Consider the following 72,089-nt stretch of genomic DNA (forward strand, 5'->3'; position numbering starts at 1 on the left):
CACACCAACATGATCCAGCCACCTCTGAAAAGCCCTACATGTGAACACGTGAGGCTTTGAGGTCACATCTAGATAAAATTCATAACATTCTTGCCCTTGCCTCCCAAAAGACTCATGGACATACCTTTATGCAAAATGCATTTTGTCTATCTCTAAGAGTTGACAGATTCCTAACAGTTTCAGGCTAGCTGAAAAGTCCAAGTCCAAAGTCTCCGAGATTGAAGGTATACTCATAGCAGCAAGTCCCTATAAAAATGAAAAGAAAGTTGAACACTTACAAAATATTATTGCACAAGATAAACATTCTCATTCCAAAAGGTACACATTGGAGATAAAAAGTAATGGGACCAAAGCAAGGTTAAAATCTGGTAAGTTAAACATTGGATCCTGTAGTTCTATGTCCATCCAGCATCTGGTGCTCTCTATGGCAAGATGTGAACTCCAAAGGGCTCAGGTGGCTCCATCCACCCCATGGCACTGGAGAGGGTTGTAGCTCACATGGCCTCTCCCTTCGGTTTCCTTTGCTCACTCCTTCTGGCTTTCCTCGGATGACCCATGTTCCTGGCTTCTCAACTTTCTGCTGTCTCCACTGGTCTTTCAGCTTCACATTAACAGCTTCACACACTGCCCTCTCAAGGGCACACTGCCTGGCCTCCCAGGCATTCTCTTGTAATCTTCCAATCTCTTGGAATCTTGGGTGGAATCCTTCCTAACTGCACGATTCTTATATTCTCCATGTGTCTAAAACCAAAATCATGTGGCTAACACCTAGGTCTGCCACAAGCTGGAGCTGTAGCCGGACTTCTCTCTTGGTTGTAGGACTTAATGGCCTGGATTGTTGAGCACTGTGAACCCAATCCTGACGAAAAAGTTCCTTAGGCTGATGCCATTCTGGAATATGGTGCTCTAGGGTTTTCTTCCCAAGTAAGGTAATTTATCTTTGCAATTTTGAGGCCACAAAGGGTGGAGTCCCGCTGATTCTTGCTATACATACAGGCTATCAGTTTTATTGTCCAGTTTCAAAGTACTTGTTTTTTTAATGCCACAGTTAGACCTCTATGTCATGAATCAAGTAGATCTTTAGCAAGAATCCCTTTTACAAAATCTAGAGTCCAGGAGGTCGCAAGTCACGTGGAACACACCGAATCAGCCCGTGCCATGACAACAATACACTGGACACACACCACCATCCCCCGCTCCTCTGAACAGCCACCTGGTTCCACACTACAAAGACGCAGAGGACACTGGACCACCAGACCATGGTACTGAGTCCCGCCGCTCCTGGCCCAAAGGTAGGGGCTTCTGAACCACCATCCCACTGCACCTGGTCCAGAGGAAGGGGATTTCCCAGCCATCACTCCTGCTGCTCCAAGCCCACAGGAAAGGGATTTTGGTTCACCATGCCTACTGCTGCTCGCGGCCCCTGTCTAACCTCTCCCAGCTCAGAGGAGGTAATCAGTGCAAGTGTCAACAGCCACCCCCCATTTGAAATGAGGAAACAAGTAAATAAGTCTCAAAACCAGATTTCCAGATCACCTACAGCAACCCCAAAGGGAAATGAGATGGAACATTCTGATACTCAACCACCTGGACCCACTGGACTGGCAACAAATGGGGATCTGGAAGAAATGAAATCAGAAATAATTTCTCAAAAAACAGGAGAAATTGTGCTCCTAGTGCAGGATATGATTAATAAATCTAGAGAGGAGCTCAGGAACATGATGGAATCCCAACATAGGAAACAAATGGAATCCATAAAACAGATACAAACAGATTTCCAGGAGATTAAAAACTCCATCAAAAGTCTATGCAGCAGAATGAACCAATGTGAGGACAGAATTTCAGACTTAGAAAAAAAGATTGCAATTAGTGACCAGGAAAAGAAAAATTGCTTTAAAATTGTAAGGGAACATGAGAAATCAATCCAGCAGCTGCTAGATGATGCAAAGAAGAATAACATAAGACTGATTGGAGTCAATGAAGAAACAGGAGAGAGTGCAGATGACACACAAAAAAACTGTTCACAGAAGTGATGACAGAAAACTTCCCAAGGAGAGGAAAAGATCTTGACATACAGATAAGTGAGGCACCTAGGACCCCAGCTAGCCTTGATCATAAAACCTACACATAGGCATATAATAGGATTCCAGAAATCCAACAGAAAAACAAAATTCTACAAGCAGTGAGAGAAAAGAAACAAATCACATACAAAGGAAAGCCCATCTGAATCACAGCAGACTTCGCAATGCAAACACTCAAAGCAAGAAGAGCTTGGAGTGATGTATTTCAAGCCCTAAAGGAAAACAGCCTCCAACCCAGATTGATGTACCCTGCAAAACTATCTTTCAAAATGGATGGAGAAATAAGATACTTTCATGAAAAGAGCACCTCAGGAACTTCATGAATACCAAACCAGCACTCCAAACAATTTTACACAATAGCCTAGGAACAGACATTGAGGATCAGAACCCCAGGAAGCAAACAAGAATGAACCCATCTGGCACGACAACAAATTAAATGTAAAGGGGAAGAACCCAACAAAAAGAAAAAGTCATGGCAATGACAAGTCAGTATATTTCAGTTATAACCATCAACATTAATGGTCTCAATTCACCAATCAAAAGAAATAGACTGGCAGAATGGGTCAAGAAGCAAGATCCAACAATATGCTGCATACAAGAAACACAATTCAAAAGGAAACTCATAGACTGAAAGTTAAAGGGTGGAAAACAATACTCCATGTAACAGGAACCCGAAAAAAAGGAGGAGTAGCTATCCTCTTTGCAGATCAAGTAGATTTCAAACCAACACTGATTTAGAGAGATGAAGGACACTATGCCCCTGGAAAGGGAACAATCCAAGAGGAAGTGATGACAATCATAAATATCTATGCACCAAATACTAGTGCACCCAACTATACAAAACAAATACTAACTGACATGGAAAGTCCTATGTGCACTAATACAATTGTAGTGGGGGACCTCAACACCCCACTGTCACAAATAGATCAACTAGACTAAAAAGTATTGAAATACTAGAATTCAATCGAACTCTTGAACAAATGAACTTAACAGATGTTTACAGAGTCTTCCACCCCACAAAATCAGAATACACATTCTTCTCAGCTGCACATGGGTCATTCTCCAAAATAGACCACATACTCACACATAGAAGATGTTAAAGTAAGTGCAAAGGAATTGAAGTTATCCCCTGTATATTATCAGACCATAGTGTGATGAAATTGCAAATGCATAGTAAAAGAAACTCAAAAAATTTCATAAACACTTGGAAATTGAACAACACACTTCAGAATAACCAATGAGTCACAGAGGAAATGAAAGAAGAAATCAGACAGTTCCTTCAACTAAATGACAATGTATCGGAATCTACCGGACACAATGAAAGCAGTCTTATGAGGGAAATTCATAGCAGTGAATACTCATATTAGGAAAACAGAACAAGCCAAATTAAACAACCTGATGCTGCACCTCAAGCTTCTAGAAAAAGAGCAGGACAACCCCAGAGCTCATACAAGGGAGGAAATTATCAAGATCAGAGGAGAAAACAATGCAATGGAGACAAAGAACAGTACAAAAAAGCAATGAAGTCAAGAGTTGGTTCTTCAAAAGAAACAAAAAAAATTGACAAACCCTTAGCCAACCTTATCAGAAAAAGGAAAGACCCAAATCCATGCAATCAAGAATGAAAAGGGTGAAACTACAACAGACCCAGCAGAAATCCAGAGAATCAGCAATACCTACTTCTAGAACCTATATGCCAATAAGATGGACAACACAGAAGAAATGGACAGATTCCTAGATACATATGAATTTCCAAAGTTGAAAGAAGACCTAAAAATTCTGAACAACCCAATATCAACCAATGAAATTGAAAATGTAATTAAAAATTTATCAACTAGAAAAAGCCCGGGCCCTGATGGCTTTACTGCTGAATTCTACAAGCCATTTAGAGAGGAACTGCTACCACTACTGTTTAAACTCTTCAATGAAATTGAAAGGGAAGCAATACTCCCAAATTCATTCCCGGAAGGAAGCATCACCTTGATCCTCAAAGCAGAGAAAAACCCAACTGAAAAGGAGAACTATAGGCCAATCTCACTAATGAACATAAATGCAAAAATCCTTAATAAGATGCTGGCAAACAGAATACAGAAGATCATCAAAAAGATCATACACCCTGATCAAGTGGGATTCATCCCAGGGATGCAGGGATGGTTCAACATACACAAATCAATCAAGGTAATACACTATATCAATATAGCCAAGGAAAAAATCCATATGATTATCTCCATAGACAAAGAAAAAGCATTTGACAAAATCTAACATGCATTTAAGAGAAAAACCCTACGAAAAATTGGAATAGATGGTCTCTACCTCAAACTGATAGAAGCCATCTATGAAAAACCAACAGCCAATATCATACTAAATGGTCAAAAACTGAAATCCTTCACACTCAAATCAGGAACAAGACAAGGATGTCTACTACCACCACTCTTGTTCAATATAGTTCTGGAAACATTAGCCATGGCAATTAGACAAGAGAAAGAAATAAAAGGAATGAAGATAGGAAATGAAGTCAAATTGTCATTATTTGCAGAAGACATGATAAAGTAGAAGACCCCAAGAACGCCACCAAAAGTCTTCTAGACTTAACCAAATTCAGTCAAATAGCTGGTTACAAGGTCAACACACACAAATCAATAGCTTTCCTCTACACCAATGACAGACTCACTGAGAGAGAAATAGGGCAAATAATTCCTTTCACAATAGCATCCAAAACACTGAAATACCTAGGAATCAACCTCACGAAAGAAATTAAAGGCCTCTTCTCTGAAAACTATAGCACTCTGAAAAGAGAGATTGAAGATGATATCAGAAAATGGACAAACATTCCCTGCTCCGGGGTAGGAAGGATTAATATAGTGAAAATGGCCATACTTCCAAAACTGCTATATAGATTCAGTGCAATTCCAATTGAGATCCAGGCAACATACTTCATGGACCTTGAGAAAACAATCCAAAATTCCATTCGGAACAAGAGACCCAGAATAGCAAAAGCAATTCTAGGTGACAGAGACATGGCAGGGGGTATCACAGTCCCCAACCTGCAACTCTACTACAAAGTACTGTGATAAAAACAGCATGGTACTGGCAAAGAAACAGGCTTGAGGACCAGTGGAACAGATTAGAAGATGCAGAAACAACACCAGACACACTCAGCCGTTTCATCTTTGACAAAGGAGCCAAACACCCTCACTGGAGGAAAGATAGCCTCTTTAATAAATGGTGCTGGTAAAATTGAATTTCAACTTGCCAAAGATTAAACCTAGACCTGTATCTCTCACCATGCACCTAACTAAAATCAAAATGGATTAAAGATCTAAATATTAAAGTAGAAACACTGAACCAGTTGGAATAGAGGTTAAGTAGAACTCTTGAAGATATCGGTGTAGGAAAAGATTTTATGAACAAAACCTGTTGCCCATGAACTAGCACAATCAACAAGTGGGATCTCTTCTTGTTGAAAAGCTTCTGCACAGCAAGAGAAACCACCAGCAGTGTGAAGAGACAAACCACAATGTGGAAAAAAAATCTTCCCCAGCTTTTCCTCAGACAAAGGTCTACTATCTCGAATCTTTGAAGAGCTTAAAAAGATCAGACCTCCCAAATTTAAAGACCCAATCTGAAAATGGGCATCTGAAATGAACAGACATTTCTCACACAAAGAAGTAGAAATAGCAAATAAATACATGAAAAAATGTTCAACATCACTGGTCATTCGAGAGATGTAAATGAAAACAACACTGAGATTCCACCTCACACCAGAAAGAATGGCTGCTCTAATGAAATCAAGGGATAACAAATGCTGGTGGGGCTGTGGGAAAAGAGGAACCCTGCTCCACTGCTGGTGGGAGTGTAGACTGGTGCAACCACTGCCATCTGTACTTCTTCATCAGAGAAGTTTTTATTCATTTCAGATGCCCATTTTTGGATTGAGTCTTTAAATTTGTGGGGGTGTGATTTTTTGTATTTTTTCTAGATATTAGTCCTTTGTCTAAGGAGCAACTGGCTACAATTTTTTTCCCACTCTGTGGTTTATCTCTTCATTCTGCTGGTGATTTTTGTTTGCTGTGTAAAAGCCTTTTAGTAGGATAAGATCCCAGTTGTTGATTTTTTGTATTATTTCCCTATCAGTTTGATGAAGTCTTTGCCTATACCCTATATTCAGCAGATTTACTGTTTCTGTTTTAATATTTAGATCTTTGATCCATTTTTATTTTAGTTTAGTGCATGGTGAGAGACATGGATTTAGTTTTAGTCTTTGGCATGTAGAAACAGGCCAGTATTTCTGATAAACACTGAGGCAAAATCTTCAAAATATTAACAAATCAAATCTAACAGCATATTAGAAAGATTATACATCATGACCCAGAGACATTTATCCCTGATAAGGCTAGTTTAACATAATTCAATCAATGTGTTATATCTTTAACAGATTTAAAGATAAAACCACTTGAACACCTCAATTGATTTAGTAAAAACATATGGTAAAATTCAGTATGTTCTCTTGATAGAAACTCTGGATGGTTTAGGTATAGAAAGAAAATTCTTCAACATAATAAAGGTCATTTATAAAATCCCATAGCTAACATTATAATTAACACAGAAAACCTGAAAGCTTTTCCAGTAAGATTGATCCAGTATTAGACAAGAATGCCCACTCTCACTTCTATCCCACATAGTACTGGAAGCACTTGCAAGAGCAATAGGACCATTAAAGAAATAAAAGATGTCAAAATCAGAAAGGAAGAGGCAAAATTATCTCTATTTATAGGTATCATGATCCTATTTCTAGAAAAACCCAAATATTTTACACATACACACTCACAGTCATAACTAGTAAACGAAATTTACTAAAGTTTCAGAATGGAAAAATCAACATACAAAACTCGGTAGCATTTATTTACACAACCTACTTTTAAAAAATCCAGAAAACAATTAACTATGGCCTCGGGGTGGGGATTTAGCTTAGTGGTTTCACTGCCTGCTCCCACAAGCGCAAGGACCCTACTGAGTTCGATGATCCCCGGTACCAAAAAAAATCCCAAAAAACCAAAACCAAACAAACAAACAAAAAAACCAACGGCCTCAAGAAAGGCAAATACTTAGGAGCAGGAATAAATTTGAACAAGGAAAGACTTGTACATGGAAATTATAAAACATTGATTAAACATTAAAGAAGACATAAATAAATGCAAGAATATGCTGTGTTCATGAATCTGAAGAATTAAAAATTTTGTTAATGTTCCTATTACCCAAAGCAGTACAGTACAGATTTAATGCAATCACTATCACAATTCCAATGGCATTCCTCAGAAATTTTTTAAAATCCAAAACTTTTTGTGGGACCACGTAAGTCCTGAATAGCCAAAGCTATACTGAAAGGGAAAAACACAATTGGAGGCATCACATATTTTGGTTTAAAATAAAGCTGTAATGATCAAAACAGTGTGATACTGGCATAAAAAACAAATATAGACCAATGGAGCAGAGCAGAAAGCCCAGAAAACTATCTAAACATATATGGTAAACTAATTATTTTTTCTGGTTTATAATACCCACGCCTGCAAACTCCCCCTGCCTAGAGATGAACAGCAACCTGAGATTCTTTAATTAGCACCACCTAGTCCAAAGGCCCAGCTAGGCATTAAATGCATAGGTGGGTAATAGAACAGCTGGACTCCTAATCCCCTCCCTTTCTGAGAATTCTTTTGATCTATCCATCCACCCTTGCTACCTGACTCGTTTTCCTATTGGGTCAACATTAGCTAAATGACTATACTTGTAATTCTATAGGTTGATTGTAGGTTAGCCTACTTGTACCACGTTGTGACTTCACTGTGTAAATTACGCCTGACAAAGAGCCTCAGTGACCACCCACTTGGGACCCTGCCCAGAAATCCAGGAACTATTCTTCTTCTCCTAATTTCCAATAAAACTCTCCTAACTTCCTCCTTTATTTCTCAACTTCATTCCTAGATTCCTAGATGTTGTAAGACCATGGACTAGTCACATCTGACATCTAACTGGTTCAGTTCTTTTACCCACAACACTGAGTTTAGAAAATTTGAGTTATATTTAAATTTCCCGGTTTTTAACACAATAAAGTTCAGATAAGTTGAAATGTTAATTTAAATGAATAAATAACATCAAAAAATAATATTTATTAAATGGTGGAAAAGCTTTTATAAAGCTGAAGTATAAGTTATAAAGAAAAATAGTACACTTTATTCAAAGTTTGAAACTTATTGTCAAAAATACCATAAACAAGACTAAAAGGTAAACAACCTGGAAAATATCATATATGAAGAAAAGCTGGTATGCTTAATATATAGACAGTTTATAAATCAAAAAGAAAAAGATGAGCAAAAAGTATGCAAAACTAAAAAAAAATGCAAAACTACGAGGTAAGTTTAAAGAAAGTATTCAAACTTATAGGTACTCAGTATGTATTTAAAAGAGGATTTGGATTTTTTAACCTTTCAAATTAGTAAGTATTGGGCCAGGGATTTAGCTCAGTGGTTCCTCCACCTGTCTCGAAAGCACAAGGTCCCGAGTTTGATCCCTGGTACCAAAGGAAAAGAAAAATTAGTATTTAGAAAAAGTATAACTCATGTTTGTTGCCATACAAGTATAAAATTAACCAGACATTTTTTAGGAGAGAAAATTTTAAAAGTTCATATTTCCTTTTATATGGAGCTTCACTTTTTAAAATATATCTAAAAGTCATAATCTATATATCTAAATATATCTAAAATATATCTAAAATATCTAAAATATATCTAAAAGTCATAATCTTGGTTGTGCACACTGTTATATAAACATACTGCAGTGTTATTTAGCAATATAATTTTTTCACAATAAGGAACTGATAATATATATATATATATATATATATATATATATATATATACACACACACTGTGTAATCCAGCTCAGGTAGTTAAAAGTCTATGGCTGAGAAAAGTAAAACTAACTTGACACATAGTAAATTGTTCAAAATATCTTTTATGTGATAAAAAGCAAATTGTAAAACTACAAACAATGTAATAGCATTTTGGTAAATATCCACAGAGAAAATGTCAAGAAATTCATCAAATTGTTTTCCTAATTATGTTTGAGAGATGGAATTGTAGGTAATTTACTCAACATTTCTGTGTTTTCCAAATTTTCCACATTGGACTTGCACAATTATATACTTTTTATATTACAAAATAAAATAAAATAAAATAGCATATTTACAAATAATATTTACGGGTAAAGCACTCAAAATCCCAGAAGTCCCTGAGCCTCTAATGAAAGTAAACCAGTTGGAAGGCAATGATCAGAATAAGCCTTCAAAGAAGCCTGCAGATTAAAAAATGGACGCATCTTGAGAACATAACGTTAACTGAAATAAACCACAGACTCTTAAATATCAGTTTCTCTTATATGAGAAACCCAAAATAGAAATAAAGAGCGAAATAAAAAGACAATAGGAGAGACAGCTTTGTCAAGGGGACCAAGAGATCGACTGGAAAAGAGGGGAGGGAAAGGGAACAAAAAAGGAGACTAAGACAGATGTGCCAACTGCACGCAAGGAATGTAAACATCATGTACTGTAAACATGCACTAATACTAAAAAAGTAAAGTCAGTTCTGCTGAAATGTGAAGAAAAAAAGAAAAAGAAAGAAAAGCAATGTTGTTCCAAACATAATAAACAAAGGATTCCTTAAGAGTACAGACAATGGGAGTGGAGTGCAGGTTTCTGCAAAACATTCTGGAAGCCAGGAACTGTAAACACTGCAGGTTCTCAGAGTCATCAGCCAAAGGTCAGTTCTACCAGCTAGGACGGTCTGTAATATGTTAATTGCTTTACCTAGGAAACAGGAAGTATCAATGACACTAAACAGCGCGTGTGTGTGGTGTGTGTGTGTGTGTGTGTGTGTGTAAATAAGAGCACTTTGTATTTCTGTGCGATTTCTCAGCTGAAAATCTGAGGATTTTTGTTGCCCCTTTGGAAATTGGAGGTATTGAGGAAAAGCCAAGTCCCTACGTCCAATTCAACAGATGGCACCCAAGTTGTTACTTGTCTCCTCTGTGGTACTTCACTGCAGTTGTCTATCAGCTTCTTCGGCTGAGCTCCTGGAGGCCCTGGTCGGAGCCCCGCTAGGTCGCGCTTGTGCGTGGGGTGGGACCCGGAGGTTTGGGAACCGTGCCACGGTGCCTGTGGGAGCATGGTGGCAAAGGACCAGCAGAAATTTCAAATTGAGAGACTTTTTTTAAAAAAAAAGAACAGTGACATTTAGTCTTAGTTTAGTCTCACACACCACTGACCTATAGTCCAGGTACATGGAGAACCGAAAAGAAATTAGAACCGGGCCAGCCCGGTAGCACGGAACCGCCCTGCAGGCCAGTCCTACTTGAGCGGGTTAGTCAGAGCCCGCCACACCCCACCCCCACTGTTGGCTGCGGCGGCCCGGCCCTCTTGGGCTCCTCCTCGTCAGGTCCGCCCCGCAGCTCTCTAGGTGCCCTCAGGCTGGAGACTCGGAGTCACTGTTGCCTTAGGGTCCCTGTTGCGGTTTCAGAAGGCAGGATCTAGAGGCAGCAAAGTTACACAGGTGCAAGGCCCAGGGCGTTCTTTTCGTTTTGATTTTCTCACAATTTCCTTTCCTGACTCAGGTAAGCCTTGGGGAGGGTGAGGAAGTAGGAAGAGAGTGAGGCCCCCTTCTTTCTCCACTTGAATGGTTCAGGGAGCCCTCAGCTGGAATTGTGCCTGGAACAGATCCTTGCAAAAGCGCTAGACTCAAACATGACATCCCTTTCTCTGAGTATTTTATGGTTATAGTGTTGTGTCGAATTCATCAGATCTGAAGAGTCTTTTTGAGGGTTCAGGTAAATTTTTATTCGTTTCTACAGAGCAGCAGAGAGCTCACCCCCAAGTGGTTAAAAAGAGTTATGGATATAATTTAAGGCCTCACCAAACAATGAAATCATCATAAATACTTAAATAAGGTCCATGTGTTAAGAAAAACTAATTTCCAAGCAGGAGACCATGGGTTTAAATCCTATCTCTGCCACTTTCTGTACTTTTACCACTTGAAAGTTGCTTAACTTATGTAAGACTCAAAGTCTGTTGTCTGTAAACCAACCATCATAATGTGATTTGTCACACAGGTCTTTCATGGGACTAAACAGAAAGCTGGTGTTCCATAAATGCTGCCTCTTAGGCTTGAGGGGATGGATCAGCCCAGAGTGAGCTGAGCTAGGTAGAAGGAATTATGCTGGATTAGACCGGTTTACAGAAAGGGAGTCCAAAGCATTCAACAGGTGGCAGGTGGGGAGGAATAAAATCCCCTGGCTTTTTGCCACTTTTCAAATACGTAGAGTATGAATATTGAGTGACTTTAAAATGGTATTGACTTTTGTGTTTATGTACAAGAAACGGTTTTTTCCTCTTAAACTTAATTACAGGGAAATGGCCTAATTTTGTGATTTTTTTTTTTTTAATGACAATTTTTTGAATGTTGCTTAGGTTTACTAATATTGCTAGCTTTGAGCAGAGGACAACTTAATATCTATGACTAGTAATTTACATTGATGCCATTTTATTTTAAATTGTATTAATATGTTTAAATGTTTCGCAGTTGATCCTAACTTGACATGATTTCAATTGATTCTTTTTTTCAAATTGTTGAGTTGAGGTTCTGAAATATATTTATTATTAGATATTGCCTGGAGATTTATGGGTGGAATTCTGAAGCCAAATGACTGAACTTTACAGTGTTATTATACCCTGGGATTGAACAGTGGCTAGTGTAATTAGATAAAACATAAAATAAACTGATTTAGAATAAATTAGAATACAATATTTTTCAAAGAGGAAATACACTTTTATGTTGAATATATATTGCTGAACATCTTAAATCATTTGCTTTTATATTTTTAATAACTATGTATGTATATAAAGAACAGTATCCCCAAATGAAATATATCTACTTAAACATTTAATATTGAGATTATTTAATCATGTAACTATGTGTAAGTCTTCCTAGTTAAACTTTATTTTAGTATACACATAAGTTTTTCTACTACCTCTGATGAGTATAACACCTTATAACAAACCTATTAAATGTTTGGATCAAGGAGAAATAACTAACAATGACTAAAAAAATTAACTTTTCCAGCTATATTCTTAATACTCATGTGTTACATGTCTTTTCAACATGTGATTAAAAGTTTTATACCTGACTTTGGTTTTAAATTTCTAAAATAAGAAGCATCTTTTAATTGAAAAAGAAACCTAATGTTAACAGTTCATTTACTTGTACAGATTCATTGATTACACTGCACGTGAATTTAGGGTTGCTACCAATACAAGAGCTTCATATAAAAGTTGAGATTTTTAAAAATATTCAGGTATAGACCAATCAAAACACTCTGAGAAAGGGGGTGGGGATTTAGCTCAGTGATTCCATCCCTCGCAAGCAAAAGGTCCCGAGTTCCATCCCCAGTACCAAAACAAAAACAAAACACTCAGAGAAAGCACTTCTCAACATTCTCTCTTTACACTAAAGTCTAGGTTTAGAGAACTATTCTTTTGCAAAAATTAGCCTATAATTATCAACTGTTAGAGACCTTATCACTCCCATATGTAGACCTAAATACCAGACTAGCTAATGCTGATTGTAGATTATGGAGATGCCTCCTCTTTAAGTCATGAGAATATTATCCTAGAAGCTTAGAGGCTTAAAGGAAAACTTTCTGTACCATCACCCAGAGCCTAGTAAATGGATCCCAAAAGAAAAGGTGCTGATTCTTTTTACAACCGATATAGGAACAGGAAAATTGAATTATATGAAGTCAACTTTTAGAATTTCTTCTTGGAAATTCACCTGAGGCAGAGAATCCTTGAGCTCCACCATAGTAATGATTGCAGAAGATCAGCTCAGTCCCAGACTGAGGGGTGGCAAAATGCCTTAAGTCCTTAAGCAGCTTGATCACAATTTACTTCTCCATCTGGTCCTGCTTTCCTCACTTCCCCTGGGGCACTCTGGGCCAAATAAAGTACATTGTATAGTAGTAGAATACTAGAGGCTTGGCATTTCAAATGAGATTCTACTTATACCCATTGTATGTTCAGATACAAGTCTGGTTGTTTGATCTATATTCTGTTTAATCTTGTCTTAAATTCAGGAATTGAAATACATTTTTATTTGTATCCCCAGACAAAAATTCCTAATGCAACCAACATCACTTTATAAAGTGGTAGTTTTTATACCTCAACTCTCAGTCTAGCAAGTAAAGCACGTTATTTAGAAAAAAATATGGGGCCTAATGTTCCCCAGAAGTAACTCTTCCTTTAACTCTTTTTCCTTTCTTTTATAAACTAGATAGGGATGGAATTATTAATGGTGTGTAGCTTTCTCTCATTTCTCCAAGTGTTGTAATTGCATATGGGTCTGCTCTTCTGTATTCTAGGGTTCCAACTCAGAGCTTTGTTTTAGGAATGAATGCATAGTTGCAACTTTCCATAGTTTCTTCAGACTATAGAATATTTTATTTAAAGGAAACAGTCTTTGATATAATCTTACCATAGAATACCCACTTGCTTTTCTAATGTAATATTTCTTTGTTTTAGTTACATTTACTCAGGGTATACATGTGATAAAAAAGTCCCTTGCGTATGATTTAAAATAATGCATATGAAAGCAAACAAACTCACTCATGCTTTTATAGCTCTTAATTTTATTGTTAATATTTTGTTTCCTATATAACAAATATTAAATATTTTACATCTGTATATATTCATTTACTCTAGAATACACAAAAATGAAATAACAATAATATGTTTCTAAAGGACCTAATAGTCAAATTAAGTAAAATAAAATATGTTTAGAGAAAGAAAACTGTAAGTACAATAACACTTCAGTTCACAAATGTATCTCTTCCTAAACAATTTGGTACACAAGAACATTTGGCAAAATTTTGCTTCCATTCCTGAAGTCTGCATCAGATGACAAACAACGACTGTGGCCATCTTCCCTGCTCTGACAGGTGGTCCTGGCTTCCTCTAGTTGAGATTGTGGTCACAGACCTGTGCACACTTGCTGTGAAGATTTTTTTGTGTGCTTTTTAGCACATATAGCACTCTACAGTATTATTCAATCCAGGATGGCTCCAAAGAAAGTGCAGAGCAATCATTCTGGTAAAAAGAAAGCATAGAGCAGTTATGAAGGTTACAAGAATGTGCAGAGTGGTAATGAATGTAACCAGAATGTGTAGAGGAATAATGAAGGTGACAAGAATGAGCAGAGGAGTAATGAAGGTAACAAGAAAGTGCAGAGCAGGATTTAATAGCCATTGAACTGAAGAAGGAAATTGTAGAAAAGCATGAGCGTGGGGTATTCATGTGACTTATCTGGCCTCAGAGTACAAGATGGTGAAGTCCACAATCTTGAGTATTTTGAAGAATAAAGGTGCCATCAAAGGAGCTGATGTGGCAAAAGGAGTAAAGATGTTAATCAAGCAGAAGACACAAGTGCTGGAAGAGGAGGAAAAACTTTTTAGTGTAGTTAAATGAGAAATAGCTGGCAGGTAATAGCATTGGTGAAACTATTATCTGTGAAAAAGCCAGAAAACTGCACAGTAATTTACTGCAAGGAAACCCCTCTACAAGTGCAACGTGATGAATTTAAAGCCAGTAGAGGGTGGTCTAATAAATTCTGCAAGTGAAGTGGCATCCATTCTGTGATGACATAGTATGAAAAACTAAAAGGGTAAATAAAATTCAAAATGTATAATAGACATTTGGAAATAGGAAGAAAATGTTTAAATGGGAAGGGGAACAAGGGAGGGGGAGGGAGAAAAGAAGGAATGGAAAAGAAAAAATAATAGGAAAAATGGAAACAAATTTTGTGTAAATAAGGAGAAGAGAGGTTGAAGGGAGGGGAGAGGATTGGAGAAAGAAGAATTAAGATATATTATGCATAGGTACAAATTCCTTATGATTAATGTGATCATTATGTATATCTAAAATACACCAATAAAATTAATTTTTTAAAAAGATATGGTAAGTCTTCCACTTCTGACAAAGATCCTGCAGAAACCTACAAGAAAGAATGCAGAATTAATGAAAGTGGAAGGATACATCACTCAACACGTGTTCAACTGCAATGAAACAGGACTCTTCTGGAAGAAAATGCCTAATAGAGCCTATAACATTCAGGAAGAAAAGGCACTGCTGGGGCACAGGCCCATGAGGGATAGGTTGAACCTTTTGCTCTGTGTGAATGCAGGCACCGATCTGAAGATTAAGCCAGGACTAGTGCACCATTCCCAGCCCCATCATGCATTCGAGGAACAGAATGTGAACAAGGCCAGACTACCTGTCATGTGGAGGCCAATGGGAAAGGTTGAGTCACAAAGCAATTGTTCACGGAATGGCTGCACAAAGTGTTTGTACCCACTGTTCCTCCCCTCAACAGGACACCTCTTCTGCAGCCTATGGACCACCAAGTGATCTGCAACTTTAAGAAGCTCTACACAAAGGTGCTCTTCACCAGATGTTTTGTCACTGAAGAGACTTTGCTGACTGAAAGAGTTCTGGAAGAAACATTTCAATGTCTTCCACTGCATCAACTTCATTGACAAAGCCTGGGAAGATGTCATGTACCAAACCTAAACTCAGCCTAGAGGAAACTGTGGTCAGAATGTGTCACTGCAGGTGACATTGAAGGGTCTAATGCGCAGGTAGTGGAGGAGATTGTGTCCATGGGTAAGAGTATGGGTCGGGACATTGATGGTGCAGACATAGAGGAACTTGTTGAGGACCAAAAGGAAGAGCTGATAATGGAAGAACTTGCTGAACTCCAGAGTGACCAGCACAAGGCACTTATTGAGGAGCACTCCACTGAGGAAGAGAAAGATGGGGAGGTGGTTAGCAGTGATGTGATAAAATCCACTATGGAGAAATGGAATGAGTCCTGGGATTTCTTTAGAAGCACCAGCCCAACATATTTGTAATGAACAGTGTTGAATCTGAAGAAAAATAACATGGTCTCTCATTTCCCCAGGGTTATGTAGTACAGGAAAAAAACATGACATTAGACAAATTTTTCATCAAAATTGACCCTGCAGGTAAGAGACAAAGAAGAAAGGAAACTCCTGAAGGAAATCTCCCTCCAAACCTTCTCCCCACCCACCATCTTGTCTTCCACACCAGAAGTCACCTCAAGCAAGGTTAGATATTTTTGTGGTTAAAAATATACATATGGTTCAGAACAATTAATCTTATTTACATTGAACTTCATGGGGAAATTTGATATGGTTTGCAACCAATTCAGTTGAGAACCAGAATCACGGAATGAATTAAGTTCAAGGTACCACTGTAATTAGAAAGCTACAGATAATTTGCTGTGACAGTTCCTGTGCAAAAGAAATTCTGGGAAGTTAGCATTTGTTTTCTTTTTGGGTTTTTTCCTGGTTCTTTGTAAAATTCTGATCCTTGTGACAGTTCATGTTTCAGAAACAGGATGCTGTAGATATAAATACCAGCTTCCTGTGCATAGCATGGTAGCCAGCACAGAGAAGGAACTCAAGAAATATTTGTTGGGTATTCAAAGAAGTGAGGTAAATTTTCCACGTTTAAATACAGTAACCTCTGGTTGGGCACTGATGGTATTTTAAGTCACTGGCTCATGTGAATTCATTTGGGATTGAATTCACCTCCTCCTGTCCTCTGGGCTTGTTCTCATCACAATAACTAACAGGTCTAGACAAGCCCACGTATAAGCAGGAACACTACAAGAGGAAGGAGAACCATTAATGCTTCAGTTTTGTCTGAGTTGCCCACACACTGGGACTATGTTCCTGCTTCCTCAGGCACCAGATCCCATCTGCATGCTCAGAACTATTGTGCTTTCTGTCTTAGACCTGCCTAGCTTTTCCAGTGTTGTTTATTTATCCAGGACTTCATTGCTAACCTGACAAATCCCCTGACTCTTGAGCTACATTCTATCAGGGAAAAATGAAAAGTAAATAACGAAACTTACTAAGTGGTCTTAATTTGTATATGATATATGTGAATGACCTCTGGCTCCAAGGCCTATTATTGACTATGCTTCACCATCCAAAGTACATATGTTTGTAGCAACCATCTTCATTCTTGTCATGGTTTATTACTTTCTTACCAAAGAACTTAACATCCAAAGAAAGACCATGAAAGACTTGTAGTTTTTCCTCTTCATAAGTCCTCTTCATCTCTGCTATTTGTGACCTCTCTGTTATAATATTCTTAAGCCTTTGAGAAAACTAAATGAAACTCTTAAATCTACCAAGTCTCAATATCTTATATTTTTCAGAAGAACTCTACCAGGTTTTAATTTATAAGTCATGGTGAGTAGGAATGGAGAAATAGGGAGGGGAAACTATTTGAATTCATAGATCTATGCCTCGCTTCAACAATTAATAATACCAATGAGAATTTACCAAATCCTTTTCTTACCTTTTAGGTATTTGAAAACTGTATGATAATTGTAGACAATTTTTAGATCAGACATCGTCAATATTATTCCCTAACCAATTATAATATACTGCCTATGGATAAAATTGTTTTCCTGTTTTCATTTTCTCTCAAATTCCATTCAAATATCTTTCTTCCTAAAATCAGAGAATATGCAGATCTTTGAAAGCCTTTTCTTCTGCAGTCTTCTGAAGCTGGCTGTGATTTATTTTAACATAGACTACCAGTTTGACAATAGTTTGCACCTTTTTAATTATATCTGATTTTTTTTTTTTTTGGTACCGGGGAGAGAACTCGGGTCCTTGTGCTTATAAGGCAGGCACCGGAACCAGTGAGCTAAATCCCTAGCTATGTCTGATTTTTTTATTGATACAAAGAAAAGAGAGGGAACTGATTGTAAAGCATCTGCAGTGATTCCTTATCCCATCACAGCCAGTTTGCACTTTCTGATGATAATAAGCTTCCATTGATGGTTCTTCAGTTTACAATGTGCCCAGTATCTGGTGAGGGCCTACTGTCTGCATCCTCACATGGTGGAAGGAGCAAAACAACTCTTTCAGATCTCTGTTATAAGGGACATAATCCCATTCATCATGGCTCCGCCTTCATCACCTAATCATTTCCTGAAGTTCCTACCTCTTAATACCTTGGAATTTAGGTTTCAATGTATGAATTTTTGGAAATGCAAACAAACCATAGCACAGGGAAATCAATTAGGAGGCTGATACGGTAAACCAGGAGGAAGATGCTGGCTTGGCATAGGGTGGTAGCAGTAAGAAAGCTTTTGAATTCAGGTTATATAGTCAAAGTGAAATTAGTAGGACGTGCTTGGAGTGGAATTCTTATGATAAAGGAGAAAATTGAGTCTTAGTTTTGGAGCATGATTATGTAGATGGGAAAGAATTGTAGAAGACTGAATTCTGGATCATGAGAGAAAGTGGTTCTTTTATCAGCTGTGGTGGTTTTAAAATACCTGTTAGAAACCTATATCGAGATTAAATGGGTGTTGACATGAGTCTAGAACTCAACAGAGAGGCAGGCTGTGGACACAATGACTTACCTGGAAAAAAGTACAAGTATAGATAGAGAACGGAGTAAACTCTCAAACCAGTCGGCATTTAGAGATCATAGAGAGATGTGAGCAAAAGACTAAAATAAAGAGACTTGCAAGATGGCAAGAAAATAGAGCAAGTTTACTGTTGCTATATTGCCTCAAAAGCCTCATGAAGAAAGTGTTTGAAAGGAGAAAAATATCAATCTTATCAAAAGCCACTACAAGACAGAAAATGAACTATTTGGCAAGGTATAGGCCATTGAAATGTGGGAGGAGTGGAGCAAGGAGGGGTAAAGGAATAGGAGGTAAATAATCAAGGTCTGGGAAGCAGAAGGTAGTAGTGGGGACCCAGGATCATCAATGGAGACCTTGCTATGGGGCATTTATAACTCTCTTCTTTGGATTATTTAGTGTGACATATTTAGGGACAAAATTCATGTATTAAGAAGCTAAAGCAAGAATTGTATAGCTAGACATTCCAGAGCAAATCTTGTGAAGTGAGATTTGTTGGGCTAATGGAACATGCTGAGTCTCTGTTCCAGGACAGCCTAAAATGCCCATGTGCCTTCTGACTAGTAGAGGTACTTGGGTTAAATTACTTGGGCTACTCTGGCAGATCCTTTACCAACAATATGTTATAAAAGAGGATGACCCACTCAACTAGAGGGGCACTGTGATTTGAGCAAGTGGATAACAGTGCAACAGGAAGTAAGGCATAAATCAGTAATGGTGGTGAAAAGCATGAAATAAAAGTATAACAGTGCAGATAAAAAGGCTATGGGAAGACTTAAAGAGGTTCCATTGAGTGAAGCCTGGAAGGAAGCAGAGAGCTGGACTTTCAGGAATAACCATCTTTTCAGGGGGAATTGATGAAAGGAGACTCAATGATATGACATTTCATTAGAGTATAGGCCTAGAGTTGAAAATAATGCTTCAATTTTGTTTGGACAGGTTTGGTGGAATTTTTTGAAGCCTAAATATGTTTAAAGGACATATGCTACATTTACTAAGAATGAGATCCCAAGTTTTGAGGCTGAGGAGTTGATGTGATGGTCAGAATGATAAAAACATAAAACGAGGTTCCAGTGAAGTATTAAGCCTAGGTACTAATAGAAGATGCTAGTAAGATTAACAAAGTACTATAAGAAAAAGAGAGGCATTAGGGATTTTGTGAAAGTAGCAGAATATTTATTCTCTTTTTTTCTTCCTGGTGTCCTAAATAATTAAGATATAAAGTGTCTTCCACTCATCTTTCCCAAAAGAAGGACATGCTACACACATACTTTTTTTTTTTTTTTGGAAAACTGACTTTGACTTTTCTCTCCAGTCTTTGTATTTTGTCTACATTCCTTATGATTGTATACGTTTAGAACAATGATAAATATTTAAGCTCTTTGGCATAGAATAACCAGAAAACGTTATGCTTAAAATTTTGATTGCACTCTAATGCCATTTATATTTCGAGAGTCCAAAGAAGACTTAAAGGGTATTATAACAACCTTAATCAACCGTTCAAGGCAGAGCTTGATTTTAGCTGCTTGAAAACTAAAATTATGTTCAGATAACTAGGGCAGGGCCCAATAACATTTAGTTAAGTTGCTACAATAGCAGAAGTATGATCCCTTGCAGCACTTCATATGGGAGCAAACTTTCTAGAAATGCATCAGAAATAGATTTACCAAGTTGTCCAGTCTTTTCCTTGCTTTGATTCATTGTATCTGTAGCTTTTCGGTTTACACAATAAATTTTTCTATTTTGCTCACACATGAAATATCACTTGAAAGCACCCGAAGATATTCTCATGCACTAGAGAAATAATTAAATATGCTGGGGATTTCGCTCAGTAGTGCTGCGTCTGCCTGGCAAGTGCAAGGTCCTGAGTTTGATCCCTGGTACGCACCTTTAAAATAACGAAATATTCAATTTAAATAAGAAAAGTTTTGACTGCATCCAAGGGAAAAAAATTATTAATGTAACTCTACTGTTTAGGGTATCTTCAGACCATCTTGAAAAGGAGGGAAAGATGACTAGGATGGCTCAGCCCTACCCTTCTTGGGTTTTCATCAATGACAGGACATTCATAACCAGGTAATTACAAACTTAGGTTATCCTACTCACCAGTCATTTGTGGAATATACTATTGAGCATTTCTAAGCATGATACATGATCAAGATCAATAATATGAATCACCAGTTGAGACACTAGATAAGAAGTTTTGAATTCCTAGAGACTACTAACCCATATTCATTGAACAGTCACTCATATTTCATTAGTAGTGGTTTGATTTCCAAAGCTGTATTTCTCTTTTAATTTTTGCAACAGTTCTAAAGAGCAGGATTAAGTGAAGGATCTATGGCCCCTCAGGTACAATATAGCCAAAGAATTAGTCCAGGGACCAATAACAGTGTGTTCTTTTCTGACTGCTCCTTTCTTTGCTCTTCATGGCATACTATATTTCTAATGTTTCCCTCTTGATAATACGTTATGCAATATATGGCCAAAATTCTCCACTGTTTTCTTTATACATGATAAATAACACCTTACGTTTCCTTGGAAATAAATACCTGAGTAGAGTTTTAAAAACTGTGAAAGTGAGAACTGAATGTGGCCAAGCTACAACCAGAGCTGGGGAAAGAAATGATAAAATAGTAAAAAAAAAAAAAAAAAAATCCAGTGATACTGAAATATGACCCAAGTCATACATGGGATGGGAAAGAAAATAAAGCTGAATGATAGAGAAGTAGGTGTAAATCACACAGGGTTGGGCAATAGAAAAGTGGAGAGAATAAATATCATCAAAGATCCTCCAGGCACATCTGGAGGATAAGGCTGAAATATAAAGGTACGAAGACATGAAGTAAAAGAAGATTCTTCTGTTCATTCCTCAAATACAAATACTGCTCACTGTACACTGGTACTCTTCTGAACCCTGAACATTGACTAAGGAACCAAACAAAATCCTTATTTTAATGAGTGTTATGGTTTAGATCTATAGCTTAGATCTAAAATATCCCCTCCAAAGTCTCACATGTTATTAGGGTGATTGGATCAGGGATTCATCTTTTGATGAGTTCAGTAACTGGATGTGCTGTTAGGAGATGGCCTGGCTGGAGGTGAGTGACTGCAGGATGTGACCTAAAAAAGTGTATTCTTGTTCCTGGCTCCTCTCATGTCTCCCTGCTTCCTGGCTACTGTGGGTTAAGCTCCTTTTCCTCCACTATACTCTTCTGCCATCCTGTTCTGTGTTTGAGCCAGCTGATCGTGGACTGAAACCATGAATGAAGATAAACCTCTTCCTTTATATTGTGAGGATCAAGTATTGTGTCCAGCAACAGAAAGACTAGCTAATAAAATGGGGTTACATCCTATGAGGGAAAGTACAGCCAATAAGAAAGATAAATGCTGAATGATGTGAAGCATAAAAATAAAGAAGGAAATAAAGAATTCTGGAGGTAAGAGAGTGGGAGAGTTCCAGATGAGTTTTGTATAAAGGCCTCTGTGAAGAGATAGCCCTAGAGGAAAAACCTGCAGGTGTGTGCCTATGGGACATTCTAGCAAAAAGGACACCAAATACACAGCCCACATGCATATATATGATTGTTGAAGAAGCCAGTGTAGGGGAATTGAAGGAGACAGAACATGTAGGATTTCATAGACCATTATGAGATGGGCCCATTACCACTAATTGAGATGAGAAGCCATGGAAAAAAATTTAAGCACATGGGTGAAAACATCGGATTGGCTGCTGTTTTAGAAACAAATGTAAGAAGGGAGAAGAATGGCAGCAGAGAAATTACCATTAGCTGATATTTCAGGATAGTGATGACAGAGGCTTGGACAAGGCAGCAGCAGCAGAGTTAGAAATAAATGTATGTTCAGATTTTAGCCAGCTCTCACCATCAGTGAGTTCCTTATATATGTGTTATCTTGGAAATATTATGAGAAAAACTATGTTTGTGCTGACCATGTACAGATATTTTTCTTGTCATAATTCCCTAAACAATTCACTGTGAAGAGCTATTTATATGGCATGTACACTGTGTTAGATATTATAAGTAATCTAGAGATGATTTAAGTCTACAGGAGGATGTGAATGTGGTAGATAATAGGCAAGTCTTTTTCCCTTTCCCCTCTTCCCCTGGTATTCTTCCCTATTCCAAGAAATCTGCCTCCCTGTCTCCTACAAACTCTCCCTTATTTTACTCTTTATATTTTGGGTTTTTTATGTAAGAGAAACCATGCAATATTTAACTTTATTTGTCTGGTTTATTTTACTTAACACTATGGGCTCAATATCCATCCATTTTCATGCAAATGACATGAAATCATTCTTTTTTATGGCTGAATAAAACTCCATTGTGTATATAAACTACATTTTTTTAAGAGTAGGAAAAATTTATTGAGAGAAAGAAAGCTTTTGTCCAAGAGAGACAGAAGGGGAACTAGAAAGTGGGTTGCCACGGCAGGGGATTTAGCTCAGTAGTTCTGGTGGCTGCTTTGCAAGCATAAGGTCCTGAGTTTGATCCCTTGTACGAAAAGAAAAAAGATACAGTTGTGGTTTTGACTTGTTTGGGCCAGGGATTTAGCTCAGTGGTTCTGCTGCCTGCCTGGCAAGCTCAAGGTCCTGAGTTCGATCTCTGGTACCCCCCCCCCAAAAACCCAAGAATGTGGGTTGCCCACCTACCCCACTTTTCAAAGATGTTTTATACAGCGAAGTCATGTGTTGAGGCAGGTACGAAGTGGGACAAAACTATAAGAAAGATCCAATGGAAATTTAAGAGGTGGGTATGAGATAGGACAAAACCATGACCAACCAATAAGATTACAAATACAGTCACCCAGGTAATATTGATTAAATGGGATCAAATGGGAAAACAAGTCACATAAAAGGAATTTCCCATTTAGAATATCAATCACTGCTATCTCTCTAGGGGAAGTAGTGTCTCTTCCTTTTTATAAGGCTAACCAGTGAATGTGCCTTAATTGTTCTCCGTGTTAGCTTCTTGCTGTTTTGGCTGCTGGAGGGCTGGCTCCTTGAGGGCAGCCCTGTCTAACTGCCTATAAGATATCTAACTAACTTACCTATCTATGATATTCCCCCCTCTAAAGCAGTACCCCTAACTGCTGTGAGGGCACAAGGGTTGAAGACCATTCTGATTACTTCCAGCTGAAGAGGGCTGTAGTTGTGATCTGCAGTCAGAGTTACTTTATAGAAGACCTATCTAAATGCCCTCGATAGGTACCAGGCATTGTCGTCTTGGGTAGACTTATAGCTTGGAGTCTGGAGGAGAAAAAAGTCAAAGAAATAGTTAAAAATACATGGGCTAAATAATAAAGTCACCAGGGTAGTTATAAATATAGCCAACAAGTGTTTTCACCAGGAAGAACTAGCAATAGGCTTCCACAAAGAGGATTAGCAGAAGGTCGAGTGGACTTCAGAATCCAGTATAGAAGTTGTATTGTATAAACTACACTTTCTATATCTATTGTCTATTGATGGGTATGTAGGCTGTATGTTTCCAGAGCTTAATTACTGTGAATTGTGCTGCTTTAAACATAAGCATACATGTACCACTCCATAATGATTCCCACAGTTTTTATAAGTGTACTTTCCTTTGGTTATGGCACAGCAGCTCTCTATCATATGGATTCTCTGGGTGGCAAGGGCTTTTCTCAGTTCTTTATACCTTTCCATAATTAGATTGGAATCTCCTCTGAACAGACTTCTAGCAATCAATATTGTTCTGGCTGGACTCACTGGCTCTCCATAAACCAGGACTTCCCTCCCCAGACAAAACCCCAAGACAATGTGAAAAAGAAGCACCTATGCCTTCCTAACTAGTCTGCACTTGAGGGCCTTGTTTCTCCTGCCAATACAGCCAGTATGCATGTGTATTTCTATTTATTCTTCAGGTCTTTCATGGTCTTTGAATCTCATTTTCTGTAAGACAAGTTCATTTTTCACCTAGATAAAGCCTCCAGTTCTGTTCTAAATAGATTCTTATCAGTCTCATTTGTAGCCATAACTAGCCAATGGTAACTTTTCTGTGTTCCCACAAGGTCTTCTTTTACCTGAGTGATACACTTTTGAACTGGGTCTTTTTTTTACTGAAGTAGGCAACTATCCATACACTAGTAGTCACCAAATCACCTTATTGTTTCCCAGTCTTAGTCTTCATTTCCTATGAAACCCTCCCTGAACCTCAGTAAGATTTCACCTAGCCCTTGTTATTTACTTATTTATATTACTATATTACTTATATTATATATTATTTATATTTATTATATTACTTATTTACTTATTTGAAAATATTTCCTAATTATAAATATAAAATTATTTTATAAATTATATTTTATACATTTTTATAATTTAAAAAGCTGAGAAAAATTAAAACCATGTAGGTTGAGAGAATAAAAGTATACCAAACACTCAGGAAAAAGTGCACTGTTTAAACGTTACATATTCCTCACTTTGCAAAGATTCTGTTTCACAAAACAGAGATCACACTATGTCTTGTTTTGCACACTGGGCATGTTCCCAACATTTTCTCATACTATTAAAAAAATCTTCCTAGGATGATTTTAATGACACTGTAGCATTCACTAATTAGAAATACCATAAGGTTATCATTCCCTTATTTTTGATCTTCAGAATAGCTCCAGTTTTGTTTTGTTTTTTAACACATAGAGTTCACAGATGTAGCATAGGACCAAATTAACCTAATATATGTAATATTATTGCTACAAATTGGCTTTTTAAAAAATTTTGATGAGTTTATTCTCCCACCAACAGCTAAAGGCCTCCAGCCCATTTGTTTTTATTTCTTAATGCATGGATGTTTGGTTTTCCTAAGTGCTCTGTAAGCCCTTAGAAGCTAAGTCCTGAGCACATTTTGCATCCTGTTTCCCAAAGTGGGGCAGCAGAATGATAAGTCTATGAGATGACTTCAAATGAAATGACTGTAAGACACAGATGATCGCTTTTTATTTGAATATTTATGGACAGTATTCAGAAAATGTAACTAGCAATTCAATATTTGATTTCATAAATATTGTTGCTCAAGACAAATACATACTTAAATGAAGTTAGTTAGAAGATTAACAATAAATAATATCTTGAATTGACCTAAATTTAAAAAGCAATACATGAATTAATTGAACAGCACTGCTGTAGCTCTCAGCCAGAATGTAGTTACCGTTCATAGATGTTAACCTTACAACCTAATATGAAACTAATTTTATATCACTGAAAATACTTTTATAAATACTTTCTAGCAATCAGACAAAGAAAACTAACAAATTTTGAGAACCTATCCACATCCTCATTTTATTATTTGTAGAAAAATGTCGCAATGAAATAACATATTTTTAGAGATTATTTCTAATGAAGCTGCTGAGATTCCACTGACCTCTATTTTGTGTCATATTTTGAACTGGCAGAATGAAGGACTTGTAGTTTGTCCTCTATAATCCAGAGCCTCTTTGGGGACTCAGGATCCATGTGGTGAAGTAAAATATTGTAGCAGCATAACTTTGTGAACATCAGACTTGAAGATAGCAATTCCACCTGCTTCAGAATCAGGATGCATGCTTATGATACACATTCTAACTTCCTTCCCAGAACCAGTCAGGTAATTCTGATGCTGACTGAAATCTGAGAGCTGTGCAGAGAGGAAGGGATTGAAGTTCTGAGAACTTCTGATGTCCAGGCATAAACAGTAAACAAACTTCCTGGAGCCAGGAGAACTCTCTGCAAACTGTCACCAAAAGTTCTAATGATGTCACTGGCCAGCTGTGACATACAAGTCTAGCAGACACTACCCACTCCCTGTCTACACTAGGCATTGTGGTAAACAAGATGGAAATCATTAACTTATTAAGGCAGTTTTATTTTTTCAGCACAGAAATACATGGAAATAACAGAAATTAGTAGTCAACTAGAATCTACAGAACTGGAATTTTGATCCCAGGAAGTTTTCTGAGAATTACATATGATAAGTAAAATAAGACCTTAATAGTGCCACAGGAGACATATGATTTGTGTCTCACTACTGAGTGAAAATTCTCTGAACTTGGAAACTTCTTGGCTGCTGAGTGTTGACACAGACTGGCTTCCTGCTCAGATGGCAAGGTTGCAGTTGCTGTTTCTTTGCCTGGAGTCATCAGTTTTCCCACCTCACAAGGTAAATATTCTAAACTAAAAAAAATGGTTCCATGTGGTTGGTTTCAATGTACTTTTATTTCAAGATGTGGGCTGAAATCCAGGCACTTCAGAGGTGAGAAAATGCCAGGCTTGTATTGAAAAAAACAAAACAAAACAAAAAAAGAAGTTTGAATACAGTTTCTGAGCCAGATCAGATTTCTCTCTCAGAACCTGCTAGACATTTTCTACCACTTAGGAACTTGATGCTGTGCCTGTTCTAACAGCAGTTCAAAAGCCATGTGTATATTCTTGTCCTTAGTAAACAAGCTTCATTAGCATGATGTAATAAATTTTAGCAAAAGTGCATTATTCCATAGTTTCTTTTTTGAAGCGTCTTAGCCAGAACTTTCCATTGAAACAAAGGAGCACCTCTAAGCATGAATTAAACACTAAGAGTCGTGTTCAGGAGGCTGCTCCCACCCGTTATCAGTTGGTTTCTTTAGAAACCAATCAAAAGTATTCCAGGTTTTTCATGCCTCAAAGAATTGGGTGAAACAAGCCAATAATGGTGTCAAAAGATTATTTTAAAAATTCGAGTTACCTGGATATGTAAGAGACCAGCTCTGCAGAGCAAATTTAGGCCAAAGACAGAAAGAGGGCAAAAACAAAAATGAAAGTACACACCACATCTGAGAAACATGGTGTGGACTACTGCACAAACATCCACAATATCAGCTTTCCAGGATGTGCCACTCACATCTCATGGGGAGCTCAAGAGAAGTTCTACACACTGAGTGTGGGTGTTGCCCCAGCATCATGTGATTGACAGGTCCTGCTCATTTCCCCAGCCAACTTTGCCACACCCTATCTCCTATAACAAACCTGCCTCAAGGAGCCAGAGGGCACATTTTGCCCAGGTTTTGTGTCCTGAGTCTTCTGCTGATCAAAGGAACAAGAGTAAATGCCTTGTGCCTCAGCAAGCTCTGAAGACAAGGTTGTAGAGAGAAGGCATTGCTCTCCTGAAGGACACTGTATTTCTGTCTTTAACAAAGGATAGAGAAGCCATCTCTGACAAAAATATAGGCTACTTTCAAAATTTAGCTATTATGAACTGTGCTGCTATAACATGACTATGCATGCATACCCAGGGGAAGCTACCTAGGAGGAGAACAGCTGGGTCAAATGAAATTCTTAGTTTTATTTGTTGGAGGAGTTTCCATACTGATTTCCGTAGTGGATATACTGGTTTATATTCCCACCAACAATGTGGAAGGGTTTCTTTTACCACCGGTAAGAGTTGTCAGTATTAGATTTCTTGATAAAACCCATTCTTTCTGAAGATGAACTTTTGAATTATGGTCTACCTTGAGATCATAATGTTAAATGAAATAAATGAGATACACAAGCTTAAATATATGATTCCTCTTATTTGGGAAACTCAAAATACAGTACAAATAAGAAGCAAATTAAACATGTACTAGCTCCTTATAAGAAATGTGAACATTATGTACTGCAAGCATGTACTAAATAAATAAATATACTTAAATATATGAATTAGTCAAGAGTTTAAAATAAGTCAGAGGCAAAGAGTATGAAATATGTTTTGAGCAACCTTTTTTAAAAATCAGAAATTTTTTTTCTATTTGGAGATAATTTTTTAAAAATTCCCATTGTATCTGATAATGTGGTAAAAATAAAAGAAATGATTATAAGAAACTAGGTAACTAGATTTGCTATTATGTCACAAAAAGGCTGAGAACATTATGTGATACGTGATGGAGGACCTTTCTTACACTTATACAGCATGTGACATTTTTCAGTAAGCATGTATTGTTAGGAATCATTAAGTATATCAAAGATTCAATAATTTGTTATTCCCAGCAAAATTTATCTACTGCACAATTATCTATTTTGTTTCTCTATTTCCTGAATGATGGGTCCTGGGGAATTCTTTCTAGATTCCTGCTGTCCAAAACAAAGAATTGAACAAGACACAAAGAAAAGTAGCAGTGTGTATATTTATTGAAGGTGGAAAAGACGTACACTCTGCAGAGTCAGCACAGGCCTGTGAGCAGAGACTCACAATGGCCTCAAAGATAAGGGAAACCCTTTTGTGTCAGAATTCATGGATTAGCTTCCTCCCTATGCAAATAAGACCAATGGGGGGTTGACCTATCAAAACCTCACTTGGTCTGCTGCTAAATTTAGACTGTCCTACAGAAGACTCACTTGGTTTCACTCCAGATGTAAATGAAGAATTGAAAAACTAAAATCAGGACAGGGTTCTTTGGTTTCCAGGGAACGAATATGGTGTCTGTTGCTTGCTCATTATTATAAAAACAAAAGGAAAAATTCTTTTTGCAACTAACATTGAGATAATTTACTTCCACTCATCATCCTGTCTCATGTCCATGTTTATTATGGTTGAAAAAAATAAAAATGAGCTCTTCTAGCCAGCTACATATCCTGATAAGATTAAGGAACTCATTTCTTGCTAAATTCATTATTCATGAGAAATATCAGAATGTAAGCAATTTCCATCTGCTGAGCAGCTGCAGTTCAGGACACAAAGTAAAAGTACACCTAAGCACTTGACAGTTAATGGTAAGTCCTCAGTTATTAAAATCAGTGGAGCTTTGGAAGAACAAGAGCCCCAGGACCTCCTCAGTATCCCCACTCTGTACCCACACATACCTGTCAACATATGGGGAACCTCTCAACAGCTGGCTTTCTCCACACAAGAGACTGTGAGCAGGAACTCTCAGCGTCCTGCAGGGTCTTCCTTGTTCTGTATATTCATTTGCCTAGTGATTCAATTCATGTGGAAGTTTAACGTTCCTCAGTTTAGTAAAACTACCACCCCCATGATCTGATGTGTAATGATTTTTTTTAATTGTTATTTTTTATTAGTACATGTTTGTAGTACATAATGATTAGATTCTATGTGGAGAACTGGTGTGCATACATAACACATCTTAATTCTTTTTCATCCCCTTTTCCTCCTCTTGCTCCCATCTCCCTCAATTTCTTGGTCCTCTTCCCTTTTGCAAAAGATATATCTCCTTATTTTCTATTACCTATGTTTTATTTTCCTCTGTGTTTATATTTTGGGTTTCTGATGGAAAAAAATAACAAAATACTTAAGCTTGTGTGTATGATTTACTTTACTTAAAATTATAGCCTCAAGATGCATCCATTCATTTTACCCTTCTTTATGACAGAGTAGTACTCCACTGTGCACATGTACATCACATTTTCTTTACTCATTCATCTTTGTATAGACATATAGGCTACTTCCAAGATTTAGCTATTATTAATTATGCTGCTACAAACATGAGTATGCATGTATCACTGTAATATGACAGGTGTGGCAGGAACTAGGGTCCTCGTGCCAGAAGGAATCTGATTTCAAGGAAGGAGAACTCACCCTTTAGCCATTGCTTCACCCCTATCAGTTACACACTAAGTACTTAGTTTAGGTTGGTTAAATGTTAGAAAGCAAAACATGAAATGTGAAACCAAATTTTGTCCTGGTTACCTTCTTCTGTAGTACACTCTTATCACCACTCCTGCTCTGTTTTACCTTGTCGAGCTTTTATTTATGAATTAGCATTCCAGTGTCTGTTAGCAACACTAAGTGTGCTTCAATTTTCATTGACCTACAATAAATTAAAATGACAGAAATAAGGATTCCATTCATCATTTTTTCTATCTCATACCTTTATGAACTAAAAGTACTATTATTGTCTTTTACTATTAAAAAAACTAAGATTGACTGTAACTGAATGTAATTTTTTTTTAGGGAACAACTTAATTCTTTATTGAATACCTATAACATTTTTTATGAGAACCAGAAAAATCTGCATATTTTATGTGGACAGGTAAGCTCACCAAAGAAATTTAACATGGTTTGATTCTCAGGGGGAAAAATATTTTACAGTTCTTCTCTACAGAGGAGTTAGGATGTGTTGGAATCTATAATTTGGTAGCACAAGGACTGGGGAGAAATAGGTAAGTCTTTGGCTTGATTCTGACTTTCATTTTTAGACTGTAGTACCAAATACCAGGCCTGGAACATCTGTGACTTTCTAAACATGTTTGAGATAGGAAAGCATTTTAAAACAATTTTAATGACATATTTGCTTTCTGTTTTAAAAAGAAAGTATAATATGTTTTGAAGAGAAATTTCATTAGAAGTCTGCCATAATACTTTCTTACAAATGCAGCAGGATGTGTAGAGAAGGATGTTCATTTTGGTATCATTCATAATGGAGAAAATTTGAAGATATTTTAAGCCTCTACCTATAGTGGATGAGTCAAATAAATCATGATGTATCTGTAATACGAATGAGTTTTATTAAAATTAATATGCATTTTATCATAATTAGAATAAATTTTAAATTGTTCAAAAATAGTTCAGGAAGCTCCTGAAGCTAGAAAGTGTTTTTCAGGGGAGCAACTGTCATGCTACTATGCAAGAGGCCTTTGGTTTTCCTTTTTATTCTTTTTTTCCTTCCTTTTTGGTTTAATTTGAATACTTTGTTCTCCACAGATGTCTTCATTGAGTCTTATACAACAGTGGGACTCATTTCATATATTTACACTATCTTTCTGGCTCCAGGGAACATTAGGATTTTCTACTCCTGATTTAAATCTTCAAGTTTGATGGCACATCATGGCATTTAGACCATCACGAATTGGCTTAAGTTGGAAACTTGGAAATGAGGAAATGTAATGTACAAATCACTCTAGCTTCTACTACTATGCTTAAATGATTTAGTTCAATTGGGTATTTTAATTACCTTCCAAATTTTAGTATACTGAATAAAATAACCAATCTCTTTATAAAGAAATGTACCTAATTTTAAATCATCCCAGGCTTATCAGCCAAAGAAATAACAAGCAGCAATATTTATTGAGCACCTACTGGTTGCCAAGTCCCATGAATCAGGGATCATTATGATGTCCATTTTGAAAAGCAGGAAGCCCAGGTTTAAAGGTGGTCACAGCTAGGAAGTGGCAGAGGCAGAGTTCTAACACAGGTCTGATTCGAGAGTCTGGATTTTCATTGGGCTCTCAAATAAGAATAGAGTCATTTATGTAACCTAACAATTGACTTTCCGTAGGAAGAGTAGTTACTGAATGATTGGCATATTACTTTTCTTAGTTTGTATATTTCCTGAAGTCTGTATAAGAATAAACATTAATAACATTTTATGTATAAAAGAGAAAACTATACTAGACTATAAGTTGCATGGAAACATATTTTGTTATATATATATCTTATAATATATATATTTTTATATAAAAATCTCCAGTAAAAATATATATTCATGTTTGACTTTTTTCTTTGCATGGTGTTTCCTTCTGTTGTTATACTATATCTAATTTAGAATTGATTATTCAAATACTTTTGGGGGGGTTTTGTTTGTTTGTTTTTGTTTTTTTGGTACTGGGGATCAAACTCAGGACCTTGTGCTTGCGAGGCAGGTGGCAACACCACTGAGCTAAATCCTCAACCTGTTGTTTTTTATAAGTATCATTTCTATAATGTTTTGCATTTTAATGTTTGTTCACATAATTTTGCTTGTTCCTTATAACTGAGTTAAATTCTTCCTACTTGCTCATTTAGAAATGAGTAACCAGCTGCCAAGTTTCTCAATAGCTGTTTATACTAATTTCTACTACAGTATTTTAATTTAGTTCAGCGCTTTAATTTTCAGTTAGAATTAAAGCATTAGAATTTCACTTAATTGAGAATCAGAGTTCAGAAAATATTTTTACATACTATGCCCTCTGGTGGACATGCCATTGCAATATGACTTACTCATTCCTCAAGATATAGATGTTTCCAACAATGAAAGAATGTTTCAAAATTAGAATTATCTTGCAAGTAATTAAGAAGTCAAATAATCTCTCGGGAATTTTCTAATCTATTAACATTTCTTATGGACTTAATCTCTACATCTTCAGTTAAAACATGTATCTTTTGTAAGGACTACAAGAACATTTATGGAGTCTATTTGTTTCTTCCTTAGACTGAAGATGGGAAACTAATTGTTGAAGGAATGCTGGACATTTTCTGGGGAGTAAAACAACCTATACAGCTGAAGATACAAGATGAAAAGCAGATCTCTTCTTTTACCACACTGAAGTTATCAGACGCCTTTTCCAGCAAAGGGTAAATTATCTTCCATGCTTTTAATTCCTTTGATGGTCTTCATATTTCTTTTTATTTTTTTATTCTTTTATTGCATGTGCTCTTTCAGAAGGGAGCTATGCTTGTGTGTAAATGCTTATACATATACACAGCCTCATATAATCCTCCAGCCACTCCATGAATTAGGTGTTCAAAATCCATGGCTCTTCAAGGTCAGGTAATTTGTGCCAGGTATCACACAGCAGAACTGGACTGAACCTCTATTTTCTGGGCTCCACAGCCTGTGTTCAGACCCTCTGCTGCTAGGCCTCTCTCCTGGAAGTATGCACTCCCTTCCTGGAAGAGACAATCTGTAAAAGCAGAATTGGATTAGCCATGGCCTGGTCTCAAAAGAATTCAGTGAATTTAAATTTCCCCTTTACTTGGAACCAAGGACTGTCCCTACTTCTAGAAAAGAGACATCATTATGCTCTACCTGATTGTCCTGCTCCTATGAGAGTGACACAGCACTGTGCATTTGAATTTCAGTGCACAGAACAGCTCCCTGCATAGGTTATGCAGCTGTTCCTGAATATCCAAGTTGAGCTGATTTTTTAGTTACTCCTTAACAATTTTCAGAAAAGTTAGTAAATATTGCCAGCAAGAATCATATTTATAAAACTTCTTTCTTTCTTTCTCCTTTCCTTTCCTCCTTTTTGATCCTTAGCTTTCCAATTCATCTCCCTGTGCACATGCTTTGAGATACTCAAGCCTCCTCTTCTTACCCTTTTCCCTTCCATTATTGGATGAGTTTGGTCTTTCAGAGAATGGATGGAGACAGAGCAACCCAACCAGATCTTTAGCCACAGCTAAGGAAATCCAGGTATCTCCTTAAGGGAAGTCTGCTTTTCCTTGGAGAAAATATTTAAGCCCCACTATGATTTTTACCTTGCCAGTATTTCTCAAACTTTATGTTCCAGCAATGCTAAGCATTTTGCAATTCCCTAAATCCATCCTGGAGTTTCTTACTTACCTGACTCTGCCAGGAAGTTCACCTGCTTCTAGACAATTTACCTGACTCTCTTCTAACCAATCCTTTAAGTCTCAAGTCAGGTAACACATTCTCCTGAAAGGCTTTTATGAGCCCTCAGTCCATACTAACTACACTGACAACCTTTGTATATCACCTCCAGAGTATGCACCTCATTTTGGGTTTTATCACCCCTCTACAGTGTGACCCTCCACTTGAAACACACTTGAATCATCTTTGCATCCCAGTGGCCAGGACATATAGGGGCTAGAAGTATATTATCAAGTGAGGTACCCAAAACCTGAGGTTAAAATACTTCTGCTTTTTGTGACAACCATCTTTCTGTCACTCTGACTAGGCTTCCATTCAAAGTAAGGATTGTTAATGGGCATAGGGTCCAGTACTTAAGAAAGAGCAGAAGGGAAGCCATAGTCTTAGGCAGCCTGGTGAAGCCCTGCCTGCATTCCTTTCAGGTACTACATGACTGATGTGGCTAATGATTTAAATTCAAGGAGCATCATTTCAAAAGACTAGTTGCCATGTACCCTGCTTTTTAAAGTATAGGATAAAAATTCACAAACTTAGTTATACTTCAAATTATCTAAGAACTCGTGGCAAAGTTCTGTGAGCAGCAACCTTTTCTGATGCATCTTAACTTACTGATTTGTGAAAATTTAATAAATGTTGAGGGTTAAAGGGAGATGTCTAAGAGTTAGAAAAAACTGATATCATATCAAGCCATCATTATTCTGTATGGCTATCCACACATTTTTTTATTTCTCAAAGTCAATTTATTTCCATCAATCCTGAATTTTGGGATGAATTTCAAGAGCCCAGGTGGACAAGGTAATATTGATGCCTCTCCATATGCTGCAGCAGATAATAAAAATTATCCTCATGATGCACCTTCTATTAAACCTATTTGCATCTCTCCTTGTTGATCAGAAATTTCTGGGAAATAAACAGGAGTTATCTCTTATTGTTTAAAAGTTAAGAAATAATTACCTATAAAATTGTATCAGCCTGCCCTTTACCATAGTAAGAAGACTTGCTAAGAGAATATTTGAGCTGTACTTGTGCAGTGTATCAGATCTTTCTACTTGGCAAGAATTGAAAGAAAAAATTCTCACTTCTTATACATATACACAGATACACAGACAGATACGCAACACACACTCACAAACAAGATTCAATTTGGTTGTGATAGTTATTCAGCAGTACTTGGTGAGAGACAGCTGAACATTCAGGTGGGAAGGTACAATATAATTTGGAGTGGATTTTGTCTGACCTCTGGTTCTCTAATGGGATGCATAGCCATCTAAGGTAGTATTTGTTTCAATCCAGTATTAGACATCATACTCTGGTTATGACCCTTAAGGTGACTCATTTAAATTCTGAGCCTCTATTAAATTGTTTTTTGTTGTTGTTGTTCCAGTCCCGGGGATCAAACTCAGGACCTTGCACTTCCCAGGCAGGCGCAGTGCCACTGAGCTAAATCCCCAGACCCAACCTCTGTTAAATTGTATAAAGAAATTGACTATATACACACTCTAAACAGCTCCCATGCTCTGTTCCCCATACTTTTGCCCCCTGTGGGCAGAATTTAACACTTGTTCTCTTGTCTGCAGAGGCACTGTGCTGTCAAGGATGGAGACATTGTGTACTCTGTGACAGAAGGGCTGAGCCGTATCTTTTAGACCACCCTTTGAAAAAATCTTTGAGACAGTCTTGTCATGCTAGTTTATTTAATTATGCTAGAAATGATTCACACTGAGGAGGTATCAGCTGAATGGGAGTTGTAGAAGCTTCAAAAATACATCAGTTCATTTGAGCCAAAACCATTTGCCATTCTTTGTTCAGATAACTCTATGGATAGTATTTTGGTCTCTGATACTGGGCCAAGTGTTTTCTTTTTGAAACTTTTTTATTTAAAAAGGGGGAAAATCCCAGCTACACTCTAGTTATTTTTGCTTGCACTATTTTTCAGTTCTATGTCTAGGATATTTCCAAAGTCAGCATTGTCATACTTTAGACAAATGTTATGGTTTAGGTCTAAATTGGCCCCCAAAGCCTCAAGAGTTTGGAAGATGATTGGGTCATGTGGGCCTATAAGTGATTTGCTTTGAGGAGGTGGGTTCTGGTCACAAGAAGCAGGTCACTGTGGGCTCAATCCAGAAGGGTGTTTCTCTCTCCCTGGCTCCTCCCTTGACTCTCTGTTTCCCTGCTGCCATGAGGTAAGCAGGTTTCCTCTGCTGCACTGCCCTGCCTTGGAGCCAGCTGACTGTGGACTGAAACCTCTACAAACTATGAGCCAAAATAAACCTGTCCTCTTGTAAGCTGTGGGTGTCAAGTATTTTGTCCTAGTGACAAAGTGATTAAGACAAGTTGGATGAATGAGATAAAGAGTAATGAATGAACAGGTATACATTTAAAGATCTTCAGGACTATATTTTCTTACAATATGGGTAGGGAAGTGGCTGCATTGTATTTGTCTATCAAATTTCTGCCTCTATTTTGTTTTGCAAATCAGAATCCGTGTTGGGGTTTAAATTTGCAAGTAGTACATACCCTGAAGGTTGGTCAGACCAACACAAACAGTCCTATATTTGAAGAAGTTAAACTAATTTGATATTAAAGTTCCAACCAGTTCTCTCTTGAAAACTCTGGTAACTGCCCTTGAGACTAATAATGTGCAGAGTGGTATGGAGTAGCCCTCACATCACACAGTCCAGAGCTCAAAAGTAGTTTCCTCAGCTGTGGATGGTATAAGAGACCAAACACTGACTGTCCTGGCCTTGTTTGATCACTTGTGCTTGTATAGTGCCACTAAACTATAAGAAACTGAGGAGGATGTCTGTCCAGTTTGCCGGCATCACCAAGAACTTGTGCTGTGTACCACTGGCCCCCACTCACAGCAGTGAATGTTGCCCAGATGAAGTAGCATCAAGGTGCTTTGTATGTTTCATTTCTGCTTGTAACTGGTATTTGTCTTTTCTGTCATTGTTAACCCTCTCTTGTGATCATTAAACCTGGCCCCTTTTGATTATTAATTGGTTATGGATTAGGGGAAATTAATAATTTTACATACCATAAGAATACTAGGGTCTGAGGAGTTTTTTGAGTTAAGCCATTAAACATAGTTCTCGGAGTTTATGCTATTTATTTTAGCTGCATAATAGAGCTTGCTGGAAATTTTCTTAACAAATATATTAGGATTATGTTATCTATTTCTTATGGTTATTGTGAGGAACAAATAATATAATAGCTATAAAAGAGTTCAAAAAAATTCAAAGGTCAAGGGAAAAAGGATGATTTTTTTCAAATTCACCACTTAGTAGTATGAATAAACATTTTTAACATAAGGACATTTAAATAGAGTTAATACCAAAATTTCCTATGGATGACTTTTTTGGTCATAAAACAGCTCTTATGGGGCTGGGATCTAGCTCAGTGGCGCTGTGCTTGCCTTGCAAGCACAAGGTCATCAGTTCAATTCCTGATACCAAAAAAAAACAGTTCTTATGGAAGAGACCTAGTGGAGCTGACTGTTCCCATAAATAGCATTCATTTGTCTAGAAAGATCCAAGAATGAGTGAAATCCCCAATGGAGCCAATCATGAAATGGATACATATGATGAGATTACTGTCATGACAGTGAAGTTAAGAACAATCATGATAATTTTTATGAAATATACTGAGTGCTTACTATGTTCAGAGCACTATTTGAAGATTTTTTTTACATGAATGAACTCATTTAATCCTTACAACAGCCCTATCCGATCTCATTTTCATTCCTGTTTTGCAGATGTGGACAATGAAACCAAGAGAAGATATGTAACTCATTTTAGACTAGATAAAATAAAAATGAGTGTTAGCCTGCTATAAAAATAAGCAGTTGTCTGGTTTTACATATTCTACGCACTAGTATGTATTAAAAATTGCTAGAATTCTTTACAAAAATCACAATTTTCAAGCATAGAAGTTTCTCCTATTTTTTCCTGTTTTGTAAACTTCATTCATTAGGGGCATTAAAAATAGGTAGAGTATCTTATTTTGGAGCCACTTTCCCTAATAACACTTCCTACAATATGTACTCACCACATATTAGTGGACTGAACATTTATGACTAAACTCTCCCAAGGATATTGTGTGATGTCTTTAAATAAATAGATCATAGTGGTTCCTACCAACTCATTCATATATACATTTTATAGACTTTATATAACTTTGTGTTTCAAATAATTTATTTAATTTTTTTTTTTTTTTGGTACTGGGGATCGAACTCAGGTCCTTGCGCTTGCACAGTAGGCAGCAAAACCACTGAACTAAATCCCTGGCCCTTGTGTTTCAAATTAGACAAATTACTATGTTAAGATGTCAAGATATATTCCTCCAAAAGTACAGGAAGTATCTAAATCACATACTGATTGCTCCAGTATGTATATAATTTTAATAATATCATAAAATTGTATAAATCTGGATAATATGTCTACCTACAATGTTTACATGTACTATACTTAATATTGTAAATTTGAAATCTGCCATATAATTTCCAAGATTTGTTTCTTTTCAGGAGAATGACATGCTGGGGGGAATTTGATGATCTTTATAATATTACTGACCTGGACAGAAACCAGATTGCAGTGTCTGAAACAAGGAATTCTCCGGACGGTTAGTATCAAAATCTTGTTAATGGGGAAACAATTTTTTAACCAGTGTAAAGATGATTCCTAAATCTCTGCCTTTTCCACACCACTACTTAATAAGCTCTTGTTTTACACAATACTTATTTTAAAACTCCTAGGAATATAGTAAGTCACCATAGTGCTCATATGATATTTAAGAACCTTATTTAGCTATATACAAATATATAAATTTTTTTAAAAATTACGTCAAGTCACTTAGCTTTATCAGATTAGATAGAACTAATGGTTTCAATAAAGCTTATATGCATAAAATTGTTCAATATTTTCAGAAGAATTGGTACACTTTATTGTTCTCATTAGTTTCATATGTTAGACCAAACCCCTCAAACTTAATTTCTACCTCTTTTTAGAAGCTGAATGTTTAATATAATAAATATTTAAATAACTGCTGCTGAGAAAGAAGCAGGTACACTGCTGTCACTTTTATAATTGATAGTTATTTCAATTTTCTTTAAAAGAGAAATCTACTTAAATGAAAAATTATTTTATATCAAGCTTGACAACCTAATGGACAGTGCCAGCTCCTGTGGCATGTGACATTAGTAGTGGTAATAATGACTCACAGACTTTGGAGTACAGTATGAACTCCACTGAGCCCACCTACTTATTTGAGTGACCTTCAGATTCTGGAGTCTTCAAATTGCAATAGCTGTGATGCTGATGCTGAGCTGTAGCACTGAGCTGTGCCTCAAATCTGTGCCACTCAGCTGTTACACTGATCTGTAACATTTGGCTGTGCCTGAGAGTGGTAACACTGAGCTATAACATGGAGCTGTTCGGCTTTACCACAACTTGAGTACTAGTGGTGTCATGGCCAAGGAACAGAGGCCCCCAGTGCCAAGTAGCTGAGCCTTTCGAGCCAGCATACCACTGCCCCCAGCACCAAGGAGGTGAGTCATGTGGGTGCCAGCAGCACACAACCCCCAATGCATTGAAATGAGAAGACACATAAACAAGTCTCAAAACCAAACTTCCAAATCACCTAAAGCAACCACAAAGGGAAATGAGATGGAACAATCTAATACTCAACCACCTGGACTCCCTGAACTGGCAACAAAAGAGGATCTGAAAAAAAATGGAATCTGAATTAATTTCTCAGATAACAACAGAGATTGTGCCCATAGTGCAAGACATGATTAAGAAATCTAGAGAGGATACAGATTTAAAAAAAAAATAGAGGATCTGAGGAACATGATGAAATCCCAACATGGGAAACAAATGGAATCCATAAAACAGATGCAAACAGATTTCCAGATTAAAAACTCCACTGAAAGTCTACAGAGCAGAATGAGCCAATGTGAGGACAGAATTTCAGATATAGAAGATAAGATTGCAAATAGTGACCAGGAAAAGAAAAATTTCTTTAAAATAGTAAGGGACCATGAGAAATCAATCCAGTAGCTGCTAAACAATGCAAAGAGGAATAATATAAGACTGATCAGAGTCAATGAAGAAACAGGAGAGAGTTCAGATGACATAAAAATGCTGGTCACAGAAGTGATAGCAGAAAACTTCCCAAGCAGGGGAAAATAATTTGACATACAGATAAGTGAGGCATATGGGACTCCAACTAGCCTTGATCAAAAAAAAAAATCTACACATAGGCATGTAATAGTTAAGATTCCAGAAATGCAACAGAAGAACAAAATTCTATGAGCAGAGAAAAGAAACAAATCACATACAAAGGAAAGCCCATCCAAATCACAGCAGATTTCTCAATGCAAACCCTCAAGGCAAGAAGAGCTTGGAGTGATGTATTTCAAGCCCTAAAGGAAAACAGCCTCCAACCTAGATGATGTACCCTGCAAAACTATCATTCAAAATTGATGGATAAATAAGATACTTTTATGACAAAGGGTACCTGAGGAATTTCATGAATACCAAACCAGCACTCAGAAAAATTTTAGACAATATCCTAGGAAAAGGCAATGAGGATCACAACCCCAGGAAGCCCAGCAGAATGAATCCATTGGGCATGACAAGAAACTAAATGTGAAGGGGGAGAGTCCAACAAAAAGAAAAAGTCATGACAATGATGAGTCAATATGTATCAGTTATAACCATCAATGTTAATGGTCTCAATTCACCAATCATAAGAAATAGACTGGCAGAATGGGTCAAGAAATAAGATCCAACACTATGCTGCATACAAGAAACACAATTCAAAAAGAAATTCATAGACTGAACATTAAAGGGTGGAAAACAATCCTCCATGGGACAGGAACCCCCCGCCAAAAAGCAGTGATAGCTGTCCTCTTTGCAGATCAAGTAGATTTCAAACCCACACTGATTAAGAGGGACAAAGAAGGACACTATATGCTTGTAAAGGGAAAAATCTAAGAGGAAGAGATGACAATCATAAATGCATAAGCACCAAACACTAGTACACCCAACTATATAAAACAAATACTAACAAACATGAAAAATCAAGTAAGCAATACTGCAATAGTAGTGGGGGACCTCAATACCCCACTGGCACAAATAGATCAACTAGACAAAAAATGAAAAACAAAATACTAGGACTCAATCAGACTCTTAAACAAATGGATTTAACATATGTTTACAGAGTGTTCCACACCACAAAATCAGAATACACATTCTTTTTAGCTGCACATTGGTCGTTCTCCAAAATAGATCACATACTCACTCATAGAACTTGTTTAAGTAAGTGCAAAGGAATTGGAGTTATCCCCTGTATATTATCAGACCATACTGCGATGAAATTGATCAATAGCAAAAGAAACCACATGAATTTCATAAACACATGGAAACTGAACAATACACTTCTGAATAGCCAATGGGTCACAGAGGAAATTAAAGAAGAAATCAGACAGTGCCTACAAATAAATATCAATGCCAATACAACATATCGGAATCTATGGGACACAATGAAAGCAGTCTTATGAGGTAAATTCATAGCAGTGAATACTCACATGAGGAAAACAGAGTGAGCTCAATTACAAAACCTGATACTGAATCTCAAGCTACTAGAAAAAGAAGAGCAGGACTAACTGAAGTCTCACACAAGGGAGGAAATTGTAAAGATCAGAGAAGAAATCAATGCAATGAAGGCTAAGAGAATGATACAAAAAATTAATGAAGCCAAGAGTTGGTTCTTCGAAAGAATAAACAAAATTGGCAAATCCTTAGCCAACCTTATCAGAAAAAGGAAAGAAAAGGCCCAAATCCTTGCTATTAGGAATGAAAAGGGTGAAATTACAATGGACCCAGCAGAAATCCAGAGAATCATAGATACCTATTTCGAGAACCTATACACCAATAAGATGGAAAACATAGAAGAAATGGACAGATTCCTAGATACATATGAATTATCAAAGTTGAATGAAGACCTAAAAATTCTAAACAACCCAATATCAGCCAATGAAATTGAAAACATAATTAAAAACTTAACAACTAAGAAAAGCCCAGGTCCTGATGGCCTCACTGATGAATTCTACAAGACATTTAGAGAGGAAGTGCTCCCAGTACTGTTTAAACTCTTCAATGAAATTGAAAGGGAAGCAATACTCCCAAATTCATTCCTGGAAGCAAGCATCACCTTGATCCCCAAAGCAGAGAAAGACCCAACCAAAAAAGAGAACTATAGGCTAATCTCACTAATGAACATAGTAGTTGTAATAACAATGATGATGATACTAATCCTAATATTACTGGTAGCTATAATTGACTGAAACTCCACTGTCAGGTATAGTACTTTGTATTTTACATGAATTTTTTCTTATATATAGATATGCAAGGAGGAGCTGGTGACTAAACTGTGGGATGGGGCCACAGGGATCATATACATAACCTGGGGCCGTGATATTACCAAGCCAGGTTCAGACTTATCAAGGATATCCTGCTTGCATTCACTCATAAGTTTACCAACAACTTCTAATGTTTAGTTTTTATTTTTGTTTTAAACAATTCTCAATTTTGCCTCTCTGCTGTCTCCATCAGGACTCAGATCCCATAACAAACATGATTTTCCTTTAGGGTTCTTCCTTCAGGGATCTTGACATCATGTTACATCATGCTCTTCTAATTGTCCCCTTGAAGATACCCATTAAACCCAGAGGAACTCCAAATCTTGGCACCAAAGATAAAAATCTATTTGTATTTAATCACCAGTGCTAGAGAAAGATGAAATATGATGCTGCTCTAATTATAGTAGAATATTGTTTAAAATCCCAAAGTAAAATGGAACACAAATGCCACCAGGTGGCCCTATTCTTACAGAAGAAAATGCTTAATTGAGAAAATTGGAAAAGATGGTGCAGGAGGCAGCTTTGAATCTTTTGCATGTTAGCTTAGAAATACGTGGTAGCTAATCCACTTCCATTAAGTTCTGTACCCACCCAAAAGATAGCAGGTCAGTGCAATGCTGTACTATAATTTCATATACTAAAACCTACTATAGAAATTGGAATGACACAGTAATCTAATTTTGATTAATGGATTATGGATCATTGCTGAACACATATGCCCCAGTGAGGAAAAAAAAATACCAGGACAGTGATCAATTAAGGGGAAAAAAATCATCACATCCTTGGAGTATTTGGGAAATAATATTATGTAGATTATCTCTGTCATATATTACTCCTAGGCACTAGTAAAAAGCATATTGCTGGGCCAGGATGTAGCTCAATGATTCCAGCACCTGCCTCACAAGTGCAAGGTCCCAAGTTCAATCCCTGGTACCAAAAATCAAACAAAGCATATTGCTACTTTTGCTTTCATGGAAGTTGGGAACAAAATCTTTTAAGGCTCCACATTCCATATGAATGGCTTTGCCCACTGTTCATCTTCTATGGAAAGGTGCAATAACCTTGGAACCAAGGTAAACAAGAATCCTGATCTGATCTCATCATTTGTCTGTGTTCATACACAAGCTACTTCAAATATTGTGAGATCAAACTGATAGAATATCAAGTTTTTGCTAGCTCTAAGATTTTGAAAGTCTATAAAATTCACCTCACTCACAATACATTAAAATTAAAAGAGTGCTCAAACCCTAAACATGAGCTCATTGTGATCATTTCTTGAGATACAATTCATTGGCAGAATTTTCTCTCCAGTCTGAGAAAAAAAAAAAATATATATATATATATATATATATATGTGGCCAGGTACTAGATTACAATGTTTTAAACATCTGGGAAATAGCAAGCAACATTTCTAAATTTAATGAAAATATTGAAGGTATATACCAATCTACCCAAGATGCAAGAAGACAGGAGCCTGAGTGACATTGGCTTTTAATCTTTATTCTTCCTTGATTATTTATCTTATCACAGCAGAACTCTGAACCCATATGCAGATGAAGAACCAGAATCCCCATTGCTCTACAGAACTATGAGTGAAGCAGCCCTGGTGAGAAAAAGGACAAAGCCTTTGATAGTGGACAGAAAAGAACAGCACTTCCACAGGGCCTCTATTAACGGACATTTCTATAACTATGAAGTGAGTTACAATTCCACTAATGTGATCTAAGTCATGTTTATTATACTAACAATACTGTACCACTCAGTTTAGCTTACAATTTTTTTTAAATTTTATTTTGTTGGTACAATTTAGGTATACAATATAATGAAATTCATCATTGAAAATTTACACCTTTACATATCTCTCTTGGTTCTTATTTTCCCCCTTCCCCTGCCCTCCCTTCAAACCCTCCACTCCTTCCTATTTACAAAGACTTTGTTTCCATGTTTTCATTTTCTCATATTAATTCCATTCCCTTCCTTCCTTTCCCCTACCCCTCCCACTTCGCCTTCCCCTTTGCCCCTTTTCTTCCTATTTCACATTATCTACTATACCATTTAGTCCTTATTTACACTTTCAGTTTCTCACACTAGAGAAACTATTCAGTATTTACACATGTGTGTCCTATTTATTTCACTTAAGAGTATTGCCTCAATGTGCATCCGGTTAGCTATAAATGTCTCTAATTTTTCATTTTTTATGGCTGAGTAGAACTCCATTTTATTAAAAAAAACACATTTTCTTTATCCAGTCTCCAGTTGATGGGCATTTGGGCTGCTTCCAAGTTTTACCTATTACAAATTGTGCTGCTACGAACATGGGTACACATATATCACTGTGGTATGATTCTTTTAATTCTTTGGGGAAGATACCCAGCAGGGGAATAGCTAGGTCAAATGGGACTTCCAGTCCTAGTTCTGTGAGGTATTTCCATACTGATTTCCACAGTGGTTGCATCAGTCTACACTCTCACCAGCAGTGGAGCAGGGTTTTGCTTTCCGCACAGCCCCACCAGCATTTATTACTGGTTGATTTCATGTGAACAGCCATTCTTTCTGGAGTGAGGTGGAATCTCAGTGTTGTTTTCATTTGCATCTCTTGAATGACCAGTGATGTTGAACATTTTTTCATGTATTTATTTGCTATTTCTACTTCTTTGTCTGAGAAATGTCTGTTCATTTCAGATGCCCATTTTTGGATTGGGTCTTTAAATTTAGGAGGTCTGATTTTTGTAAGTTCCTTATATATTCTAGATAGTAGGCCTTTGTCTGAGGAACAGCAGGTGAAGATTTTTTCCCACATTGTGGGTTGTCTTTTTCACACTGTTGGTGGTTTCTCTTGCTGTGCAGAAGCTTTTTAATAAGAAGAGATCCCACTTGTTGATTGTTTGTGCTAGTTCACGGGGAACTGAGGTTTTGTTCAAAAAATCTTTTCCTACATCAGTGTCTTCAAGAGTTCTACCTAACCTCTGTTCCAGGTGATTCAGCATTCTTATTTTAATATTTAGATCCTTAATTCACTTTGATTTGAGTTTAGTGCATGGTGAAAGATATAGGTCTAGTTTAATCTTTGGTAAGTTGAAACCCAATTTTTCCAGCACCATTTATTAAAGAGGCTATCTTTCCTCCAGTTGAGGGAATTTGGTGCCTTTGTCAAAAATGAGATGACTGTGCCTGGCGTTGTTTCTGTATCTTCTAATCTGTTCCACTGGTCCTCAGGTCTGTTTCTTTGCCAGTACCATGCTGTTTTTATGACAGTAGCTTTGTAGTATACTTGCAGGTTGGGGATTGTGATACCCTCTGCCATGTCTCTGTTACCTAAAATTGCTTTCGCTATTCTGGGTCTTTTCTTGTTCCAAAAGAATTTTTGGATAGATTTCTCAAGGTCCATGAAGTATGCTGCTGGGATTTCAATTGGAATTGCTTTGAATCTATATAGCAGTTTTGGAAGTATGGGCATTTTCACTATGTTGATCCTTCCTACCCAGGAGCAGGGGATGTCTTTCCATTTTCTGATATCATCTTCAATATTTCTTTTCAGAGTGCTGTAGTTTTTAGAGAAGAGGTATTTGATTTCTTTCGTTGATTCCTAGTTATTTCAGTTTTTTGGACACTATGGTAAAAGGAATTGTTTGCCCTATTTCTGTCTGAGTGAGTCTATTGTTCATGTAGAGGAAAACTATTGATTTTTGTGTATTGACCTTGTATCCAGCTACTCTATTGAATTTGGTTATTAAGTCTAGAACACTTTTGGTGTAGTTCATTGGTTCTTCTATATAGAGGATAATGTCATCTGCAAAAAATGACAATTTGACTTCTTCATTTCCTATCTTTATTGCTTTGATTTCATTCTCTTGTCTAATTGTCATGGCTAATGTTTCCAAAACTATATTGAACAAGAGTGGGGATAGTGGATATCCTTGTCTTATTCCTGATTTGAGTGTGAAGGATTTCAGTTTTTGACCATTTAGTATGATATTGGCTGTTGGTTTTTCATAGATGGCTTCTATCAGATTAAGGTAGAGACCATCTTTTCCAAGTTTTTGTAGGGTTTTTATCATAATGCTTATTTGATTTTGTCAAATGCTTTTTCTGCATCTATGGACATAATCATATGGTTTTTGTCCTTGGTTCTATTGATATAGTGTATTGCATTGATTGATTTGTGTATGTTAAACCATCCCTGCATCCCTGGGATGAATCCCACTTGGTCATGGTGTATGATCTTGATGATCTTCTGCATTCTATTTGCCGATATCTTATTAAAGATTTTTGTATCTATGTTCATTAGTGAGATTGGCCTATAGTTCTCTTTTTCAGTTGGGTCTTTCGCTGCTTTGGGGATCAAGGTGATGCTTGCTTCCAGGAATGAATTTGGGAGTATTGCTTCCCTTTCAATTTCATTGAAGAGTTTAAACAGTAGTGGTAGCAGTTCCTCTCTAAATGCCTTGTAGAATTCAGCAGTGAAGCCATCAGGATCTGGGCTATTCTTAATTGGTAAGTTTTTAATTACATTTTCATTTTCATTGGCTGATATTGGGTTGTTTAGAATTTTTAGGTCTTCTTCATTCAACTTTGGTAATTCATATGTATCTAGGGATCTGTCCATTTCTGTGTTTTCCATCTTATTGGCATATAGGTTCTGGAAGTAGGTATTGATGATCCTCTGGATTTCTGTTGGATCTGTTGTAATTTCACCCTTTTCATTCCTAATTACATGGATTTGGGCCTTTTCTTTCCTTTTTCTGATAACATTGGCTAAGGTTTTGTCAATTTTGTTTATTTTTTCAAAGAACCAACTCTTGGCCTCATAAATTTTTTGTATCATTCTCTCAGTCTCCATTGCATTGATTTCTGCTCTATTCTTCATAATTTCCTCCCTTGTGTGAGATTTCGGTTAGTCCTGCTCTTCTTTTTCTAGAAGCTTGAGATTCAGCATCAGGTTGTGTAATTGGGCTCGTTCTGTTTTCCTAATATGAGTATTCAATGCTATGAATTTCCCTCGTAAGACTGCTTTCATTGTGTCCCATATATTCTGATATGTTATATTGTCATTGTCATTTAATTGTAGGAACTGCCTGAGTTCTTCTTTGATTTCCTCTGTGACCCATTGTTTATTCAGAAATGTGTTGTTCAATTTCCATGTTTTTATGAAATTTTTCCAGTTCCTTTTGCTATTGATCTCCAATTTCATTGCAGTATGATCTGATAATATACAGGGATTAACTTCAGTTCCTTTGCACTTAGACACATTCTATGAGTGAGTATGTGGTCTATTTTGGAGAACAACCCATGTGCAGCTGAAAAGAATGTGTATTCTGATTTTGTGGTGTGGAACACTATGTGAACATCTGTTAAGTTCATTTGTTCAAGAGTTCAATTGAGTTCTAGTATTTCATTACTTATTTTTTTGTCTACTTAATCTATCTATTTGTGACAATGGAGTATTGAGGTCCCCCACTACTATTGTATTAGTGCATATATGACTTTTCATGTCCGTTAGTATTTGTTTTATATAGTTGGGCACACTAGTGTTTGGTGCGTAGATATTTATGATTGTCATCTCTTCCTGTTGGACTGTTCCCTTTACAAAGATGTAGTGTCCTTCTTCATCTTTCTTATTTAGTGTTGGTTTGAAATCCACTTGATCAGCAAAGAGGATAGCTACTCCTCCTTTTGTTTGGGTTCCTGTTGCATGGAGTATTGTTTTCCACCCTTTAACTTTCAATTTATGAGTTTGTTTTTGAATTATGTTTCTTGTATGCAGCATATTGTTGGATTTTGCTTCTTGACCCATTCTGCCAGTCTATTTCTTTTGATTGGTGAATTGAGACCATTAACATTGATGGTTATAACTGATAAATATTGACTTGTCATTCTCATGACTTTTTATTTTTTTTGGATTCTTCCCCTTTACATTTAATTTCATGTTGCACCGAATGGATTCATTCTTCTGTGCTTCCTGGGGTTTTGATCTTCATTGTCTGTTCCTAGGATATTATCTAAAATTTTTGGAGTCCTGATTTGGTATTCATGGAGTTCCTAAGGTGCTCTTTGTCATGAAAGTATCTTATTTCTCCATCAATTTTAAAAGTTAGTTTTTCAGGCTACATCAGTCTGGTTTGGAGGCTGTTTTCCTTTAGGCCTTGGAATACCTCAGTCCAAGATCTTCTTGCCTTGAGGGTTTGCGTTAAGTCTGCTGTGATTCTAATGGGCTTTCCTTTGTATGTGATTTATTTCTTTTCTCTAACTGCTTATAGAACTTTGTTCTTCTGTTGGGTTTCTGGAATCTTAACAATTATATGCCTATGGGTAGTTTTCTTTTGTTTTTGTTTTTGTTTTTTGATCAAGGCTAGTTGGAGTCCTATATGCTTCACTTATCTGTCAAATTCTTTTCCCCTGTTTGGGAAGTTTTCTTCCATCACTTCTGTGAACAGTATTTTTATATCATCTGCACTCTCTCCTGTTTCTTCATTGACTCCCATCAGTCTTATGTTACTCTTCTTTGAATCATCTAGCAGCTGCTGGATTGATTCTTGTGGTCCCTTACAATCTTGAAGCAATTTTTCTTTTCTTGATCACTAATTGCAATTTTATCTTCTACATCTGAAATTCTGTCCTCATATTGGCTCATTCTGCTGTGCAGACTTTCAATGGAGTTTTTAATCTCCTGGAAATCTGTTTGTATCTGGTTTATGGATTCCATTTGTTTCCTATGTTGGGATTCCATCGCTTTCCTCAGCTCGTCTATTTTTTATCTGTGTCCTCTCTAGATTTATTAATCATGTCTTGCACTATGGGCACAATGTCTGTTGTTATCTGAGAAATTATTTCAGATTTCATTTTTTCCAGATCCTCTTTTGTTTCCTGTTCAGGGAATCCAGGTGGTTGAGTATCAGAGTGTTCCATCTCCTTTCCCTTTGGTGTTCCTGTATTTTATCCGGAAGTCTGGTTTTGATACTTGTTTACCTGTCTTCTCGTTTTGATGTGTGAGGCGTACTGTTGGTGCCCCCACAGCTCACCTCCTCTGTACTGCGAGTGGTGGAAAGGTGACCATGAAGCCCCTTCTTCTGTGCTTGGAGTCTTGGGAAGGTGGCCCAGATGCCCCTACCTCTGGGCTGGGAGCAGTTGAACCAATTTAACTTACAATTTAAAAGAGTAATAACAATGGTAGTCATATGCCTGACTTTAGTGGGCACTCTGTATGTGCAATTAAAGGGTTTTAAATAGATTTTAATAAATTATTTCATTAATCACTACAACTATCCTATGAAGTAGAAACCATTATTTCTCTTTACATACAAATTAATTGAGGTTCAGAGTCAAGCAGTTTGTCTTAGGTCACACTGCTTTTAAGTAATTCTGAACTTGAATCCAGAATTGTCTAACTCCAGAACCCAAATCTGTTTCATCACTGAAATGAATGAGAGTTCAAGGCATAAAGTGAGTTGACAGAATTGGTGTTAGTAGACCCTAGAACCTAGGTCTTCTGAATTCTAATCTAGTGCTGTTGTCATACTCCATGAAGTTTCATTGTATAAACAATCTCAGACTACATATGTAACACATCCTCACCTCACCATAGTGCAGTGTGAGCATATGGTTCTCCAGGCAGCTCATGAGCTCTGCTCATTTGTGGCAAGAGTGACTTATCCATGCATTAAAATATCCACATTGAATTTTCTAAAACTTACTAAAGATTGTCCCTGATGTCCTCCATATATTTTCCCAGAAAGATTTTTTAAATATCCGAATTGTGTTCTTACACCAATAGTATATACGTACCATATATCTATATCTGTATCTGTATTTATAGTAATCTCACAGTTTATGCCTCATTGATCTAACATTCCAGTGAATAACCCCAAAACCCAGCCATCTTCACATCTGGACCCCACCCCATTTCTGCTGTGTTTTGGAACACTTGGAGATCGCCCATACAAATGAAATGAAACAAACCTTTACTTCATACCATTTTTATTTTTAAATATACCTCTAATGACATTCTTTTTTACTTTCTTCTATGTAATGAGTAAAAAGTTTTCCCTTTTTTATGCTGTGCCACACACAGAATTGTTTTTCTCCCAAGATGAGTGTCATGAGGTATATACATACTATCAGCTGATTACCTGTGGGTCCCCATTCACTCCCACTTCTTTCTGTTAATCTGAACAAATTTCAGGTGTATCATAGAATTTAAAATTAATTTTATTTATCATTGCTACAAAATTAATAGAGTTTAGAATACTTTTGGTATATAGTTGGGACTATATTAAATCTATTTGAGAATTCTATGAAATCTTGGAATAGTATCACCTTTAGTAATTCTATATTCTGCTCACTTTAGGCTCAAGATACTATTATTAGTTTGATAGAACTTTAAGGACTTATAAGACTTTTTACCCCATAGACATCGATTTTTACCCCAGCCTTTGGATCAGAAACTAAAGTCAGAATAAACAGTAACATGAGAACTGAAGAAGTAATCAAGCAACTTCTCCAAAAATTTAAGGTAATCTTTACAACTAAACTGAGCTATAAATACCTTGAACACAGTTTAACAATAGACATATAATTTCAATCTTTTGAAAAGACTAGTGAACATGTAAATATAAATTTGATGTCATTTCTGAAGGATTCTTTCCTGTGTATAATATGTTACTAAATATGCCCTGAAAAAATCACGGTATTTCCAGGAGAGCATAGAAGGTTTCATATCTGCAAGTGAAAAAGTAAGTGGGCACACAGATGCATAATTTCAGTCTGATTATCTTCGAAAACATCAAATGACAACAAACCAAAACAAAAAAACACATTTGTTCATTTTTTCCTATTGACAGATTGAGACTAGTCCTCGGTATTTTGCTCTGTACATTATTTTTGCGACGGGAGGTAAGAAAGCTTTATTATTCTTTGTGCCTGGCTCTTTGTGTGTTGGTTTTCTGCCCATGGGGATGACAGAAGATCAGTTTACCTCATTTTGTGGTGGGCAAAGGGATGAAGGATAAGATGAAGGGGAGTTTCTTGCTGTTTTGTGGAGGGGGGTTGCTGGGGTTTGGAACTGAACCCAAGAGCTCACACATGTCAAACACATACTCTACCACTGAAATGGTTTTAGAATGCTAATCATATTCCTTAATTTCAGAGAAAGATAACCTAAAAGTAACCTCAAGACATTTTGTATTTTTATAATGCAAGAGAGTTTACTTGTTAGCCAGACATTAAATTAATTGAATGGAATCCACTGAAAATTCTCTAGACCTGGGAGGCACTTGTATCTTTGCACTTCTACTTTCTGGCTTCACCCCCCTCTCTGTAGCTCTTACTCTGGCTCAGTCATCATTACATACCATTTTCCTCTGAGCTTAATGTTTCCTCTTTCTTCCTGAGCACAGGGACTGACATGCTGAAGTTATATTATCTTTTCCTCAGGACAGAAATGTGTTCAGAATTTGGAGGGGATGATCTGGGCTTCACACAGGCTAGGCAGGCCCTCTACCACTGATCTACGTCTATTGCCTGAAATCTGTGTTTTTAATAATCATACCAGACGATCATGACCCAGGCTTATTCCTCTGTAATATTAAGGCTGGAATAAACTAAGGATACTAAACCAAGTTAACATACACCTAGAGGTCAAAAGAAGATTCTAGGGTATTGTGAAGGCCCAGTCCCCCCAGGGCCCTCTGGAGAGAGATCCATTTAGTTAATATAGTATAGTCCCTATAGTCTCTTTAGTCCATATACTAAATTAATTAATTCCCCAATGAAGAACAAGAGGCAGAGACAATCATTAGAGTAAGGGCAGTATCAGAGCGGAGCAGAGTTGGAAAATTTGCTCCAGAGCTGCATGTCTCTATTCCTTCAGCAAAAAGAGCTATAGGACAACTATAGTGCTCTTTAATTCACAGCCATTACAGTGCTTTATCATATATTGAGGCATGCAGACAAACACCAGCTGCATAATCTTGATCATGCTGCACATGCATTGTTAAGGATAAGTCATTCTTATATAACTGTGGCCCATTATGTGCATGTCCCTGAGAGCAGAGTTTTGTCCTTAAGTGTCCTCAGGTGCACTTATGTCTCCCAGGCTTAGTAGAATCAGAAGTGGTACTCCACAGGCACCATGAGAGGAGCTCAATTATCAGGATTGTCCATTGCTTCTGAAATGGTAGGGAAATTAAAACAATGAATTCTGACTTCATGGAAACAGCAGTTTGTAACGTCACTCTAATTGTCCTGATGCTTTTGAGTTCTAGACCCTTGCTTGACTTTTTTCCTGGGATAAATTCAGCCCAGAGGGTGAGAACAGTTTTGACTCCAAGGAAAGAAGCGAGCAGTGGGGGGGAGAATGAAAAAAGAGGATGAATAAAAGGGCACTGTTTTCAATGCTTCATTTTGATAAAAAATGTAGTCCCAGATGGGAAACTACTTTGACAGAATGCTAGGAGTGCTTTTTTGGTGGGAGTATTTGTATGATAACTTTAGGAAATTTGAAGTTATAGGAATATACCAAATTTTCTTTTTCTATCTCATTTTTATAGCTGAATGGATAAAGCCCATAGATGAATGAAATATTAAAAGCATTGAAAACAGTATTACCTGTCATTTCAGGCATCTACCATCCATGGAGCCTTGGAACATATTCCTCATGGATAAGGGGGAATGACTGTCTCTTTTTTGAGGAGTGATTCTAATTGTTTTTGTTTCAGACCTTATTTGTTTCAAAAGAGATTAAAAAACAAATGGGAAAATTCTTTTTCTTTTTTTTTCCTAGAATGACTTCCTGATTGTGATTGATTCTTTTTTTCTTATCTGCAGAGCAGAGACAGCTAAATAAAACAGATATTCCGCTACTGCAGAGGCTTCTACAAGGACCTTCCAGAAACAATGCTCGCATTTTTCTCATGGATAAAGATACAGAAGAAATTAGTAGTGATGTATGGACATCACCCTAAATCTCTTTGCTTCTCCTTCCTCACTCAGCACATTTCATAAATGCTCTGCTTGCTTCCCCCCTCCCTCCCCAGGTGGCTCAGTACATTAACTTTCATTTTTCTCTCTTGGAATCCATTCTTGAAAGACTAAAAATGAAGAAGAGAAAAGAGAGATTCAAAGAACAGTAACAAAGTAAGTCAAGAGTATGCATCTGGGTATGTGGTCTTTTAATAGGTTCAATGCACAAAATTTGTCCAATTTTTTAATGCTCTTCTTCTCCTCCTCATTTTCAGATTTAATACAGAAAAAGCCATTCTACTGAAATGTCTTCAAAGTAAACGTGCAGTAAAAACAGAGACAACAGTTTAGCAGTACAAGCTTCTATTGCTGTATCATTTCAAAACTGTTAGGAAATGTTACTATTTGGTGAATGCATAAGGTCCAAAGTTGCATTCAAATATATACGACCTCGAATCTATAGAAAACTAAGAATCAGAAGAGCTTGTTTCTCTTTGAAGTGATGAGTTAACTAGATTTCACAGGTAAACTAAAATGAGATTGAGTTTAGTTTCAGTAACTGAAAACATCTTGGATACTGTGTATACCAAGTATCTTTTATAGTAAAACATGTAATAAACTTGAATGTAAGTGGCATCATCAGATATCATACAGTTTCAAATTCTTTTAGCTTGAACCTGAAGAAAACAGAAGCATCAGCAACCAACTCAGAAATAACCAGAAGTTGATGCTGCCAGTTTTTGAAATAAATAAGAAGTGCATTCTTACACCATCAAGGATCTGATGGCAACTTCATGGCTCTAGCATTTTCATAAAATCTATGATTATATATGGGTTGATGGTTTTTGAATGTCTGTAATACTAGAGATATTTGTTCTTTGGAAAAGAAAAGATGATGGACTCTATTAAGAAATCCAGATTATAATTTTCTCAACTTTGGCCGTTCTTTTTCTCTTTCTCTGCTCTATTGATCACTTTCAAAACTATTATTAAGCCCTTTAAAAATCAGTGTAATTTTTTTTCTTTATCCAAATAAATATACCAAAGAGACTTAATATATTGCATTTGCTAAAATAAGATGTGGCCATAAATATCATTTTGTTGATGAATGAATACAGTGAATAAAGCAAAACTTTTCAGCTATGCCAGGCAGGGAGGTGATTTAGAGCTCTGCCCTTCCAGATCCTTGTTATTCTATGAGACAGTTTTCAAGGTACTTGAATTCTGCTAAACTCATTTTTAAAAAACACTGAGAGAATGCTACACCCGTCATCTATGATTCTAGTTATAAATCTATGTTAAAATAAAATTTTGTGCAACATTCTTCCATTCTCTAAGCTATTTCCATTTGTGTTTCTCCTAGGCATTGTATTAAATTGCTTGATGACATTACATGTACTGAAAAATAAGGTTGTATGTACTAAACTCAGTTGAAAGATTAACTAACATTATTAAAATGTGAAAATTTTTAAAATTTTTTAAAAATGTGAAATATTTTTAAGACAAAACCAACACTTTTCAGTATCACCAAAATCTAAACTGGATAAAAGTAATGTATAAAATGTCTTTTCTTGTACTAGAAAATCTTTCCTACCGAAACAGAGGCTTGTCTTTTTATCTTTCATCTATTGATTAATAAGAAAATGCTTTCATCTCACTAAGCAAATGGAATGTTAAAATTTAGTTTATTTATAAGAAATTGGAGGTAGTGTCAAGTACCTTCCATAAACAAGACAGAAGATTGTTCTTTAATATATTGAAAGTCTGCAAAATATATAAGAAAAGTACCAAGCCTTGCTTTGTGGGGCAGGATGGAGAAGGATCATAAATAGTATGAAAGAAAACTTGTAGAAGAAATGCAAATGGCTATGAATTATATAAAAAGTTGTATCTTCACAGTGATCAAATTTATTAGTCTGTGACCAACCAATAGAAACCATGCATTAATTTAAACATGAGAAGTTTAGTATAAAGAATAATTGTTAAACTCTCGGACATGTTGGCCCATACCTAATAATCCCAGCTACTTGGAAAGCTGAGGCAGGAGAACTGCAAGTTTGAGGCCAACCTGGGCAACATAGTCAGACCTTGACTTAAGAAAACATTTTACAAGGCCTGAGGATATTAGTTCAATGGTAAAGCCTTTGCCTGGTATGTACAAGATCCTGGCTTCAATCCCCAGTACTGCAAAGGGGAAAAAATAATTACTAAGCTATGATAGGGGAGAACTCTAAAAGATACCTTAAAACCAAGGAGGTAAACCTGAAAAAGAAAGAAACATTTCTGAATTCACTAGAAAGGGTGTGATTGTAGCCCACTGGACAAAAGTTTGCTGGTTGTCCAGGTCTCAGAGCTGCACCACACTTGCCAGTGAAAAGGAACAACTCTCTAGGATTTGGACAGCTGAGCATATGGAGGGACTTGGAGTTTTGTTAAAGGTGGGCACAAAGGTCATGGGTGCTGCTCCAGATACTGCTGGACTAGGAACTGGAGGGGCCTCTTGCAGGAGTCTCATGTAACTATGCGTGATTTGGCCTGGGACATCTTCAAGGGTGCATAGGACAAATGTCAGAAAAACAGCTCACGAGATGGCTGGCCATGAAGGCCCCTCTCTGTGAGCCTGCACCTTGCTGAGATGTTTGCCGATAGTAGCCATTGAAGCTAAGAGAACAATCCTGCACTGAGGCTCCAGGTTGTGCCATCACTGGTCAAATCAAAAGCTGAAGAAGCCAACAGAGTCATAGATGCTGAAGAAAGATGCATGATACAGACATCTACCACTGGGAAAACCAGTCTGGGCAGAGTAGTGGAGGAAACTATCTTTTCACCAGGAGCCTCGCCCATGGCCTCTGAGAAGCAGAAGACTTTATCCTTCTGCAGTGCTGCTCCTGCGCCCTCTGCTGACATAGTGTGATGTGACCTGCAAAGGAAATACTTAGGGGCCTGCATCCATTCTCGGGGTGGAAACAAACTGAATTTGGGGTTGAGACAATAAAATAATAAATAGCAGGTCAATAGCATCTACTCAACAAATCATAATGAGATGGACATTCCACCAACTAAAAGAAATATAAATACAAGTCAATGTAATTTTTCTTGAAGAGAGATTATAGTAAATATACAATTTTACTTGTAGATTTTTTTGTAAATTTTACTTCATAGATGTAAAGGCATTTTCCAAATATGATTATTGTACTTTCATTTATTCTGATAAAAGGAAATAAGTCTACATGTTCAAAAAATAGGAAAAAAAGGTTAAAGAAGGAAACAGAGAATATTATGTTTTTTGTTTTTTCTGTTTGGTTTTTTTTTGGTACCGGGGATCGAACTCAGATCCTTGCGCTTGCGAGGCAGGTGGCAGAACCACTGAGCTAAATCCCTGACTAGAATGTTATGTTATTAAGATTGTTTCCAAAAGTTTTTTCAAAAGTTTTATAATAATAAATTCTTATATATATCTAAATAATAATATGTACATAAATATCATAAAATATATACTATCCTTAAGATTTATATCTGTTTATGTGTAAGTACACAGTAATTTTTAATGCATGCACACAAACCAAAAACATGTCAAAAGTTGTTAGTCTAGATTGTAGAATTATGGTTGATTCATGTGCATCTGATTTTGCTATGCTTGTTGTTCTTTAATGAATGTGTTACTTTTTTAAACCAGGACATAAGCTGTGATTTGAAAGTTCTGAACAAAAAGAGATAAGGGATAAGGAATTAAAAAAAGGGATTGGGATGTATTATGTACCTGTACCCACTCCACACAGGGAATGTAAACATATGCTGCAAATATGTACAAAAACAAAAGGAAAGAGATCCAGAGATGGGGGGAAGGGGGAGGGAGGGAAGAGAAAGGGGATGATAAAAGGAATTGGGATGAGTTATGTACATGTACCGACTTCCCACAAGGAAAGTAAACATTATATACCACACACATACTAATGAACTAAAATAATTTTTAAAAAGTACATGCACGCACAGAATTCCACTAGATGTCAAAAAGTTCAAATGAATTTTTCCGATGAGATATATCACTTCTGTGGTAATTTAAAAATACATCCATAAAGTCTTTGATAGTTGTCCTTTCAAAAGATAGACCTTAATCCTCCTCACCTTCAAGTTATATTTACGGGGTTCAATGTAATGTATGTACACATTGTGGAATAATCAATCAAAGTACTTAATATATCATCATCTTGTGTGCTTTTTGAGCAATTAGTGACTTCTAACAAATAGAAGAAAGGAAAGAGAGTTCAGCTTTGCAGATTGGATCCTCAAACTCTGGTTTCCTCCTTGCTCCCCTCTCTCAGATCACATGCTCTGGGGAAATTCAACTACCAGTGGCTGAGCAGCCTTAGAGAGTGTCCCACCTGATGAGGCCTGAGATGTTCTATAGAAAGCCAAAAGGATCTGGGGCTCCCCATCAACAGCTACATGAGAGGCTGTCTTGGGAGTGGATCTTCCACCCTCAGTCAAGGTTTCAGATGATTGTAGTCCTGTCTAATCACTTGATGCAACTTCATGAGAGACCTTGAGCAAGAAACCACAGTGCAACCACTCCTGGATTCCTCATTTTTGAAAACCGTGTGAAAGAAGCGTTTATTGTGGCATGCTGCTAAATTTTAGGATAACTGGTTAGTTAGAAGTTGATAACTAGGACAATTTATAAGATAAAAGTGTATTTCAGTTATCTTTGCATAATATAAGCCTATAAAGTTTTGTCATGAAACATTTTTCCTTATTTTAGTTGGTTCAAATATTTTATTACCAGTTATATATCCAAATTAAACTCCAGATAATTTATATTATGTTTACTAATAATAGAAAACCTATAATATATTATGCTTACCAATAATAGAAAACATAACATTCTTTGAATATAGGTTGTACTTTGTATTTTGTCTTGAGTATAAGATATGCTCAATAAAACTCAAAGTAATTGGTAAATGAATGAATTGTCTGAAATATTTTTTTATAAAATCCCCTTTACAAATATGCCTTTTTCACAAGCCTGATCCAGCAGGTACAAGTGTACAAAAATTCTGCATATGGAAATGTATTTTATTATCTCATGGCTCTATGAGTTGGGAAATGTTGTCATGGAATCTGATGTAGGGGTATTCATATTGGTTTTAGTAACTGAAGGGGAAAGAATTCATTTGCAAGGCAGTTGATGAAAGTAGCTGGTATTACTACTGGACTGAGATATATACATGAGAAAGGCAAGATAGAATACAATTAGGGAGGATAGAACCCTTCACTGACATGTATTTCACTTCTAAGTTAATAATGCATACCATTTATTTGATTAAGCTACCTGAAATTGTTAGTATTTTACCTATACAGGCAGAAATTTTACTTCTTACTAATACTATTTGCTATTTGCTAGACACTAAGTACTATTATATGTTAACTCAATGCTCATTATACTCTCATAATATTTTTCTTTCAAATCCATTTTACAGATAAGGAAAGTAAACCAAGAAAAGATTAAGAGATTTGCTTATGAGGACTTCATAGAAGAAATAGGATTTGAGCCTATGGCCTCAGAATCCAAACTCATAATATCCATAATGTACACCCTCTCCCCAGACTACTTTCTTTGAATCTGACATTATTTTATGTGTCCTCACTTGTAAAATGGAAATAATATAGTCATCCCTTAGCATCTGAGGGGTTAGGTTCTAGGTCCCTCCTCAGGTATCAAAATACAAGGATGCTCAAATCCCTCAAGTAAAATGGCAGAGCAGTTACACATAGCCTATTTACATTCTCCTGTGTACTTTTAGATTACTTATAATATCTAATACAATGAAAATAGTAAGAGTAGTTACATTGTATGGTTGAGATAAGAAAGATGAGACAAAAAGTCTATATGTGTTCAGTAAAATTTTTTCTAATATTTTTCTTCCACAGTTGATTGAATCCATAGAGGCAGAACATGTACCAAATTCTTTAGATGGTTAAGATGGTTAAGATGGTTGTATGAAAAATACACATAGAAACCGGTTCTTTGCATGTAAGAAGTGTGATAAGTAGTAGCTATGTTGTAATTAAGCTAGCATATGCCCCACTCATTGTCATCTTTTTCTCCCACAAAATCTTATGGCACACAGCTACTTCATTCTTTTAAACTAAAGGGCCTGGGGATTTAGCTCAGTGGTTCCACCACCTGCCTCACAAGCACAAGGTCCCTGGCATGGAAAGAAAAAAAAAAGAATGATAATGTATTTTGGGCCAGGGATTTAGCCCAGTGGTTTTGCTGCCTGCTGTGCAGGTGCAAGGACTGGAGTTCAATCCCCGATACCAAAAAAAAAAAAAATAAATAAATAAATAAAATAAAATCAGCCAAAGAGGTCACTCAAATTCCTGGGAGCACCTTGACACATCTCTATCTGTTGGAGCTATTACCACATTTTAGTCATAGGCCAGGGTTCTCTCTACCATGGCCTTTCCTAGTCTCTATGACAATGTGTTACCTCAAACCTCTATGCACAACCTTCTCAGTCATTCTTTTGTGGCACCAGAAATTTGATATTTGCTTCTCATTATACATTCTTATATGATTGTATCATAAAGATTCATTGTTACCGGGAAGGAAGATCCCGGCCTCCATCCCAGCTCCTAGGGCCAAGAAAGTGAGCTGGTCCCAGCACCCAGAGGGAAGCTCCTTGCCTCCATCCCAGGCTCCTAGGGCAGTGAAGCTCAGCCGGTCCCAAAACCCAGAAGGAAGCTCTCCGCCTCCATCCCAAACTCCTAGGGAAGAGAAGCTCAGCCAGTCCCAGTACCTGGAAGGAAGCTCCCCCGCTGCCATCCCAAGCTCCTAGGGCAGAGAAGGTGAGCTGGGTGGGTGCCAGAAGCACCCCCCCTCCTGTGGAAATGAGAAGACACATAAACAAGCCTCAAAAACAGACCTACAGCAACCCCAAAGGGAAACGAGATGGAACAGTCTGATACTCAACCACCTGGACTCTCTGAACTGGCAACAAAAGAGGATCTGGGAAAAATGAAATCAGAAATAATTACTCAGATAACAGCAAAGATTGTGCTCATGGTGCAAGACATGATTAATAAATCTAGAGAGGACACAGATAAAAAAATAGAGAATCTGAGGAATATGATGGAATCCCAACATAGGAAACTAATGGAATCCATGAAACAGATACAAACAGATTTCCAGGAGATTAAAAACTCCATCGAAAGTCTGTGCAGCAGAATGAACAAATGTGAGGATAGAATTTCACATACAGAAGATAAGATTGCAATTAGTGAGGAGGAGAAGAAAAATTGCTTTAAAATTTTAAGGGAACATGAGAAATCAATCCAGCAGCTGCTAGATGATGCAAAGAAGAATAACATAACACTGATTGCAGCCAATGAAGAAACAGGAGAGAGTGCAGAAGACATAAAAAACTGTTCACAGAAGTGATGGCAGAAAACTTCCCAAGGAGGGGAAAAGAACTTGACATACAGATAAGTGAGGCATATAGGACTCCAGCTAGCCTTAATCAAAAAAAAATCTACACATAGGCATATAATAGGATTCCAGAAATCCAACAGAAGAATAAAATTCTACAAGCAGTGAGAGAAAAGAAACAAATCACATACAAAGGAAAGCCCATCAGAATCACAGCAGACTTCTCAATGCAAACCCTCAAGGCAAGAAGAGCTTGGAGTGATGTATTTCAAGCCCTAAAGGAAAACAGCCTCCAACCCAGATTGATGTACCCTGCAAAACTATCTTTCAAAATTGATGGAGAAATAAGATACTTTCATGATAAAGAGCACCTCAGAAACTTCATGAATACCAAACCAGCACTCCAAAAACTTTTAGACAATACCCTAGGAAAAGACAATGAGGATCACAACCCCAGGAAACCCAGCAGAATGAATCCATTGGGCATGACAAATTAAATGCAAATGAGGAGAATCCAACAAAAAGAAAAAGTCATGACAAGGCTTTTAAAACTTTTGACTTCATCTCCCTGAGTGTATAATTCAATCTTATTATTTTACTGATTGGTATTTTTCTGATTCTAGTGTTGCACACCTTTCCTTGTGCTATACTGGCTATTTATCATCTTCTTATGTCTACATTTTAATTGGGTTGTCTATTAATGAGCTCTAAGAATTCTTTATATATTCTGCTCATAGGTTATATGTATTGTAAATATGGTCTGTTTAAGGACTACTTTTCATTTTAATGATGTCATTTAAAGTTCTAAATTTTGATGGAATCTCATTTATCAATTCTTTTTCTTTTATACATCATGTTTTTTGTATCCTAGGTAGTTCTTGCCTACCCTGAATTCATAAACATTTTCCCTTATAATTTCTTCTTAAAGTTTTATACTTTTAGGCTTTCTTATTTAGGTCCATAGATCCCTTCAAGTTATTTTCATGTATGGAAAAAAGGGGTTGAGGTTAATTTTTTATATACGGATACCAGGTATTCTAGTGCCATTTGCTGAAGACACTATCTTCCTTGGCTCTTGAATCGAGTTTATATTCTATAAAATGCTAATGTTAAATAATCTTTCAAAACTCAGTGGACCATATATGTGCGGTTCTATTTCTAGATTCTCTGTTTTATTCCAATGATCTATATGTCTTTTCTTACACCAACACTGCCTTGATTACTGTAGCTTTAGAAGAAGTCTTAAAATTGGGTGCTAAATGTCTTCCAACACTGTTTTTGTTTTTGTTTTTGGCTTTTCTGGGTCCTTTGTACTCCTAGATAACTTTTAAATTTCAATATTCAGTTCTTCATTTATAGCAAGTATACACAGACCTGAATTTTTATATATACCTTGTGTTTTCTTATCCTGCTAAAGTCAAGTACAAGTTCTAGGGGCTCCTAGAGATTTCTTAATATTTTCTCTGTAGATGATCATTTCATCTACATATAAAGATTTTGCTTCTGCCATGCCAATCCTATCCTAGTTGTGTCATTTTATTGCCAGACTATTTTCATTCAGACCTATGTTTCAAAGTCTAATGGGCAGATGAGGAGTAAGCATATATGCCCTTGTTCCCCGCTTTAGGGAGAAAGCACTGTATTGTCTCCATTCATAGAAGGAGCTTTTGTTGGAAGTATGGAGTACATGTCTTTGATCTGTTGAGAAGGTTCTGTTCTACTTCTAGTCTCCTGATAGCTTTTACCATGAACAGCTGTAGAATTTAGTCCAATACTCATTCTCCAACTAGTGACAGGATCATATGGCTTTCTCCTTTCCTCTGTTAAAATGATTACTTTTGGGGGTGGATCTTCCAATGCTGAACCAACACTGACATCCCTATAATAAAAGTTTTTACATATCACTTGATCTGACTTCTAAGAGTTTGTTTCGTTAAATTTCTATCTATGTTCATATTTTTTTCTTCTATTATCTTTATCCAGTTTTAGGATTAGACCAATGTTGATCTCCTAAAATGAGGGGAGAAGTGTTCCTTCTTTTTTCTACTTTAAATGTTTGATATAATTTATCAGTTAAAATGTTTATGAGTCTGCTGTTGTCATATAGGTAGGTTTTCAAGCTAGCAATATACTTTCTTTAATAGGTGCTATTCAAATTTTATATTTCCTCCAGAGTTAGTTTCATTAATTTGTCTTCTAAGTTACTTCTTAGAAGTTGTCAAATTTATTTCAAAAAAGATTTTTGTAATATGCTTTCTATATCCTTTTAAATTCTGTAAAATCTGTGGTAATGTCTCCTGGATCTTAATATTGTAATTTCAAAAATGTATAACTGATATTGTGTAACAGGAAGAAAAGGTCTAAAAGAGCAGGGGAATTGGGAGGGGTAGAGGAAGGGAAAAAAGGGAAAGGAAAAATATGAGAACAGGAAAAAAATGGAAACAAGGTCTTTGTAAATAGGGAAGGGTGGAGGAGGTGAAAGGAGGGCAAGGGAAGGGGGAAAAAAATAAGAGCCAAGAGACTCACATAATGGTACAAGATCCCAATGATGAATGTAACTGTATTTTGTACCTAAAATGTACCAATAAAGTTAATGGGGAAAAGATAAAAAATAAAAAATAAATAAAATAAAGATTCATTGTGATTTGGTCTTATTGTGTTTATATTTGTTTTACTCCCTACAGTACTGAGCATAATGTATTGGATGCATTAGGTAGCCAACAAATGAGTATTGGATTTATTTGCTAATGTGTATGAAACTTTTGAGATCATTGGAATAAGGAAAACAATTATTTCAAGTTGAGTAAATAGTATTATAATGAGAATTAAAATTTCTATATTTCTCCAATGAAAATAATTCTTTAATTTAACAAACATTAACATATTACTGCTTATTTTGTAACACAAAAGAATCTGGCATGGCGTCCAATCTCAAACTTGGATCCCTGCCCTGCTCCTGGACTTACAAGATCACCAAGGGTGGCCAAGTCTTCTTCATCAATGAGGAGGCTAAGAGCACCACCTGGCTGCACCTGGCCACTGGCAAGACCATGTCACCCAACATTGGTGGCAAAGTACAAATTTGCCTACAGGACAGGAAAAAATGTATTTTAGAAAGTGCAAGATACTATATTAAAAGCTACAGTTTTATCCTTCTAAACTGTGTCACAAGAATAGTTTTTTGAGTACCAAGCAGCAACAAATCATCCTCTTCATGATTTCGAATCCAGATACTAGAATATAACAACTTGGAGAACAAAACAAGGAGCAAGGTGAATCCCTGGAACCCAGGAAGGATCTGATGGAAGAATTGGAGTCTATAGACAAATTGAAGAGACAGACCACAATGCAGAAAAAAGAAGAGCCAACCTGCCTTTTCACCCTGGCTCCTGGTGATACAGAAAATAATACTGTACATGAAATATGAAATATTATATCTCCCAACCTGTTAGATGTCTGATACACCAAGCTTTTATTCTCTAAAAATCACAGAATGAATTTTAGGAACAATGGAGGTTAAGAGTAGGAAGGTATTTTTGATAGTATAGCTCATGAGAGGCAGAGGGGTCCTGAATTGGTAGCCGGAGACCCCACTCTATAGGGGAGTTTTATAGGGCAAAGCACACATGGGTACAGCATGGTCCACAGCCATGATCAACCAATAAGTTTACAAGCATAGTCACTTAGATAATAGTGGTCCAATTGGGAAACAAGTCATGTAACAAATATGGATGAAAAGAACAAAGATTTTTCCTAGGAAACTGTGGGTCCAGGGGTCTCTGGTTCCCCACTTAGGTGACTGATGTCTTCATTAGGCCTGGTGTTTGTCCTTTGAGGAAGTATACATGTCTGGTCATTTTTTCTTTATCTTGAGGCCTGATCTCCAATAAATGTGTCTCCAGCAACAGTTGTGGTGTGTTTCACCCTTGTCAGGACTCTCTCCAGGACCTAGCCCTATCTGAATGCCTATAATATTGCTACCTAACTTATCTCTCTATAATATGGCTTGTGGAGTGAGAAAGGAAGATCAAATTTACAGAGACACAGTGAAAGTGAATGATTCCAGAGGTCTCTAGTGAGAAACCCATCAGTGGAACAGAGCAGTGGATGCTGTAACTACAATAGCTGGTGAGCGACTCCAGTCCAAGTGAGTGCCATGTCCCCTGGAGAGAATGCCTGGTCATACACCATTTTAAGGAGGGGCCAACTGAACCTGGGACTCAGAGCAGCTGCAGGTTGGCTTCATTTCAGGGCTTTCAGTGTTAAACTTTCACAGAGACAAGGTACATTGAGGTGGAAGAAATCAAAAGTCACCCAGCTGAATTTTCTAAAATGGTAGCAGTGGAAGTAACGAAACAGAATAAGTCACAGACACAAAAAGTAATTACACAAGTGATTAAAGAGACAATGACCATACTGAAAGAAATGGTTCATCAATCTACATTATATGTAGAAAAAGAAAAAGTAAACGAGCTTAGGGAAGACAGGGAAACTATGAATGCCCAATATAGGAAATATGTGGATTCCATAAAACAGATTCAAACAGATATCTAGGAGATTAAAAATTCTATCAAAATTGTACGCTGCAGAATCAACCAACGTGAAGACAGAATATCAGCTCTATAAGACAGAGCTACAGTTGGTGATTATCAAACTGAAACTTCTTAAACAGCATGGTACCACAAAAAAATCAATCTGCTGATAGACAATGCAAAGAAAAATAACATAGATTAGTTGGAATCAATAGTAAATCAGAAGTTAATACAAAGGACATTTTAAAAAACCTATTCACAGAAGTAATAGCAGAAAACTTCCCAAGCATGGAAAAAGAATTTGACACACAGACAAGTGAGACATATAGAACTTCAAATAGCCATGATTGAAAAAAACTACACCAATATATATAATACTCAAGATTCCAGAAATCCAACACAAGAACAGAATATTAAAAGCTGTTAAGAGACAAATCATCTATAAAGGAAAACCCATCAGAATCATGGCAAACTTCTCAGCACAAACCCTTAAGTCAAGGAATATTTGAAGTGAAGTATTTCAAGCCCTAAAAAGAAAACAATCTTGAACCCAGATTCATGTACCCTGCAAAATTATCTTTTACAAATGATAAATAAATAAGATACTTCCACAATAAAGAACACCTGAAGAAATTCATGACCACCAAACCAGAACACCAAAAAGTTCTGAAGGATATCCTAGAAAAGAATGAAGAAAACAATTCCAAAAATCTGAATAGAATGAATCCACCAGGCAAGGCAAGCAATTAAATAGAAGGGAAAGATGGGAGTCAACAACAGGAAAATAATATGATGACAAGGACAAGTGAATACCTATCATTTATAGCCAACAATATGAACGGTTTCAATTCACCAATCAAAAGAAACTGATTGGCAGAATGTTTCAAGAAACTATTCAACAATATATAGCATACTAGGAACATTTAACTTAAAAAAAAAAACACCTCATAGACTGAAAGCCAAAGATAGAAAGGAACAATCCATGAAATAGGAACCTGGAAAAAAGGAGGCATAGCTATTCTACTTGCAGAGAAAGTAGATTTCAAGCCAAGACTAATCAGAAGAAACAAAAGTCATTACACACTTCTTAAGGGAACAATCCAACAGAAAGAGACAGCAATCATAAATATTATGCATCAAATACTGGCACACTCAACTATGTAAAACAAATACTAATGTATATGAAAATCAAATAAACACTAATACAATTTTTGTTGTTGTTGTTTTTGTTTTTGGTACCGGGGATCGAGCTCTGGACCTTGCACCTGCGAGGCAGGCGCCGGAACCACTGAGTTAAATCCCTGGCACAACACTAATACAATTTTAATGGAGGACTGTCACAAATAGATCAACTAGACAAAAAAATCAACTAAGAAATACTACAGCTGAACCAAAACTTTGAAGAAATGGACTTACAAGATATCTATAGAGTGTTTCACCCAACCACAAGAATACATGTTCTTGGGCCAGGGATGTAGCTCAGCAATGTAGTGCCTGTCTGATAAGTGTGAGACCCTGAGTCCAATTCTTAGTACCCCCCCACCAAAAAATACATGTTTTCCCAGGAGCACACAGAATAAACCACATGTCAGCTCATAGAATATGATTAGATAAATATAAAGGAATTGAAACTATCCCATGCATATTATCAGATCATAGTGCAATGAAATTGGAAATCATTGATGAAAGAAACCCAAAACACTACATAAAAACAAGGAAATTAAATAATACCCTCAAGAACAACCAATGGGCCACAAATGAAATTAAGTAAGAAATTAGACCATTTCTAGAATTAATAATGCCAATATGGAAGAAAAATAGTGGAGCAGTTAGTGCCAGCAACTCGGCATCTCCAGGATCAAGTGCCCAGAGTCTGGAAAAAACCAGCTTGTTTTTTCTTTTTAGTTCTATTTCTTTTCTATTCCCCCCTTTGGCATGACACAAACCTCTATTCTCCTGGGATTTGGATGGTCGATATTATATAACTATTGTTGAATATCTTTTTGTTGTTCTGTGTTTTTGTTTTTGTTTACTAGTAGGGGAAACATAGCCAATGCATTTGGTGCACAATAACTATGGTTCAAGGCTTGAGTTGTTATAATGCTTATACTATAGTTGTGGATTTCATCTCTAGACTAAAAGGAGACCCAAAACAGGGTCTTATGGTATGTAATTTCTCAACTAGCTCTGATAGATTCCACTACAAAGATTAGCTCATTACTGCTGTGGTTGAATTGATTCCATAGGAATAATATTGACTCAGAGAACAACTGAGTGCCAATGAACTTATCTGGCACTCATCATTACACCCCAAAAAAGGGACAGCAAGAGTTCCTAACTCAAGAACATGAGCTTAATCAGACTCTGGCAGAATGTTTGCAACCTAGGAGAAAGAGGCCCTGAGTCTGAGTTAACCCATTTTGCTGCAGTGACCATAGGAGTAATTGAGGTCTGATCACTCAGACTCTCTGGCAAAGAGGTGACTTAGGAATCATGTATGAAATGGCTCTTTGGAATATCTCATCTGTGTTCCCAGAGGACATTTTATTGGTTTAAATTTTTGTGTGTTTCTTGAGTTATTTACTAACATAGGCTTAACTTCTTTTATGGTTTCACGTGTATATAAGGTTGTTACTCTTACAGAATTGTGCTTTTATTGGCTCTAATTTATAGGTTCTCTCCCTTGTTTTGAGAATAGACAGAGGTGGGGGAGTAACTGCAAGAACTATCATACAGAAATGTTGTAAGATTGAAAATGTGGATGCTGTTATAAAGTGAAGCAATTCTTGTGGCAAAACATAGGGACAGATACAAAATCACTTAAAGCAAACAACAGAAATAGCAAATACTGGAACTGGACATACAAAGCTGAAAATTACTCACAAGGAGGTAATATCCTACTAAAAAGCTCCATATAATCATATACTCACCTCATTTCTCCAATCCTCAACCACCAGTAACCCCTCCCAAAAAAGGAGAAAAAATAAGACTCCTATAATTAAAAAGATTATATATAGAGAATTAAATATATAGTTATATAATATATAATGCAATATATTATAATATACAATTAATTATATAAAGAGAATTTTAAAAGATTATATAGAAAGAATAGGGGAAACAAGAAAATAAAATATCTACAACCCTTCTCAACTTCCCCGAAGCAGAGCAAAGGTAGAAAAAAACAAATACCAGAGAGCAGAAATCTATGAAAAGTTCTTAGAAGGTGTGGTGGATTGATTAATCATCAACTTGTAATGCCCAGCTGAACTGAATCAGCATGGTCTGGGCATGGAGGGTTCATCTGAAGACTGTTACCAATAGCCACAAAAAGAGAACTGGAGAGGAAGATCTTACCTTGTTGATTTATAGGAGAAGCTTGCTGGGGATTTAGCTCAGTGGTTCAGTTGCCTGCCTCACAAGCACAAGGTCCCAAGTTCGATCGCCAGTACCAGAAAAAAACCTGTAGGATCTTGCTGGAGATGGTTTTCCTGATGTAAACTAGGATGTTCTCATTGGAGGAGGAGTTTGGGGCCTCACTGTTGCTGGGAATGGCTGCTTTTTTCATCAGGGGAGCTCTGTTCTTCACCATGAGCATCACTTTCTGGCTCCAATGTGGATCCCTCAGCTTGGTGGCAGAAATCCTTCATCTCACCAGTGTAGATTTTCTGGCTTCCACCACTGACCTTTGGGCCTTCCCAGTGCAGATCCTCAATATGGACCAGCATGACATATTGCCATGGGCTCTAGGCCACTAGCTGGACTTGAGAAGGACATTGCTTTGGACTCTAGACCTTCAGCTGTATTTGTGTGGGAAACTACTGGGATCTATGCCCTCAGTTGAATCCCTTGGGCTTCTAGTGTGCAGTGAATTTCTTGCATTTGACTCTTTGGGTAATTATCATAAAATAACCTTATAAGTTATGTGTCCTGTATTTAATGTATTCCCTTGCTGAATCTTTGTGACTAAAACAGAAGGCATGAAGAAAATAGATGAGTTCAAAGAGGAAATGAACCAAAAATTTACAACAATGACACTCAATGTCCCCACAGTGAATTTCAGGGAAACGGGTAAAAAATTGGATTGTTAACCAAGACAGTTCAAACCTTGAATAACAGATTCAACAAGGATATTAAATCTCTAAAAGATGTCACACAGAAATATCTGAGATAAAAAATAGTATAGAATTCACATATTCCAGAAATGACCAGTGTGAAAACAGAGTATCTGATATTGAGGACAAAATAGTGAATTATGATAAAGGGCTCAAAGAAGCCAAAAAGAAAATAAAAGAACAAGAGAAGACTCTCCAGCACCTACTACATGACAACAAAGAAACTAATCTAAGGCTAATCAGAGTTAGAGAAAAGCTAGAAAACTGCCCAGATGGATTCACCAACATACTTACTAAAATTACCAAAAAAAAACCCCAAATATAAGAAAAGATTTCAAAGTACAAATGATGCTTATAGAACACCAAACAATTATAATGAAAGGATTTCCAAGGAATAGCCTCATTAAATTTGCAGATATTCAGAAAAAAAAATATAATCGTAAAGGCAGCCAGAGGAAAAATATCACATATAAACCAATTAAAATCACAGCAGACTTCTCAATAACAAACCCTGAAGGCCAGAAGACCTTGGAGTGAAATATTTCAAACTTTAAGAGCAAATAACTTCCAGCCCAGATTAACACCCAGAAAAGCTATCCTTCAAAATACATGGAGAAATAAGGTATTTTCATGAAAAAGACCAGCCTAGAAGATATATGAGTGCTAAACCAGCTCTTGAGAAAATAATCAAGAATATTCTCAACAGAAACATAGGATTGAACACACCTAAAACCACAGAAGAAACTAATGATGTCAGTGAATAAACAACAAGAAAAACAGCAGGAAAAGTAAAACAAACTATACACCAACAGAAAAAGAAGACAATGATAATAAATAACCAATACATCTCAGGAATACCTATCAATGTAAATGTCTTCAACTCTCCAATCAAAGGTTACAGACTGGCAGACTGGGTCAAAAAATAGAATCCAACAATCTTCTGTATTCAAGAAACTAATCAAATCCACAAGGATACTCCTAAACTGAAAGTTAAAGGATAGAAAACAACATTTCATACACCAGGACCTTAAAAACAAGCAAGGGTAGCAATTCTAATATCAGATGGTAAACTTCAAGTTTGAAAGGATTAGAAGAGACAAGGTCACTACATACTAGTAAAATGAACAACCTAAAAAGAAGAGAAAACATTGATAAACATATATGCACCAAATACTGGAGTACCCATCTGCATAAAACAAAAACTACTGAAATTAAATGATCAAATAAACACTAGCACAATCATAGTAGGGGATTTTTAACACCTCACTTTCCCAAACAGATCAATTTAATTTTCTTTTCTGTTTTGTTTTGTTTTTTTGGTAACTGGGATCTAACTTGGGACTTTGCACTTGCGAGGCAGGCACTGGAACCCCTGAGCTAAATCCCCAGCCCCTAAACAGATCAATTTTTTAAAAATGTCAGAGCTGAATCACACCCTTGAATATGTGAACTTAATAGATATATACAAAGCATTCCACCCAACCACAACACAGTATACATTCATTACAGCAGCACTTATTCTTTTTTCCAAAATAAATTATATAGTAGTCCACAAAGCCTACCTACATAAATTTAAAAGAACTTAAATTACTCCATGCATAATATCCAGCCACTGTGCAATGAATAGAAATCAATGATAGAAAAAATTTGGAAAATGCAAAAGCTCCTGGAAAATTAACAGCATACTCCTAAACAACCATGGATCATGGAAGAAATCAAAGAAAAAATGTAAACATTTCTTTAAAAGTTAATGACAATGACTGTACAACTCAACAAAACCTTTGGGACACTTTGAAAGCAGTACTAAAAGGAAAATTCATTGCAATCAATGCTCACATTAGGAAAACAGAGGGAGGCCATATAACCTTATGAAAAATCTTAAGAAACTTGAGAAACAATAATAAACAAAATCAAACCAAAACTAAGGAGAGAACTTATAAAGATAAGAGTGGAATGGAAACAAAGTCTTTGTAAATAGGGAAGGAGGAGGGTTTGAAGGGAGGGCAGAGGAATGGGGAAAAAATAAGTACCAAGATACACCATGTAAAGGTGTAAGTTCCCAATGATGAATGTAACTGTATTGTATACCTAAAATGTACCAATAAACTCAATGAAAAAAAAGATGAGAGTGGAAATTAATGAAATTGAGACTTAAAAACTGTAAAACAAATCAATGAAGTGAAGAGCTGGTTCTTCAAAAGAACAAATAGCCTAGCCCTTAGCAAGACTAAGAGAAGGAGAAAAAAGAATCACATAAATGTAATTAGAAATAACAAAGGTGAAATCACAACAGACACTATTGAAATCTAGAAGATAGTAAGTACTTTGAAAAATTATATTCCAACAAATTAGCAAATTTTAAAGAAATGGACAGATTCCTAAACACACAAACTACAAAACTAACCCAAGAAGACATATGCAGTCCCAATCAAAATGCCAATAGCATACTTTACAGATATAGAGAAAACAATCCTAAAATTCATATGGAACTAGAAGAGACCCCCAAATAGCAAAAGTTATTTTGTGCAATAAAAGCAAATCAGGTGGCATAGCAATACCAGACTTTAAGCTATACTACAAAACAATAGAGATTAAAAATAACAAAAGGAACAAAAGACACATAGATCAATGGAAC

At 36.6% G+C, this 72,089-nt stretch overlaps 1 protein-coding gene and 1 pseudogene across 1 annotated transcript; both read left to right on the plus strand.

Moving 5' to 3' along the window:
* Positions 1–16,314: 16,314 nt before the first annotated feature.
* On the plus strand, positions 16,315–54,440 carry Rassf6 (Ras association domain family member 6). Its single transcript, XM_087188271.1, is given in 12 exon segments — positions 16,315–20,529; positions 20,627–20,725; positions 30,583–30,661; positions 32,819–32,961; positions 38,523–38,618; positions 43,932–44,118; positions 50,830–50,931; positions 51,260–51,311; positions 53,244–53,362; positions 53,453–53,509; positions 53,512–53,552; positions 53,654–54,440. Coding segments are annotated over 12 exon segments (1,119 nt in total). The 5' UTR covers positions 16,315–20,461; the 3' UTR covers positions 53,730–54,440.
* A 9,285-nt stretch (positions 54,441–63,725) lies between these two features.
* On the plus strand, positions 63,726–63,992 carry LOC101698294 (pleckstrin homology domain-containing family A member 5-like; annotated as a pseudogene).
* Positions 63,993–72,089: the final 8,097 nt, after the last annotated feature.

The sequence above is a fragment of the Heterocephalus glaber genome, unplaced genomic scaffold, assembly GCF_053883595.1.
Source record: "Heterocephalus glaber isolate CG9 unplaced genomic scaffold, H.glaber_assembly_v1.0 deba00000281, whole genome shotgun sequence".
NCBI lineage: Eukaryota > Metazoa > Chordata > Mammalia > Rodentia > Bathyergidae > Heterocephalus > Heterocephalus glaber.